At 40.1% G+C, this 60948-nt stretch overlaps 4 protein-coding genes and 1 long non-coding RNA gene across 7 annotated transcripts; 2 read left to right on the top strand and 3 right to left on the bottom strand.

Moving 5' to 3' along the window:
- The first annotated feature begins 23777 nt into the window (after window positions 1-23777).
- Window positions 23778-29381, top strand: cuedc2 (CUE domain containing 2). 2 transcript variants are annotated; one of them, XM_003451943.5, is made up of 9 exons: window positions 23778-23919; window positions 24636-24721; window positions 24807-24950; window positions 25084-25145; window positions 25245-25375; window positions 25492-25659; window positions 25745-25809; window positions 25894-25954; window positions 26037-29381. In XM_003451943.5, exons 2-9 carry the CDS (start codon window positions 24648-24650, stop codon window positions 26181-26183), a joined length of 852 nt encoding a protein of 283 aa, XP_003451991.1. In that variant the 5' UTR covers window positions 23778-23919; window positions 24636-24647; the 3' UTR covers window positions 26184-29381. The 2 variants fall into 2 exon arrangements, with proteins under 2 accessions (XP_003451991.1, XP_005456638.1); XM_005456581.4 differs by lacking the exon at window positions 23778-23919 and adding an exon at window positions 23987-24471.
- Window positions 28220-41639, bottom strand: hif1an (hypoxia inducible factor 1 subunit alpha inhibitor). The gene is made up of 8 exons (XM_003452002.5): window positions 41227-41639; window positions 37139-37389; window positions 36041-36189; window positions 35809-35954; window positions 33018-33124; window positions 31080-31143; window positions 30885-30995; window positions 28220-30575 (listed from the first exon to the last, which is right to left on the bottom strand). Exons 1-8 carry the CDS (start codon window positions 41404-41406, stop codon window positions 30519-30521), a joined length of 1065 nt encoding a protein of 354 aa, XP_003452050.1. The 5' UTR covers window positions 41407-41639; the 3' UTR covers window positions 28220-30518.
- Window positions 41640-44856: 3217 nt separating this feature from the next.
- LOC109204799 (uncharacterized) lies at window positions 44857-49328 on the top strand. Its single transcript, XR_002064308.2, has 3 exons — window positions 44857-46096; window positions 46224-46287; window positions 48439-49328. It is a non-coding gene; the product is annotated as an uncharacterized LOC109204799 (long non-coding RNA).
- wnt8b (wingless-type MMTV integration site family, member 8b) lies at window positions 46360-52179 on the bottom strand. Its single transcript, XM_003451944.5, has 6 exons — window positions 51971-52179; window positions 51309-51342; window positions 50304-50442; window positions 49658-49783; window positions 49421-49563; window positions 46360-48245 (listed from the first exon to the last, which is right to left on the bottom strand). Exons 1-6 carry the CDS (start codon window positions 52039-52041, stop codon window positions 47676-47678), a joined length of 1083 nt encoding a protein of 360 aa, XP_003451992.1. The 5' UTR covers window positions 52042-52179; the 3' UTR covers window positions 46360-47675.
- Window positions 52180-54283: 2104 nt separating this feature from the next.
- scdb (stearoyl-CoA desaturase b) lies at window positions 54284-59681 on the bottom strand. 2 transcript variants are annotated; one of them, XM_019366637.2, is made up of 5 exons: window positions 59178-59660; window positions 57507-57637; window positions 57109-57314; window positions 56185-56417; window positions 54284-55018 (listed from the first exon to the last, which is right to left on the bottom strand). In XM_019366637.2, exons 1-5 carry the CDS (start codon window positions 59380-59382, stop codon window positions 54810-54812), a joined length of 984 nt encoding a protein of 327 aa, XP_019222182.1. In that variant the 5' UTR covers window positions 59383-59660; the 3' UTR covers window positions 54284-54809. The 2 variants fall into 2 exon arrangements, with proteins under 2 accessions (XP_019222182.1, XP_019222183.1); XM_019366638.2 differs by lacking the exon at window positions 54284-55018 and adding an exon at window positions 55027-56129 and having other exon boundaries at window positions 56164-56417; window positions 59178-59681.
- Window positions 59682-60948: the final 1267 nt, after the last annotated feature.

Raw genomic sequence — 60948 nt, 5'->3', positions numbered from 1 at the left:
TGAAGGTCCACTTAACCCATTTCAGGCATTTAGGTGTTGTTTGAATCTGTTTGCATGTAACAGTAACATATAAGGAGCACCGACAGCCAGTGAATTTGCTGGAAAACGGCAATAGCGAATACAGTTCTTCAATAAGTATGAAATATAATCAGGAACTGCTGTGAGGTCTAAACAGTGTGTGCACTGGGAGCAGAGTGACACAAGAGCAGTGCAACTAGAATCTGTCAGGGCTAATTACAGGTGATTCTGAGTGTAGCTTGCACTGCTAAAAAATTTAATTTGCTATTGATTTGATACTTAAATGGTCTACGTCCATTCCTATCATTATAACACAGAAGCAGCGCTGCCAATACAAAAAAAAAAGACCACTGACTCTTCTCAGGGTGACTCCAAATGGCTGTGAGTAAGTTTTTGTGCACTCAGCACCAAATTAATTTGTAGCATCTCAGTTTACCAAGTCATACATGCTGAACGTGTGTGAAGTGACGGTACAGTTTGAAATTTATTCTCCACATTATGAAAACTGACCTTATTTTTTGGCAAAACAAACACACAACATAGGAATTATTGAAATATGTAGAAAGGGTAAAACTACATATGTGAAATGCAAGCCCACCGCATATACCTGGACTGCAATGCAGATCCCTGTGTAACTGATTAATTAACCATGGAGTGCAAACACACTCGATGTCTGCCAGCCCAAATATAAGCTCACAGTGAACTAAAAGCCAAATCTATACTATCATAAAAATGGAAAAATTTCACTTGATTTTAACTGATTGACAAAACAACGAAGGTTCTTTGCCAAGTTGCCTCATGGAGCAATGAAAGTATAAGTGTCAAGGAGGAAGATGGCATGAAAGCCTGCACACTGGCATTGATAAAAGTCAGCAGCCGCCAATGATCGAGCTGAGCATTACGCTGTAGTCAGCCTGCATCAGGGTGTAGTGGCTGAGGGGGAGCTGAGGTCAGTAGCCCAGCTCTGACCTCTCTGGGCCCATTTCTCTGACAGACATTTGTCACTCTGCAGAGAGCTGTGTGTGGTAATAGATTATTGACCACCTCAGCGGTCCCATCACTCTATACGGCTCAGATCCTTAATACAGCCACCGATTTTACCACGCAGAAGTCAGAAGTGAAGACACAGAGCAACAGCATGAGAAGCACGTGTAACCACAAATGAAATGCTGATACTTTAAAGTGAGAAGTGAACTTGGTCATATTAAATAGTTTGTCTGAAAGATTTGAAATTTGCACAGTAAGTACACAGATATCATTCTTTGGATTGCTGGACACAAGCAACGAAGCCGGTGAGATATTTAAAAGTGAAAGGCAACACACAGATGCACGAGTGTCATGTGCATGAGTCCAATTGGTCTAGAAAGTCGAAACTTGCTCCTTTAAAAGAGGATGCGACATTGGCCTGGCTCTGATGAATGAGGGTAAAAGTAGGTCTTTCCTCCATATTGTGTGTTTTGTGTTTTTGGCACATTCTGCAGTCCTTAATTGTATGATAATTCATCTCGGAGCACTAATTTACCCCCTGCCAGTCGTTTTAAATGTTGGACCATTTTGTGAACCAGCACTCAGAATTAGAAATGAGCCCATGGCTCAAAGAAGTGTGTCTTCCAGCTAAGGAGCATATTTCATCCCATATTTTTCAGAGTTTTTTCAACCTTAGAGCTTTGGGCAGATGAGTGGCCATATGTGGCATTTCTGATTTAGAGACATTGTTTTAATGTTTGATGTTTCATTATTTGCCTCTCTCACACTTCTTGGAAAAGTTTCATGTTAATCACTTTTGTAAAAACGCAGACACAATCTTGTGACTTTTCAGAGTAAGGCGAGCAAGCGTGGGCATAAGTTGTGGCATTTATAAACAATGGTATATGAAGAGCTGATTTAGCAGGAAGCATTGTGCAGCAAATTAGCACGCACACATAATGATTCAAAGCCAGTGCAGTGTGATGGTTTTGATGTGGCATGTTAGGTCTGCAATATGTCCCTCTCCAGCAATTCATATAATAACTACCTGCTGTTCGGATTCTTGGGCCCTGTCTGTCATGCGATTGGGGGACATTTAGGCTTATTTTGCCATTGCTTATTTAGCCACGGGAGGCCTATTAATTTCAGCAGGCCCTGTCCTCTCCAGGGGCGATCGCTACCCGCAGCACGCACGTCCCATTGTTTAGTTCCATTTACATCTGTGGTCAATGAATAATGACAGTTCCAGCACAACAAAACACATACTTGCACACAATGTACGGGGACACAAGTAGACACACAAGCTGAACACAGAGTTCCCAAATGTAGGGTTAATAAAAAGGGAAAACGGAATTTATGGGATTTCTGTGCTTTATCTGCAGAATATTATGATTAAGGCTGCAGAATGCCAAGCGGCGCTGTAACTTTCCTTTGTGATTCTCTGCCCTGTTAGAAATGCTGCTGGTACGGCTGTTATTTTGGCAGCCTCCCAACCGTATTTGACCCATTAAATTAGCCACATTGGTTGATATGGTGCCATGCTAATGTTGAGGTTTTCTCTCCATCGGGTGCACAGACTCCTGGCACCCGGTATTTCACACTGGCTGTGCAAAAGAGGCTGTGCCACTGCTACCACACATCATAGAATATTAACCCTTTTCTGTTCCATGGCAAATGCACCAGATGGCACACCACAATAACAGCTGTCAATTTCAAGGCAGTGCCTCTTTGGTGGATTTTTTCCCCCCCTTGCTCTTTGGGATTCTGGGAGAATTTTTTAAGACATAATAAGCGAACTGATGTGCTGTTTCAGATCGTAATGAATCAAATGTTAGAGAGGAGCAAGAAGCGTGTTTCCTCCCTGGGAAACCAAAGAGGTGTTACCAAGTGAGTGCGGCAGCCAGCTGCAGCACACCAAACACTACATATAAACACACACACACACACAACTTGGGATGGAGCTGAGAAAGAGATTTTGCACATTGAAATGTAAGGCACCAGGTTGAGGTTTCCCCTCTTTGCACCCGAGTGATTGTAACAGTCATGAGATGAGGTCCCTGGTGCCCCCTCAGCTGCCACTCTAGTTAAATTAAAACTGAGGCCACCAAATACATTCCTCATTGTGGGCCTAAAATGCAGGAAAGTTGTATTTGGCCCAAGTGGCGGCTGGGGAATTGTCCCGCTCACCCAGTCCCATTCCCCTTATTTACATGATAAAAGCTGGAGTCAAGAAGAGACGCAAGCCCTGGGCGATGGCGTTTTTTCCCCATTCGCTTCTTTACCAACATGGCTTCTCCATCAGAGGCCAGTGATGAAATCATAGTGTGGCAATTTGGATTTACCTTAACATACTCCCTGGAAAACAGGGCAGGGAATTGCCTCTGAGCTGGTCACGTATCTCCACCAACATCTTGCCAACTGAATTTGAAGGAGTGTTTTACATATCTCTTATTGTCCCATCATTTTGTGATTTCCCAAGCAGGGCTTTCCCTGATAGATTCCTCCAGTACTCTTATTCTCAAGAGGAGTTAACCTGCTTCAAGATTACAAGAGTATGAAAAAAGGTAATATGGATTTTTAGCTCAGTCTCCTTTTCAGGTCAATCAACTGACTTTCTTCAGCTGGAGTTATGAAAGGCAGACACACACTGTATAACTGTCACAGAGGTCATCTATCTCTCTCACACTGTGCTTTGTAACTCAATTTCCCACCTGGCTTGAGCTGAGGGTGACACACAGAAGTCAATTCCAATAGCAGCTCGCCCGAAGTGTACGTCCAAATCGAGAGCGCTGCAGTTTAACCTAAACGGACTTCATCAATCGCAGAGTTGAGATAAATCAATTTTGAATTGACCGAAGTCCCAGCTCTCATTCAGGGGACACTGCGTTGTCTATACGTGATGGTTGTCTGCACCTGACTCTGCTAAATGAATCTGACTTAATGACATCACGCTGGAGCATATAACCACCACCGATGCCAGCGGTCCAAGCTTGCATTTCTTCCGCGAGTCTTTTACGCCACAGGTTTGCAGCCTAAGGGTAAGCAGAGAAAAGTGCAGTCAGCAGGAGGTTAAATCCATACACGTCTCCTGAGATCTCATCACACTGATCAGTATAAGAAGTCATATAATCCTGGTAATGTGTGAGTGCTTGTCGATAGTAACTCTCACCAAGACAAAACTGTTCTAATTAGAAGTGTGAGTGCCAGCACACTTTATCTCTGTGTCTGTGACAGGGGGAGAATCAGTGGAAAACAAATGATGAAAAGCTTGTTAGGTGAATACAACAGTGGAACAAACACAGTACTGTGCAAAGGTTTTGAGCCTACACTCATTTTTTTACATTTTGCTTCAAAGGATCCAGACGTGTTTGTCATTTTTAAAGTGGTCTTTGGCAATGGTTCTCCAGACTTTCTGAGCGTCTGTCAGTGTTTTTCTTTAGAAAAACTTTGGCTGCTTTTTCACTCATTTCCAGAGGAATGTTTTTGTGTTTGTTTGTTAAGCCATTTAACACTGACCTATGAATCATTTGAGCTTAAAAAAGTCACATAACTCAAGGAATGAACCAGAGTTGTGTCTACACGTAACAGACAACTTAGCAACAAACCAATTTTCAATTATACCTTTAGGCACTTAGGGAGACACCATCCTTGAGAAAAATGAGGAAAGCTGGACAAGTGGGGGATAAAAGAAGAAGTCAAATGCTTAAAAAACTATCCACAGCAGATCAGCAGTATCTGAAAGCCATGTCTTTAAGAAACAGGAAAAAATCCAGAAAGACCTGACACAGGACCTGAGAGATGATCCATCTACTGTTCACTCAAGCCTCATCAGAACTGGTCTCAGTGGAAGGATGGCTGTCAAGAAACCATTCTTAAGGAAGGAAAACTAGGAAAAGGCTGAGGTATGCCAAATTACACAGGAACTGGACTGAAAATCAGTGGCAGCAGGGTTTAATCCAATTTGGTTTAATCCAAATTTGAAATTATTGGTTCAAATCATTTTCAATATGTACAGAAAAGGTCAGGAGAGAGACACAACAGTGAGTATCTACAGCCATCTGTAAAATACGTTGGAGGGTCTATAGTAGTTTGTGTCCACATCTCAACCAATGGTGTTGGTAATCTTATCAAAACTGATACCTGGATAGTTTCACACACAGCAGAACACTGTCAGTCATGGATTGGCCTCCCCAGAGCCTGGACCTCAACATCACTGAAGCAGTGTGGGATCAACTTAACAGAGAACAGAACAAAAGGCAGCCAACATTTAAAGAAGAGCTTTGAATGTCCTTCAAGAAGCCTGAAGAAGTATTTGACAAGAAAGCTTCCCAAAGAGAGTTCAGTCTGTGTTGAAGAATAAAAGTGGTCACACCAAATTTTTAATCTTGTTAGAATTGCACAAACTCTGTTTTTGCCTTAAAAAATGTATTTACATGCATTTTTTCACATATCTCAATAAATCACTGCACCCAAGTATAAAGAAATGAGGAGTGGCTGAAGACTTTTGCACAGCACTGTACATCAGTGAATTTGCATGAGCGGATCACCACTTTGTAATTTTCATAATTAGCCGTATACCTTTCGCATCTACGAACGACTTCTTCATACCCCCCTGCCATTTCACCCAAATGGTATCCTCCCCCTTAAAGATTAATTGAAGCTGGGATAAAACAAAATGGTTCCCAGGGGGTGGCCCACTGTTTGTTATTCATGTGGGTCTGAAAACAGCAACAGTAAATCCTCTAAGTTGTTGTTAAGCTGGGGATATTACCATATGTGTGCCATTTCCATAGACTGACAGCTCCCTCTGGATCAACTGGGGACTATTGATCTTGCAGCACTCCATTTCAAGTTAATTGTGCTTGAAATGAGGTCCACACTCCCAGGCATACCTTTGTTTGAAAGGTGGATATTCATTTTTATTCAGCAGGATGTTGATATCAAAGACACAGGATATATTCCATATTTTGTTTATGGTTATCCTGCACAAGCAGTTTCTCTTGCAGTGATTGGTCAAACAGTCCAATAATAGACTAAGAACGCTACGGAAGCTCAGTTTTAGTCCTGTTTTCTCTCCATTGTGATTGGAGAGAAATAATGCTCTTCCTGCTCCACTGGGGGGGGGGGAATGAGGCAATAGAAAAAGCAGAACATGATTTTCATTGTGCAGTGGAAGATATGAGGTACAAATGCTCTGTACGTGAAACAGGGGGCACTGTAGGTAAAATTATGCTTTCATATTGACCACTGTTGAGGAAAAAATTGGTTCTTTTGAGCCTTGAGACAGATCCCTGGGTTATTAAGGAATATTTTCATTGTTTATTTATTTTTGGCTCTATCATATGCAATAAGGAGATATTTATGTACCTATATGTATTGTTTTTGTGAAAGATTGTGGTTTATATATTTAAATTCCTCTGACAGAGAGCTTTATTGCTCTTATTTATTCCATGTCAGTGGTAAGATGAACTAGATCACCTCATCTCCTCATCCTAAAAATCGCAAATGCACATGAAAAGAAAACAGACCTCCCCATCAACAGGCCAGTGCACAAATAAATACTTCAGTCGGTATTTCAGCTACTCATTGTGGTAATTACTGAAAGAAAAACCCAAAACCGGGAACTCTGAAAGCTACTTATGCAAGACCTCTCAGGATTTACTTCTGCTGGTTTTGTTTAGTTTTAATTCCTAATCAGAGAGAAATTGTCTACCTTAAAAACGTGTGCAAGGCTCACAAGAAGGTGAACTTCCCTGCTGGAAAACACAGAAAAGAGCACTGAAAAGTTTCACAGTTTTCTGACCTACTGTACGTACAGTATAATCCCTGTCATGATTAAGTGCAAATCGGATTAGTACATGTGACATATGTGTGTTTTTACAGCTACTTTTGACAGCCCAGCAGAAAGTGAGTGTGAGAGGTAGGAACGAAGCAAAGTACAACCTCATTAAGACAAGGGAGAAAAACCAGCGAGGTAAGCTCTGCTGCAGGAAACACTGCCACTCTCAGTGATTTAATCTCTCAGTCTCAACTGCATCATAATCCTGCCTGGAACTCATGAAAGTGCAGGCGGAAAAAAAAAACATCCAGCCAGGACGGCAAACAAGTGTCAGTCCCAATCTGAAAACCATTTTGGAATGTTTTCCATTGCCTGCTCCTGCAAAGGCAAAGTGCACTTGGGGATGAGAATGGATGCAAATTCCATCTTCCCCAGTAATCACTCCCATCCCACTCTGATGTCCCTGACTGTTGCCGGAACCATATCTGTTTGCAATATCACACAACAACAAATAAAAGGTGCGTAATGGGGGACATTAGAGGGACCAGTGCATAGAGGCAGGATTTAATTTGCATGGCAGATTAGCCTCCTAGTCCCACTGGTGGGGCTTCAGCCTCAAGGGCTAAGTCCCCCCCCTTCTCCTTTTCTCTGTCTCTTTTATTCCTTTATTAATAGGATCTAGTCTCTTCAAATCCATTAAGTCAGTTATCCAGGACCATATATAATCTGATTTCAAATCCAGCATGGAAATGCTTAACCAGTTCCTCCATGCTGGTTTCCTGACTGGAAGGTCCAGTGTGAGGAGTCTGGATACACACATTTCTTTCCACTGGTAGATGCTTGAAATCAAAAATTAGCATTTAGGACACTGGAAATTTGACCATGTGACTTGTTCAGCCACACAGTGAAGTCACTGCATCTGCTTTCACAAAAGTAAAAAAAAAAAAAAATCCCTGACTCTTGTGTACAAAATAAATACATGTTACATCTTCCGTGCTCCCTATTTCCAAATCCCAGTGGAAGAGAGAAAGATTGAAAGAGAAAGCAGGAGAGAGAAGGAGAGAAAGCACGGCTGGAGGCTTTTTGGTCTCTGCCCTCTGCGCACTGGCCTGACTGGGGCCAAGTTACGCCTCAGTGCCCCGGCGAGCCTCAGCTTTACACAGGCAGACAAATACACACACACACTCACAGCTGGGGTTACCAGTTATTAGACAGCAAGAGGAAAGAGCCAAGTATACACTTTCACCAAATCATGCATTCATAAATACATTTACACACCCTAAACTCTTCTCGCAACAACATGTAACTGAGTGACATGGAGACGAGCGGCTTGACAGCTTGAAAACGGCATGAAAAAGAAAGGCGCAGCGATTACAAATACAGGCTTGTAATGAGCTGCATGGGCTTTTTCTGTCAAAATATTACTGAATATGTATATTTTTCTCAAGTGAAATTGATTTTCAAAACATCCTATTTGATACTAAACTAAACACCAAATGTTAAATCATTTTCTCATTATCAATCATCATCTGCGAGTGACTGCAGGGGCATCCTCTGCATTGACTTTGAACTTTTGCCTAAGCTCTGCCAAATGTGTGATATCCGTCACTAAAGGTGCATTATGAATCTTGAGACGTCAACCTTGAATTACATCTGTGCACCCACCGCACCCCCACCCCCAGTCCACGTCTTATTAACATAGACAGAAACAGCAGCAGCAACAATGTTTTGCTAACAGTTCATGCATTACTACTCAGGGGAGGGTTAGCACCATGCATCCCTGCATCTCAAACACACACACATGTTCCCCTGTGTGATTCAGTGGGGGGAAAAAAATAAATAAATAACACAGCACTGCTGATCAGAGCTGCTCAGCCCACTTGCTCTGTACTCGGGGCCCCTGACAGAAGCAGTGATGTTTGAGATGCAGGGAGCCCTGAGTTTGTCCATCACTGATTAGTAAAAACTCCAGCCCTTCCTGCCCGTCTGCAGCTGATATGCTCGTCCACAGATCCCGACACAAATTCCGAAGAAGCTTTTTTTGTTTGTTTGTTTTCACAATAAGACATAAGTGGGCACCCGCATATAAACAAAGAGACACGAACACACGAGCACGAAGAGTGTGCGCACGCAGACAAATGCTCTGCATGTGCAAGGACTGTTGTTTAATTTGTAAAACACCGCTTAGCAAAGCAGGCAATTAGGGACTCTTCTTCCTGAGCACTTGGCTGTATTCCTTTAACCTTTACACAATGATTTATGTCAAAGGATTTGTCACCTTCGCAGTAGGGCCTTGCGCACAGCTTTTTTAAAACACACAATGGGGGAAAAGGAAGGGGAAAAAACTTAAAATCCTCCTGTGAGGATTTAGGAACTTATATAACTCCCAATTATCAAAACTTCTTCTTGCAGCCTTTGCAGGCCTCCCCCTCTGTTTGGAAGACACACAAAATATCTACAGTGCCACTGAAGAGTGTATAATGCCTGTGTGCCCACATGACTGGCGAAAACACTCCTGCTCTTTCTGCCCCGCTGAGTCCTGCTGCATAATGGGGGTCTTGAAGGCTCTGGGCTCAGAGCAGGCCTGCCTAACAAAGCCTTGGTGGCTTGCAGCAGACAGGAGAGTGTGTTTGCACACTGGTTGCCAAAAACTAATTTTCAGGAGGTTTTCTGTGGGATGCAGTGGCAGCAGCATGACAGTGTGAGGTTTAGATATCTTGGCGAGCGGGGAGGGCTGGGGTTGAGATATGTAGGTCTTTTGTGGAGGTCCAGAGAGTCGGTTCAAGAAGAGGAAGTTCACAAATTGGTAGTTCAGAATACATTTCTAAAGTAAGCAAGTTTTTTTTATTTACTTTTTTTTTTTACTCACTTTTTATGTCATTTTAAATTTTTATCCCACTTTATCAAACTGCTTTTTCGGAATTAATTTCAGATTAACCACTAAGAAATCCCCTTTCACCAGTCTGTCAGCTAGAGTAGTATTTATTTCAATCGCTCACTCTGTATCCGTCTCTCAGGAGCATTTTTATCCTCTATCCCCTCGCCATTCACTTTCCCTTTTCCTCCACAGAAATGTACCTGTTTACCTGTTGGGTGGTCTTGAGCTGGGCTAAACGAAAGCCCCAGTCCCTGCAATCTAAGTGTAGAGTAGCTGCTAATCCGATTTCAGGAAACAGCCAAGCCCCCACCACCCTACTCTCCTATCCACCTACCCCCACCCCTCGCCTTTCACCATCCCAGCTTACTACGCCTCCTCAGAGAGGGAAGGAAATAAAAAAGAAACATGGACAAAAGTAAAGAAATTGGAGAGAGGAATATTTAAACAGCAGGGGTTTGGTTGTCGGTAAAGTACAAATTCTGTGCTTTAATAATTCAAGACTACACAACCAGCCTTCTTACATCTATCTGGCCCTTTAATAAGGTGTGACACAGAGGACATATTACCTGCTCACTGGCTGGTCTATCCTCTGAGTCCACTCTGCCCTCTCTGGGACGCTGGCGAGGCCAAACATAAAGCAGTGTTTCATGGTGCTGGGGCTTATCGGGCCTCTGAAAGTATGTGAGACATGCCAGGAAACAAAAGAGCGTCTCTGTGTCCACTAGCAGGATGAGTATATCCCTTTCACAGGCACACATCTCCCTGGCTTTACTTATTTGACAAGCTTATGGTGGTTTTCAGTGGAAAGGGTGGAAAGAGACTGACCAACATGGGATACGGACCACTGCAGCTGGATCAGAGTCGGAGCCAAACTCAGTAGTAGCCTCCCCTTTATTTATACTCACGTTTTATGTCATGTTTGTGGTGTAAATTTAAATATAAATTCCCTTTTCGCTCATTTTAGTTTTACTTAAACGGCCATATCCTTAAGATTGATGCTAACAAAAAACACTCAAAGACCCTAAAATTAAAATTTTAGCAGTGTTTCCTTTGAAGGTAACTTCCTCACATCATTAACAAAATATGAATTAAAATATAACTAAAAAATGTGAAACACAAGTAAAGTACATATTCTGAAGAAATGCATCAAATTTTCTGTTAAGTTATTAAAGCTTTTCTCTCTGTTTGGTATTTTAAGGTGCAAAGCATTCCTTAAGAGCATATTTTACAAGCTAACAACTACACATACCGGATATAAAACCACATAAAATGCAGTGAGCTGTATTGAAATTAAACACAGAACAAAAATATATGATTTGAACCCTTTTTTCACTGCAGCCTAAAAATGATAGATTATGTAAATGTGTCTTTTAGCGTGACCCATATATAGTCGACAGCATCGGCGTGAGGAAAGAAGTGGGCCAGAGTGACAGGCTGAAAACAGGCTCTACTCACCCTAAAGGAAAGCATGGCCTCAACTGGCCAAACATGAGCAGTACAACTTACAGCACCTCCCAGAGCTTTCCAGTGTTTTTTACACAAAGTGTACTGGAGCTGTATGAATTAGTAAATGATAGATTGATTTCCGAATCTCATAAAGATGGACAATAAATGAGGAAAGTAAACACACACACAATTTCGAATACAGCGGTGTTAGGGTAGCATTGTCTATGACACGTGGGGATCGGTGTCACAGTGTCACGGATGATCCCTGGTGTACAATCTGACAGCAGGCACCCTCAGGGCCCTGCTTTACTGCTAAAAATACATCCGTCCATACGGCATCTGTCGCAACAAACACAAGTTGGCGTTCATGTGAGGGGGGTGTTTGTACTTTAGCTGTATGGCTGTGAGTACACTGATGTAGCTGCCTGTGTGTGCATGTTGTATATTTCCGATTCTGCCATTTTATTATATTTGTGCAAAGCTAAAATTCAACATTCAAACATTAGCCCCTCAGTTTCATCCCACCCAGCTGCACCTGTCTTGCACAAATTGTTTTTTCCCCACTCTGTCTCGCCTGCCAGCTACCTGCCATTGTGGCTGGCAGATTATCCCTATTTTACCAAGTTCCTCCTGTGTTTATTTGTCCCATCTTTAACGACGGGTCACTGTGGTCGCAGCCACTAATGACCTTGGTCTAGCACTCCTGCCACAGTAGGATTGCTCCATAAATGGTCAGTAAAGACCGAGTGCCTGAGAGCTAACAGGCCCCACTGTCACAAACAAAGGTAAGTAACAGTGACTGGGCTTTGATTGTAGAGCTTCTGTTCTTCCCAGAACAACTCTATCTTCTGGTTGAAGAGAGTGAGGCTTTATTACTAGATTGTAAACATGTGGTATTAGAAATCAACATTTTGGTTTGAATGGGGTGCTATAATGAGAATTTAGCGTCAGGTAAAATTAATTCTTATTTTCCAGGATTTGGTATTTCTTGTAGATTTTTCAGATAATTAAATTAATTATCAGTGGTAGTTGTATTAGCGGTGTTATTTTTTAACCTAGCAAGGTGGCTTTAGGTAAGGATGCTAATAGTGGTTGGTCCAGACTGAATTTCTCAGAAACTACTGCATGGACTAACATATTTTTATAAGTTCAACAGATGATGGACTTCACGCTTTGACCTGCTGGTTTTCCAAATTTCCACCAGCAGGTTTACATTTGGCCAACAGTAAAATGTCCTCCTTGTAGCTGGATGGATTTTGATGATGGTTACAGACATGTTCCCTTCAGGATAATTTAGCTCTGGGGATCACTGAACACTTTTACCAGCGTTATTACCAGGTCAAACCCCAGTATGTGTACTTGAGTGCAAGCAAAAGATTTCTCCTACTTTAGAGTCCTACTTTATATTTTTTGCTAATTAGCAAATGTTAGCTGGTTATTATGCTAACATAAGGCGATGATTAGCATGCTAGCTTCTAATGACTTGCAGTGGATTTTTAGTCTTCTTAAAACACATCAGGTCATTACTTTGCTTTTCCAGAATTATTGCACATGGGAATGCTGTTGCACATAAGTACAATGAAATATTCCAATAAACACAGGCATAAATAATAATAAATCATTAAGTTTTAAGCATTCAGGGGACCAAAAAATGGCTATCACTTTTTTGTTTAACCCCTGTCTTTATCGGGGTAACTGAAAAGTGCTGACACTTCTGTAGCTGCTGTGAAGAGAAGCCTCTTGAAAAGGCACCACAGAGCTCCCTAGGTGGACACAGATAGACTGCTGCAGATTAGCTGGTTTTCTTAATGTCTCCTCTCTGGCAAAGTTTCTTTCAGAGTGTTGAGAGGCAAACAGGCCCTGGTGAAAGACTCACTCCCCATTAGTGGAGGTAAATGGCTCTTCTGTGAGCAACCAGTTAAAACAGGGTAGGATAAAGGACCTCTCCACAGAGTCTTCAGTCAGATTAGAGAGGTGACTCTTGTCTCGAGGATATAAAATGTTTACATGGGCACAAGAGCCACTCCACCATAGGACTTCAGCAGTTTTTCCTAATACATACAACACCAGGACTTCAGAAAGCGCTTCTTTTTAGTACTGACACAGCTCCCAAATAGGATATTGAAACTCTCCACATATGGCGAAACAGTTCTTATTAGCTGTCATTTATGTTTCCTATAGTGATAGCTTTAGCATTAATCAGTTTAATGCCACACAGCTCCCTGACGTCAGAACTAAATCAACTCTTCCTTCATCATGATTTAACATTTACATGCAGTTTGATGTGAGAGACCAAACTACTGCAATGTATTTTCTGTGCCACTTCTTCAGCTGAAACTCTGCCTTACTTCTTGAAAGGCGTGGGGCGGGGAGGGACTGCACCTAATCACAGGCTCATTGCTTCTTTGCCAGCTACCAGCCCCTGATTGCATTTCAGCTGAGAAGTAAATACTACATGCTCAGTTACCAGGTGAAATCAAGCAGGCAGATGTGTCTGCAGCCTCAGTAGATACTCGCTGGACCCTGCTTCTGTCTACCTGTGCCACAGAGTTTCTAGCCAAGTCAGCTGCTGCTGATCCATGTTGCTGAGTAGGTGTGTGTGTGTGTGTGTGTGTGTGAGGGGGGAAATGTACTTAAGCTAACTTAAAGGGTTTTCAAGAGACAAACATGAAGCAAAGGTAATGAATTTATCAAATCCATGAGCCTCAGTGGGTAAAGTGGGTTGTCTACTAAACAGAAGGTCTGTAGTTCAATCCCCATCTTCTCCATATTTCGTATTATCCTCAGACATGATACTCCACCTGAAATTCCCCCCGATGATGCATTTAAAGACATTTTTAAAAAGTGTTGTTTGAATATGTGCGTAAATGGGTAAATGTGACAGTCTGAAAAGTGCTTTGAGTGCTCATTAAAAAACATTATATAAATACCAGACTACATACTTCTACTGATTAAAAATATAGCTCAAAATTCAAAACATACTCAAAGTAATGCATACTAGCTTCAGATTTCTTAGAGCTTACAAAGGAAGAGTGCAGCAGAGCTAGGTTTGCCAGAGAAGTGGTGAGAATACAATAGCCTTCCTTCCAAGGGTCTGTAACCATAGACTCTAATAAAGTCACTGCCTGCAAATAAAGAGCCGCTGCTCTGCTCGTGTTACAACAACAAGGCCGGCATTATACACCACGGCTCTGTTTTGAAGTTCGCCACCATATATTAAAGATCAACAAAGGGGCACAATCCACATGGTCTGATACTGACGATCAGTAATTTGCTCATCTCCTTTCATAACAGATATATCAATATATAACTGCACAGTTTGAAGTAACACGACCGAGTTTTTTGTCTGATCTGTGTCCTGAAGACTGGTTGTTTGAATAATATTTAATATTTACATTTTATAGACATAATATAAATCAAGAACAGACATTGTATTGATGTTGAGTTTTAGAAACATGTAAATCAATACCAATACATACTGATTGGTTTGTTTCTGTTTTAGGAAGCTGATCACTGGCTAGATGGAGAAAAAATGAATATAAAAACTAAGACAGAACAACACACCTGTGTAAATTATTAAACACATGGCAATGGCAATAAGGTAAAGCCAATGTTTATTATCACTTTTAATATGAAATTACACCCAAAAGTTACAATGAAACAGTGGCTGAAACTTGTCTGTACTCTGTCAGCAGTTACATGTAGTAAAAGTTTGATGGGGCTGCTCTTTGCAAATTTCAGGCCTCCCTGTTGCTAAAGGTTGTGACCCGGCTTTTTATTTTTCCCGGGGCTGTTGGGTTAATGAAGTAACAACAAACTGGGCCTGCAGCTAATTTGGAGTGGCACTTCCTGGCCCCTCCTGTCTCAACGAAGACGTATTTCATTTTCTCTTATCTCTGCCTCGGTCATGTGGCTTTCCGCATGGACGCCCTTGTCTCCCCCAGTTGCGCGAATAATGGAAACTTCGTTAATGTCATTAATCTACAGACCAGGACATGAACCAAACATGGTTAACCTTTCTGGGTTTGCCTCTTCCACGAAGCTGTTGTGACTCAGTGCTCAGTGTGTGGACAGTTACTGCTTAGCGTTAGGTGTAGCAACACGAGTTTCTCTTGTCCACATCAATTTCATCCACTACAAAGCCACGTTGGACCAACGTGGGAGTGCTATGCAGCATTGCAAAACATCATGTAAAACACATTGTTTTTATTTAAGGGCTACAGATTCTCAAGTTTCCCCAGCACTGGGAGGATAGCTGTATCTTTAAGTTTACACTGAATACCTTTTCCAATCAGCCTCACTTGACTGGATTGGTGTTTATTGATGACAGCACTCTCACTTCCAGCATGCCCATTTAAACGCTGCTAATGTCAAAAGCTTGTTTAATGACTAATCAGGTGTCTGTGCTTCATGCTTCATTCAAAGCCCTTATTCCCACATTCCACCAGCTCCATGAATGGACACTCAGCCCCGCATGTCATATACTTTCATTCATAAGAAGAAGACAGGAGAAGAGGGGGTGGTTAGGATAAAAAAAAGGACTCTCTCTCTGGTAGGATGGGTAACCCAGGGGACATTTTCTTTTGTGTGGCACTCAGCTTATGGGGCCAAATGCCAGCAGGCTTACCTCCACACTGTCTGTCTGTGTGTGTCCCTTTTTCCTTTGCACACAGTAATTAGGAGGATCTTAATGGAGAGGGGGTTTATTAGTGTCTGAGGAAGGCTTTAAACGTCACTTTAATTAAGGGGGATTCGACAGACAGCTTGTGTGGCGATGTCACCCGTTTTATAAAATCCTTGTTTGGGCACAACAGGAAAATAGAAGTGGGTCTTTAAAAGGAAGGGGGGAAAAGGCTTTCCAGAGGAAGACTGTCTAGACCTGCGGTCAGACAGAGAATAGATAGTCTGACCCTGGCTGAGCATTAAGATGACGATCATTATCTGCTCAGAAATTTCACATCTGTGCATGCAGCGGGGGGACACCCTCCCTCAAGAAAATCAGACAAACAAACTCACCTGCCTCTCTGAAAGTGTTTCATTGAAAAGATAACCTCACTGCTAAAATTTGGAGAGGGTGGGGTGGGGGGGATTAATTTATTCTCAGCATATCCTATGGCCATTCATGCAGGATATAAAATCCTAGATTATTTCCTGCTTGGTTAACCCGCATCCGGCCAGTCCCTCTCACAAAGCCATTCTAATGTTGCCATTAGTTATGCTCCTCTGGTGGCCAAAAGATTGATCCCAGAGACTTGGAAACCAATAAATGTGTACATGAATGGCAGAGAGAGATAACATATTTCCCACAGATAGTAGAGGGGCCGATCAGTGCTGAAACATGATTGGAAAAAATTACTGATGATATAGCTTGGGGAAAATAGCACAACAATGATATGTTAAATTAAATATTAAGTATTTAATATTTAATCCTTCTTCTTTTTATGATATGTTTGATATATTTTTTACAGTTGTCATGTTTTCAGAATATTTTTTAATGCAAAACGGCATTATTATATTTTTCTATGATTGTGTTAACATGCATTAAAAAAAAGAAGGAAACTACTATCCAAACAAGCTAAATACAGCATATATTCGCTCGTAAAAAATAAAAAAAAAATCCTGTCACAGACATCATGGCGCTATAAAAGTAGAGTCTTCCACAATGACTGCAGCTGCTGGGAGCCCACAGAGGGGATCTGATAATGGGCCTGAGGGGAAATGACAACGTGCTCAGGGAGCAGGGATTGTCTGGAAGACAGATAAGAAGACGCAGGAACAGGTTATCAGCTAGTTTATGAGGTGTCACTCTACTCAAACATTCACCTGTTCCTCAGGAAAAATCACACAGTCACAAGCACTGCATTAATTCCCACAAGGATCTTATAGCTATGATCCATTTAAATGTAGATATCTTTAAACCGTGTCTCGTATATAACATTTAGACTGTTCACACAGAAATGACACAAGATAATATTATTATATACACTGTAAACCAACTGTACATTGCAGTCAGGATGTAGCCAGTGTGTACACCAGCACTTTGGAGTATTAATGCCGTACTTCCAAACAAGATAAAAAAAAACAATGTAACAACATAGAACAGGCTCTTAAGGAAACAACCAAAACTGCTTTGTGGAAATCATACAAAGACAGGTTAAATGTTAAATTGTAATGTTTTTTATCATTTCAAAGTGGGTCACAGCTGTCATGATGCACTTTTCCACAAATCCCAAATCAAATTTGGCTCAAGGTTGAGTAAAATCGCTTAAAGACTACGAAAGAGAATATCAGTCGGCATACATTTGTACAAACAGGGCATTACTGCAGAATGAAGGTCTGAGGACTTACTGAGTCATTTCAGTCACACCTGATCTTTGTGGCACCTGCAGTCCTTACAGAAGGCAAACTTCTTGTTGGCAATAAACTAAAACATCATCTTTGTTTATTCATCGTCTATGAACTGTAGTGTACTTGTTTACTACACTAGCTACTATTCATTACATCAAAATGACTTCTTCATTCACTCCTACAAATCTGACAAAGTAAATAAATTGTGTTTTGCACAATGAAATCGTTCGAAACAATATAGCACAATGCCAATTTCTCTTCTCCACTGACTTCTTCCCTATTGTGATAACAATCATTGCATCATGAATAATTTTTGTTATCATTTTTAAGCCGCTGTCGATAACGCTAAATGCATGGGGGGCTGTATGCTTACTGAATTGGTAAATTGCAAAATGTTTCTAAAAACTTTACTTTGCCATATCGCTCCCAGAGTATTATAGTTTAGATTTACATTAAATAACATAGTTACATGACATGCCTCGATGTGCCAGCTGCACTGTGCCACTAAAACAGAGAAATGTTGCCTTCCATTAAAAAAGGCACCACCTCCTGTAGATAGCTTAACTACATGGGAATATTCTCCAGATTTTTTATTATTATTCTTTCACCCACATAAATGATCAAAACAAATGACAATCTCTGCGCGAGGAAGAGACGAAGCCCACAAAAGGGAGTCTGACAGCCATTTCCACAACAGATGTTTTTACAGAGGGGTGTCTTCTCTCCGCTGAGCAGTCTCACACATGAGAGACCCCCAAAAGCTTCAGAGAAACGTCCAGAAAACCAACATGTAAATTTGTAACTGCCATGTCTCAGACTAGCAGGCCCACGCCAATTATATTTCTTTAGGAAAAAAACACAGAGAGAGAGAAAGAGATGCTATAAAAGCAAATACAAATGTACATATCAGCATGGATGGTTTAAGAAAAAAAAAAGATGGGCGGACAAAATTAAAACTTCAATATCAGAAAAAGACAACAGGCATCGTTATGTGTTATCGTGAAAAGATAAAAGTCCCTATTGATCCAGGTTGTGGGCAAAGGCTGCACTATTGACAGGAAGACTGAATATGTCGGAGGGGCAATATTTCATACATTTGGCCTGTTCACTCCATCACTGTGAGAGGGTGTTTTTCTGGGCTGTATATAATAACACGTGTGCTCTTTATTTCCCTCAGATCAATGGTAATGTGAGGCGGGCCACACAAGATGGATGCCACAGGCAGGTTAACCTATCGACTGCTGAACAGAGACACGCAGACTAAGACAAGAGAGACCAATCCATTTACTGAGATAAACCTAAGCTAGTTGGGATTTGAATCTCTCTGCTTGTTGCTATAGCTCAACAAAAAATATATATATTCATATCATAATTAAATGTATATTTTTTATGTTATTTCCACATAGAAATTAAGATTTTTCTAAACATCCTGTTAACCTAGCTCTAATTTCTGTGTTGAAGGTGATGAGGGAAGTAGAAGAGGATGGAAAAAGAGCCAGTGGGACGCCTGGTGACCATTTCCTGGAGCCAGGACAGGAGGCAGATGAGAGGGCAGGCTAGGCCACACAGGTGGCCCGGATCTGGACCAGGTCAGCCTCACCCTCGAACAACAAGCCAGCGTATCTTGTGCTTATGCTCCAAGTTCTCTCAAGTCACTAACTGGCAGCTTTTGTTAAAGGGGGAAAAAAAAGTGTAAAAGGTAACATTTAATTAAATTCATATGCCCGCTTTGATTTCATGAGTGTTGTTAATATGGTGCTTTTGTAAAAAATCTACACGCTGTTGCTTTGAAATCTATGACCTTCAAAACCAAGCAGAGAGAGGAGAAATGGATTTCAAGCATCTGATTTGATTAAACATACCTTAGGTTATGATTGTGAAGAAAGCCTTATATTATAAAAGTTTCATCTAATTAAACCACACTGTGCTTGAATTCACTTCGTAAATGCTCCTTTTGTAATGCTTAGGAACAGATATGTTAACTGTTTAACAAATTCTGCCTCCGCTGAGTGTGCTGATCCCATCTCCGCTGCACAGGTGACTCAACAGAAAATGTGAAATAATTCTGCACCTTTCTATTGTGGATGCAATGCCACGCACTCGCTGAGAAAATACAATAAAATCTAAATATGAAATCACTCTGGCTGAACTGCAAAGCGACTGTTAATAGAAGAATACCGTTCCGACAGACGGCTCCGAGCATTATTGTCTAAAGTTGGGTAAGGGGTAATTAATTTGGCATTAAATCATTCAGTGTTTTGGTGAGTCTGATGAGAACTGTAAAATACCTTCTTTTCTTTTTTTTTCTCAGACACTGCCTCAGCCAACCCCCAGCCCCCATTGTCTGTGTGAAAATGGAAATCTGTGCCACCAGTACAATATCCACATTATGTGCCCTGCCTCGACATTGTTGCATGACATGCTTGATTGTACCCTGGCATATAAGAGCAGAAATGTATAAACATACCATTAGCACATATTAAATTTTGTCTCCCACTCACATTATTGTGTAAAAGGTAAGTTTTTAAGTTTATTTATTAATTTTTTTTGTATTTTCTGAATAAAATTCACCACTTTAGACATTTGTACAACGCTTTTGATTGTATTTAAATGCAGAAGAAATGCATTTATTTCCTATTTGTTATGTCTTTGGACATGCAATTTTAAACTTGTACAATTACACTTTGAAAAAAGAAAACTACGCAATTATGTTGAATTATCATTCCGCCACACACATGCACAAAACAATCAAAAGGATACAGTTTTGCCACACCACTTTAACTTAATCAACCTGCTCTTCCATGTCTTTAGGTTAAAACTAAAAGTCTAATGCAATCGTTGTAATTATTTATGGTGTTAGCCATCTGTATGCATTAATATGACTTGTTTTAAATGCTCCACATGTTTTATAGAGGTAAATGTTTTCTTCTGAACCTTAAAAAGGCCTGCAGCAATAGCAGGAAAATAACTGCACTAACCCTCAGCTGTACATTCACATCATTGGTATATTCCATATTTCATTTTTGTTCACTCAAGTCAAAATTTAACAATTCTGCTCACAGCACGGGCTGAGGTCAATCCAGTACAAGCAGTCCAAACATTTCTCCTACTCACACTGAATGCACTGTAGCCACCGTACACACAGAGAAAGTCTTCACTCATAAAACCAAATCAAAGAAACCTAAGTTTGGACATCAGCATGGGTTAATGTTTCCAGATAGGACAAAATTATAGGTGACATTTAACAACTTCCAACCATAACATCATCCACACAACTGTTAATAATCCAAATTTGCACTCTTAAATGTTTTTAATTACACTTTTCTGTCTGTTGTTTTTTACATAATTCATTTTTGCATTTAAAAACAAAACATTAGGAGCATATTGCCATCCCAGGAGGTTGTGGAAAATACACAAAAATATTCTAAAAGTCTTTTCTTGCTTTTATTTTATTTTATTTTTTTCCAACTGAAAGGTCTCATGAGAATGCCATCTTTTCAAAAATTAGAAGAGGCCCTCTTGTCACTAATAACTCAATGCTGCCACCCAGTGTCAGGACATCTGTTGATTTAAAACAGCGGGTCTCAGACTTTCTCTGGCATTTCCCCCTTTTTGGAAGCTAAAAAAAATATCAACAATAAAAAAGGAATCCTTTCTGGGTTTACAGAAAAATCACAGTCATTTAACTTAGTTCCCAAATTTTTCCACCTGGCCTTTCAAAGGCAAAAGTTAATTTTGTCTTTATCATGGTCTGTGAGGTTGATTTAACCACTGAACTTTGACTAGAAGAAGCTATAAACAGGACCTCCAGATGGCTTTTGAGATTATTATTTTCTGTTTGGACATGTGAAAGTGCAGTTAAAACCTTGTTTCGTGCATTAAGGTATAAGCAATGGCTGTTCTAAGGATGAGCCTGCACAATATAATATTACAATATGTTCTTCAAATGTGTGTATTACTACTTGCAGGCTGTTCTCAGTGTCGGTCGGGAAAATGCAAAGAGGGGAAAAACACCGTGCTGTCCTTTAATACAGATACTACATGCTCTCCTCTGATACCTCAGCCCCACCTGTCTAGCCATGAGCTCAGAGTTGAAACAGAGTTCAGCCAAGTCGAGAATTGTTCTTGCTTGTTTTATCAGTGGTGTGTACCATATTTCCCGATGAAATACTACAGCCGGCAAAAGATACTGCCAAAGGAGCAAGGAGACAATTGAGTGAGCATTAATGATTTACAGGTACATATCTGCTATAATACCAACACAGGCGGAGGTAACTGAGAGCAGGCTCTAATGACATCATTGATGTTGCCTCAGATAACACCTTGATCATCAACTATGTATGGATCTGGCAAAAGATATAAGATAATGTCAAAGTGAGAGTAGACTGTTTACCACCCTAACATAGGCTGGTAAATAGACCAACATTCAGACACTGAGTCGGGAATTTAAAAAAAGAAATCTACACATGTATCAATAAGACAAATGAACTGTAAATTTCGGGTTCGCAGTGGAAGATAAAATGTATTTTCTAAGAGAAAAATATTTGATGACAGCCTGAAAATACTTTGGGGGAAATAATTATTTGATCCCATGCTGAATTTGTAAGTTTGCTCGCTCGCAAGAAAATGAACGGTCTCTAATTTTTATGGTTGCATTTTAATGGAGTTGGACAGAATATCAGCCAAAAATCCTGAAGACAACATGTTACATAAAAGTTATAAATTGATTTGCATGTCACTGAGTGAAATCCACATTTGATCCCCAAGCAAAACAGGACTGGAAACCATAGTGATATGACATTTCTTCTAGTTGGTCACCAGCGTTACATTCATGTCAGGAGGGATTTGGGGCCACTCCTGTTTACAGAAACTCTCTGAATCCTTTAGTCTTCTTTTACTGCAGCTTGGCAGACCCTCTTGGACTGAGGGCTGGAGACTGGCTAGGTCAATCCATGACCTTGGTGTGATTCCTTTTTACCCACACCTTTGTTGCCTTGAAAGTATGTTTTGGGCCACTGTCATGCTGGAAGACCCATCCACAACTTAGAGAAGGAGGTTCTCCTCTATGATTTTACGGTACGTGTCTCTGTCTATAGGCCCCTCTGTGCAGTGAAGTAACATGTACCCTTAGTAGAAGAAACAACAACATAACGTTTCCACCTCTGTGCTTGACTGGGGAGATGGTGTTCTTTGGGTCATATAGCATTTCTCTTTGTCCAAACAGGGTGGGTAGAGTTGATGCTAAAGAGCTCATTTTTGTTTTCTACAGTCATTGTGTGTTACCAATGGTGTTCTCACTGACTGTGGTCCTGACTGCCTGCAGATCATTTACCAACTCATACATATAGTTTTGGACTGATCCACCAACTTTCTCATGATCCTCCTCACCTCATAAACCAAGATCTTGTATGGAGCATCAGACTGAGGGTCACCAACAGTTGTCACTAGTTCTTGCTGATGGTCTTGTAACTCATTCCAGCTTCCTTTGACAGCTCTTTGGTTTTGCCCATTGTGGCGGAGAGGTTGGTGTCTAAGAAGTATCTGTGACAGATTGATTGATTCATTCATTCATTCATTGACTGATTGATTGATTGAATACTTATTTCACCCACTGAGAAAAAAATGTGACATTTTAAAAACGGTAACAATGACCTTGAACTGGTAGGTACTGGCACTAATAGCTCTGAGAAAGTCTTACACTGATGTTTTTGCATTTCCGCCATTAGTTATCTACTTACTATCTACCGTCCATCATAAAATGGGTACACTGGATAACCAGGATAACCCATCACGTCACAAAGCTGAAATCATCTCAAAGTGAATTTTGTTTTGTTCGTCAAACTAGATTCTTGAACATAGCAATGAGTTTAGTATACTCAAATGGCCTCCAGTGACCAGATTTCAGTGTAACAGAGCAACTTTGGGATGTAGTGGAATAAAAGATTCTCATTATGAATATGCAGCTGAGAAATCTGCAAGAACGGTGTGATGATATAATTTCAATATGGACCAAAATTTCTTAGGAATATTTTCAGTCCCTTGTTGCTGCAGTGAGTGCAGTTCTTTGTTATTTGTAGTAATATTTTCTCACACTAACTTTTTATTTTAAGTGGGAGCAGGATAGTTGCTTGAATATATGAATATTTAAAAAACATATATATTAAATAAAATATTATTCTGCCATGGTCTCTCGGTTGTTTTGTTTTTTGTCTGTGGTTTTAAGCTTGACAATGCAGATTCAAAAGCAACAGTCTGAATTGCATTAGATTTCATTTTTATTTCAATTAAATATAACGAACATTATTAAGGATTAAACTTTTTTTTTTCAAAAAAAAAAAAATTTAGAGGAAGTGACGTGATAATGTTTTGAATCGTGCCGTGCGGGTTTGCGGTTGTCACGGTTAGAAATCCCTGTACTGACCTGTCTTCCCCATATATATCTGGGGAAAACTTTTAGCTTCATGTCTCCATAATTTCTCTCACAGTAAGTTTTCTTCGCTATAAACCCGCTCTTATGTAACAGCATTCGTTTAGACATTCAGCGTTGACTGTTAGCTTGCTTGTAGTTGTTGTTAGCTAACGATAAGCCACTTTGCTAGCGCTAGTTTTCTGCAGTTATTTCTCTAACGAGATGCCCAGATGAGGGTTAGCCTTGTGGATCAACAGACACTGGTGATGTTGAGAAAATACGAGTGGTATATATGTGAATAACAACACACAATATCGTATAGCTTATGATAGCTTAGCCGTGATGCTAGTAATTAACCATTAGCGGATAAGTAACAGCTGCAGTGCTAATGCTGTGCTGCAAAGCACGAGAGAGGTCATTGTATAGTTGTGTGTGTGTTGTGCTAAAGCGTTGTTAGCTGCATAGATAAGCTGTTGCTTTACTATCTGAATAAATCTGCCTAATTGCAATGGCAAGTCTTTCCTCAAAGTTTGCAATATTATGGTTGCATCACAGCTCACCATATTTGAGATCTGTCCAGCGTAAAAGTCATCGCTGCCTGCTAGAGACGTTGGATCTCAAGCTTTTGTAAGAACTGGTTTTGTAACGTGTTTATTTCAGCATGAGCTGACTGTGTACCAAACCTGGTGCATGGTGACAGCTGTTGGGTTATTTAAGGGTCTGCATTTGCCGCTGCTCAGTACTGACGTGGTCGTCCAGCACTTTGACTCTGTGCGTATTCTACCCCACAGCAGGAGAAAGTAATGGACCTCCACAAAATTATCCACAGTGCGCTGCACGAATTTATTCAGACTTACATACCTGATGCAGATCTCAGGTAAGCAGCCCCCAGCCTCATTTAAGCCTGAAAAATCATTTTTTATGGCTTTGGAAGTAACTTCCTTTCCTACCGTGCCATGCAGCACACTGGATGATGTCCTGTTGTCTTACATCACTGGGGTCCTGGAGGATCTTGGTTCCCAGCAGAGTGTTGAGGAGAACTTTGATGTGGAGGACTTTGCAGAGATGCTAGAAGCTTACATACCTGGCTTTGCAGAAATTGACAGGTAAACAGACTTTCTCCTTTCTCTGGATGGGTTAAGAAAACCACATAACAACTGTACTATGTGTTTTAATGTTATCTTTATTTTTTTTTATATATTTTTTTATAACAGTTTTTTTTTTCTTTTTATTCTGCAGTGTCAAAGTCTGTGAAATGATGTTCAGTCTGGCTTCAAAACTAGCTACTGCTCGGACCTCAGGTGCCAAACATGTTCATTTTCTTAGCGTTTCTAAAAGTGTGATTCTGATACTTCTACTATTCTACTACCATGTTAATTTATTTGTTCCTTTTTATTTAGCTCGTGAAGAAAATGGTATCCCTAAGGCAAGGACAGAAGAGATCTCATTGAAGCTCACCAGCCTGCCCAGTGAGCCACCAAGAAGAGAAACGCAGTGCCTTAAATCACAGACAGAGGGAGCCACTGCCAAGGTTATCGATTCACCTGACATCAGCACATTATGTTTTTTTACATATTTGCATTTGTCTTTTTGTCCTACTGTAGATATTGTTACATCCATTAACAAATATTCACGTGTCTGTGTTAGCCACCAGTGTCTGAGTGGGATGCCCAGGAGCAGCACTTACTAGAGATGTTTCCCAAGTGTAGTCTGACTGAGGCTCGTAGCGCCCTGTCTATTGCCAAAGGAGACATGGAGGAAGCTGTGCGTCTTATCATAGAAGGGGATGTTCAACTCAGTCCCACACCTCTTAATGTGAGTCTCTGATACACACAGAAACGTTGGCTTTGTGTTCCTCCCACCTTCCTTAGCAGTCTTTGATGGGATCCTCTTGTCTCAGGTAAACCAGGGCAAGAGTATTTCCTCACTGGCAGACCAGAAACTTAAAGAGAGCATCCTTGAGAAGTGAGTAAGAGTGCTAGTGTGACTCAGCAGAACTTTCCTCATTTATTTGTTTCTTGAGTTTATGACTGTGCTTAATCATACTAGGTACATGCTGGTGGACAGGGAGGAAGATAAGAAAACACACCGTCCCGTCGTTCCCAAAGATGTAAGCTTCCCCTTATACTTCTATTTTTTTCACATCAAATCTGTTTCATGCCTCTAAATCCAGCTGCACTCTGTTGTGACAGGCTCCAAAGAAGCTAGTTCGGTACCACGGTAACCAGGTGGTAACCACAAAAGGAGAACGGTATCAGCTCGTGAAGAAGGACGAGACAGAGGACATGAAGAAGACATACGTCAACCTCAAGCCAGCGCGAAAGTACAGATTCCATTGATGACGAGCACAGTTCTGAAAGAGCAGCTAATGACAGTATTGTTTACACTATTTTTATTTATTAATTTCATTTAGCCTAATTTTTGTTTGTTTTTTTTCCCAATTAAAAGCTGACATCTGCAGTGTTGTCAGAAGCTTCTTTTGAAAAAGACAAAAAACGTTACCTTTACATGCCTTGGTTAAAACGTTGGATTATGGTGTTTCAGTTTTATATTGGAGGATCTTTTTTTGTCAGATATTTCAGTCAGGATGTTGTGACTTGCGTTCTTGTGTGTGTGTGTGTAACAGCCTAACCTATCTACTTTTGGCCATCTCAGCAGGTCTGATGTTGCACTGACAGTATTGAGGTTGTGTTTGTTTAATTTTTTTTATTATTGTTTTTTATGCATTTTTCTTTTTAAGCCGTACTGACATTGTGAATGAACCTATATTGATTTCTGTAACTAAGTTTTAGTGGTGCTGTAAAGTTTCTTCTTGACATTAGTATTATCAGCTGTTTTATGTACATACTGATTCAAAGAGGCCAATTTCATTTAGTTTAAAGTTAGGTCCAGAGTTTGTTGGACAAGGACACTGTTGTTGGACTTTTGCCTCTGTACTCCACCACAGTGGATTTTGAATAAGATAATCGTGATGATTTTAAACATTACTCTTAGATGTTTATTGGTAAAGTCAAGTCCTTCTTGTTCTTGTGTAATCAGTGGTTTCCAACTTGTTTTAAACTTGCTGTATTTAAATTGATGAAGGCATCTCTTAATTGCAGTTTGTGAAAATGGAGGATATGCTTATGAAGTTGCTTTTCTTACCCATGTAAATAATTGCCATTGTGACCTTTAGTTGTCTTCTATGGTCTTTCAGTTGTGGTGTATACACACAAAACTACAAAAATTGTCTTTGTCCAACAAATTATGGACCTAACTGTGTATTGTAGCCAGTAGGAGTGCTGCAGATATGTTTGTTCAGGCCTTGAATTTTAAATCGGTTTCAGTCCATAAGAGGAAGTCCTGTATGTTTACTTGAACCACTTTCTGACGCACGTCTTAGGGCAAAAAAAGGATGTTTTAATATGCAAAGATTTACACTATTTTGGTTGTTTTGCCACAGCAGACTATCACCCCCTGCACCTCCCTACATTGTTGAATCTCCTCAGGTCTTACTCTCTTTCTCCTGCCTGGCAGCTCCATCTTCATCACCTCCTCTGCACATGTTCAAACCATCTCAGCTTTGTCTCCAGAAAGCTAAACCTGAGCTGTCCCTCTGATGTACTCATTTCTAATTCTGTCCATCTTGGTTACTCCCAGTGAAAATCTTGGCGTCTTTAACTCTGCAGCCTAGCTGTTTAAGTACTTAATTTAAAATCAGAGGGGAAGAAAATGCATTACAATAACTCGATCTGAAGTCTGACAGAAGTGAGATTTGACAACCTACGGATTCACAGCTCATCCCTAATAAAGGAGGACGTACACGTCACAGGCCTTACCCAGCTGAAAACACGTCCGTATACTATATAAATTCATTTTTCAAGACACGTTCAAACAATTGCAGCACTCTACTTTCTAACATTACAAAGTTGTGTGTGTGCTTTCTTTCACACCCCTAATGCAAAGTGAAAAATGCTGCTGGATGACTTCATTTTAAAGTTCATTCCAACAGGATTACCTTTATTTTTGATAGAGATGTTTAGATTTGCAAATTCTCCAATCATGTATTTGTGATAATAGAAGATCATGTGCTTTCAGGGTCCGTTTACATATTACCGAAGTGGTTCTCTTGTCACAGCGCCTCTCATCTCATTTGTGTTCTGTGAGGTTTGCTTCGCATGTGATTGTGGATGTGTGTTTTTTCTCTGATTGGATTCTGATTTCTTGTTACTTGTAGATTAGGATAAATGGGGTTTTCTTTTAGATATACGCTTTGTGTTTCTTTCTGCGTCCATTTGGACCAGCTATAAGCATTTGTTCTAAATGGATGGTATATAGTTTTCCCCTCGGTGTAGTGTAACAGCTGGGTGTTGGAAAGATGTGTTGTTACTGGTGCTTATCAGCAGCAATGTTATCTTTAAATACTGTATGATGGTGTTACTGTAGAGCATGGAATGGATCCCCTGAAGCTGTTTTAGTGACAACAGAAACAGCTTTCCTCGCTCTGAGAAACTGCTGACGCACAATTTATAGTAAATACTAATTTTGTAGACTACCATATGAGTTGTCTATTTATTCATGTACATAAATATTCAAATTTAGCACCTTAAGTTTATTATTTAATTTCACAGCTTTCAGTAATCAGTCAACTTTGAAGAAGAAGAACAAACAAACTTTAATCAGAAGAACAAGATGACATTTAAAAAAAAGAAAAAAAACCCACAGGCATCCATCAATAAAAAAGGGAAGAAAAAAAAAACGTTACCTCCATCTCTGCAAATAAAGTCATTCTCACCTTTAAAGCAGCTTAATTCCAGAGTGACAATAAGCATTTTTACTATAAAATTGGAAAATTAAAAAAAAAATCTTGTGACATTGAATACCCTGCCCATTTAAGACAAGGCACGCACAGTAATTAATTACCCTAGCAAAACATCAGTCTTATTTTTACAGAGCAATTAGTACTCAACGTTTGATCACTGTACAATTTGTGAGAAGAACAAATGATTACTATCAGCAGTTTAAAGGCTGAACCTTGATCAGAAAGAAAGGAAAAAAAATATTGTCAATATTTATGTATATTTCCATTTCAAGGCTTCATCTCACCGATTTACTCAGTTACATTATGAAGATACCATCTACTGGTTGGTTTGGCACATACCGCACAGGACACCAGTCAGGCACAACATATAAACCACTGCTATTTAAGTTAATCAAACTGTTATGGTGTTCTGAGAAACCATGCTCCTACTGTAGCATTCATGTGGATGCTACGTTGACGTGCACAAGCCACTGTACCCCACTGTGCTCGCTTTTAATACTGTGGCCGCACAGCGTGTACCAAATGGCGTCCCTTTTATTTAATGTACATATTAATAACAACTCGAGAGAGCAGCTTAAACTTCTATGACAGCCATCTTTCAAGTCGCTCTCGCTTCAAGATCTTAAAAACCTGTTTGTGTGAAAGTAGAAATGCATTTTTCTCATCTACAGATGCAAGTACAGCATTTTCACCAGGAATTAGATGTTTGTATACATTGCAGAATCATATAATTTCAAATTAGATGCATGTAATATAACATTCTGATTAAGTGTACTGTAGCGTCATAGTCCATATCAAGCTTGTAAAGCAAATGCAAACCTAACCACTAGGTGGTGCTTCTTTGTTGCACTGAAATGGTTGATACTGAGCTACATTCCACACATTTTCCTGCTAGTTCACTAAACTAATAGCATTTTAACATGTTTCTATGAGTTATTTTAAACCAGTTTTACACCCTTTGACCCAAGACAACATGATGTGTAATTATTCTAAGAAGTTTCCACAAATTTCATATTTTCTTTCTTAAATGTTGCAACTAAATCTGCACTGATCAGCTTATTTCAAGTACCCACTTCTCCTGATACTGGTGTGCAGAGTAGCCCATCCCAAAGAAAGTCCTTGAAGTACAAACTCAAAGAGCAGTTTATAACACACACACTGCTAAAAAGAATGTGACATATTCCTTCAGCTGAATATATGACCCCCCCCCCCAAAAAAAAAATATTTAAAAAAAAAAAAGCAACACTTTTTGAATATTACTGTACTGCATTAACATCTGTGCCTATGTCTTTTTTTAAACAAGAAGTCTCACTGATCACTTTCCAAAGCAAGTCATAAGTAGGCATAGAGAAAATGCATTTAAATATTCCCAAAATCCTCAGCTGTAAAGCTGTATTTGCATTGCAATGAAGATTATGATTATTACAACATAATGAAATGAAATTTACTAGTCAAGCCAAAACTGTGTTACTCCATGTATATGACAAATATCCTGATGTGCACTGTACATATAATACCCCTCTGACTCTTTCATTAGTGGTTAAAATAACGATGCTTCTCTAAAGGTACCAATCTCAGACAATCAACAGCTTGAATTGTAAAACTGAGACAACACTGACAGATCGGTACGAACTTCAGCCAAATTAGACAAAAGAAAACGAGAACATGAATGTTTGATCGATGTTTCTTCTGTTACTTTGTATTTTTCCAATGACAATGGCACTCGAAGACTGAAGCACAACGTTTTCATGATGGCCGCTTATTGCCATGCAGTGATGCGTAGCTCCAAAGACCGCATTACACACACAGCAGTGTCAGCTTCACATGCACAGTTTCTGAAGCAGTCTAGTCAGCAGTTTTTAAGGGTAGGGGTCTAACTAAGATCCTGGTCGTATCGCCCCTTGATCATTGTTTTCAGCAAAGGTCCGACCTACAGTAAAAGAAAAAGGGATTTTTGTTTAGGATAAGCTACATCACATACTCTTACTACACTCACTGCGTTGTCCTGAACTGCATATATATCTTTCCTCTGTACTAAATCAGGTAAGCCATAAATATTCACAGTAACTGGGTTGCTGGAAGGGTCAGCATGCCCCAGGGATTTCATGTAACAGGTGACCTAAATGTGGATCTTATCTGATGTTCTAGAATCAGGCAATGTGACATTCATGTGTGACATTTTGTGCAATCATGTACACTGGTGACAGTACTTTAGAAACTGCTCTTTTCTTTTTTTTACCTCTTGTGGATCTCCGAGTGCTTCTCCCAGCATCTTTTCAATATTCCTCATGATGGCTACTTTCTGATGAGCCCGCAGAGGGTATTCTATCCTCTTAGGTGTGGGGGCACCCTGGAAGTACATGACATAGCTGAGCAATCATGAACAGACATGTTGTGGCAATCATACCACAGATATTAAAGTAACGGTACATACTTTGTACCAGAAGTTTACAGTGATTGTTACTCCACCATTCAGCAGCGATTCAATGTGATGCCACCTGAAGACAGAAGAAAAATACAATCAACTAAATCCAGTGAGCTGAATGTCTTAGAGCAAAATTTCCGATCTCTTAACCCCAGCAATTTAAATGCAAGTAAGAAAATACAAGCAGTCTAAGTAAGTGAAAATAAACCAGAATGTCAATGGTGTAGTACCCCAGTATCACAATTCAAAGGTTCTTGTAATGTGTGAAGTACACAAAGTAAGTGTTATGTCTTCTTGTCATTGGTTGTCTGTGCTGCACGAACTAATGAGGATTAAAGTCCACCGAGAAGTCAAGGATTCACGTAAACAGTCATATCCACGACAAATTCATCTCCTTTACCACCAAATAAAAAGTGATTGAGTTAAGCAGGATTTTGACTCCATTGTCAGTTATGGCCATAAAAAGGACAAAAATAAAGCATCAGCATTTCATAGCCTTGACCATATTACTGATGTTAGCATAATGATGGCCACAACACTGCCTTCCTAATGATCACGTCCTCCATGATCAAGACCAGTAAGATCATAATCATTTCCATGTACAGGAGGGGTTTCCAGCGTACGGCATGTGGGCCAGAGGCAACCCACCAAAAGATCCAATCCAGCCCACAGGATACTTTTGGAAAATCTGGTATTTCAAAGGAGGTTGGCCAAAACTTTTGAGCCTTTAACTGCAATTTCATTAGTTTTAGTCTTTACACCAACAAAGACCTAACCTGTAATAAGCTATAATCTGTCATACACCAAGTAGCTCAACAGATAAACACCAACTGCAAGAGAATTAGATTTTTTTTTAATTGTTAGTATTAATTTTAAAAACATTTACAATAAGATTTGGGGTTTTTTTTTTTTTTATCATTTTACAAAGTAAATTCATTTCTTTACAGTACAAGCCCTGCTGACCGGTTCATTTGATTTACTACAGCAGCATTTCCTTATTATGTTGACAAACAGATATATTGATGAAATTGTACTTTTCTTAAGACGCATTTGGCATTAAATATGTAGGTAACCTTCTTCACACTGAAAGTAACAATTTTGAGGTGTATTTCTTTATATATGATCTTTACTGGTCCGCCTCATTTAAGATGAAGCTGAGCTATATGTGACACATGACGTAAAATGATTTTTAACACCCCTGATCTGAAGGAAATCAAGTGCTATGCAACACGTACAGCAAGTCATGACATCACTCGTCAACACGGAGACTCTCATGTTAACGACCTTGCTAAATGGTTTAAACTAAAAAATGTTCAATACATCAGTAGCAAGAATTTGGTTAAACTAAGGAGTGCGCGTGAAGTTTATGATGGGAAAATGGAAAAATACTCTTAAAAAAGGGGACCAAAGGGTTTGATCACTGTGCACAAATTTCACCAAAATCTGACCAATGTTCAAGGCAGAGTAGTGGATTGTGAATCGTGGCCAGATGGACAGACAACTGACTCCTCGCCATGGCACAAGCTTATTTGTGCTTTGGCTACATTAGCTAAAATGGCAAGACATAATGCGATGAGCAGACATGTACTGAGTGATAAAGTGACACAAGACACTACTTTTACACTAAAAAAGGAAAAGATCATGTTTTAAAACCTCTTAAATGACAGAGGCGGAATACAACGCACACTTCCTCCTCACATGGATGTGAAAGTGCGACTCAGAGAACTCCATCACATGATACATTAATGTCACGCTTGCTTTTTCTGGGCTAATTAATGAGGCCAACCTAAACCAAACGACTGATGGATAATCCTCCAACAGCCTGCTAAGTGCTTAAATAAAACAAAGCCATGCAGAGAGCATGAAAACACAACAGCTGACAGGACTTCCAAGAAGTGTTTGCACACATAAGCTCGATAAGAAAGATCATAGAGAAGTTATTCTTACCAGTACATTGGGATGTAGAGCACGTCTCCGGGGCCCACGACAGCCTCATAGCCAACAACATTTTTAAAATTTGGAAACTTCTCATAGTCTGGGTTATCAAAATCAACCTATAAATGAATAAATAAATTATATAAGAAACAGGAACATATTATTCATCTGTCTTCATGAAATATAAAACACATTTAAAAGAAACAGATTAAAGTTATTAAAGGTAAATTAATGGAACAAATCTAATGTTATCACATTAATGAAGTCCATGGAATCAAACTTGGGAGTATTGCTACATAGAGCAAACAAATGTTTGGTCAGTACTCATCAAAATGTGAATGCAAATAATTATATTAGAAAGTTAAAGATGAAATATTCTTTTCAACACTGTTGTATTATTTTTGTATTTTGCAGTTTTTACAGTATAAAAAAGGAAAGGAACAAAGTGCAAATGAAATAGAACCCTAACCCTTAATGCAACGGAGCTAAGGCTTCTTTATAATCATCACTAAGGAAGGCCAGAGGATCCCAATTAAAAAATAAAAATATTACTTAAACCTTATCCAGTTTTCTAAATTCCACTAAATCAGCATTATTATTTTTGTCTTTTTACTTTTATATCTAACTGTGTATAAACACTGCCTGGCCAAAAGAAGTCACTGCCTTCATTTAACTAAGCAAATAGTTAAGAGCCTTCAATTAAATAAATACTACAGTGGTTAATGTGTTTCAGCTAGCAAGAGATTATTTAAGCCTAGCTGACGCAGTGAGCGGCTTCTCATCTCTAAAACAGCTCTGCAGCAAGACACATCCTGTGGTTGTGGCAAAAATAATATTCTGTTTCTGAAGGGTCAAGTTATTCTCCTGAATCAAGCAAAGAAAATCACTTAACAACTAAACAATCATCTTTGAGTTAGAAATGTGGTTTAAAAAAAAAGTATTTTTAAGTTTTATAGAGAAAGCATTATGATCTGGGGTTGCTTTGGTTGGTCAGGTTGAGGTTTAAGAAAATTACAATTTAAAAAGTGAGGTGTATAAACTGAATGACCAGGTTTTTTTAATCAAAGGCTTTTTTTCCTGAGCTTCCAAGATGACACTGCCAAGATTAATTGGGCTCAAATTGTGAAAGAGTGGTTCAGGGAGCATGAGACATTTTCACACATGGACTGGCCACCCAAGTCGAGACCTTAACCCCACAAAGAATCTCTAGGATGTGCTGGAGAAGACATTAGGCAGTGGTCCAACTCCCCCATCGTCAACACAAGAGCTTGGCAAAACATGAATGCAACTCCGGATGGAAATAAATGCTGTGACACTGCATAGGTTTATAGAAACAATGCCACAATGAACGCATGCTGTCATCAAAGCTAAAATTAGTCCAATGAACTATTAGACTGTGTGCCTTTTTTCTTCTCCCCCTTTCTTCTTTTCAGCCAGGCAGCGTACATGGACACAGCGTAGGCATCTGCACGTGAGCATGGACCAAAGCCTTTTTGCAGGATGGAGCTGGCTTTGGACCGGAGATCAAACGTGAAGCTTTCTGTGTGTTGTGCATGTCAAACAGGTGTAAGTATACAATGTCGGGCAAACGTCACCTTTCAACCCATCATTTCATCTCTAACAGAAAACACATACTGGCACTGTGAAAATAAAAAGATGATAGCCTAAAGGATAAGCAAAGGTAACAGTTTCTTCAAATTTGTAATGGAAATAAGGAGTTCACACAAATGCCGCAGGGCAAGTCTGGAAGAGCAAGAGCAAGAAAATTGCATGTCGGATTGCCACTGATGATCTGCAAAGGACTGGGAACATTTGAAGAGTCTCTGGAGTGGTGGTGCACCGTCTTACTGTGCAGCAACACCTCTGCAAGTTTGCAAAGTAACATCTAAGCAAGCCTGACACAATTTGTAAATCTGAACTGATATTGTTGAAATAAAACTGACACCAATACGTAGCCTGCCTTTTATTTAGAGTAAAGAAAAAGGAGACAGGATTTAATAACGTGCACACCCCTCCTGAACGGGGCAGCTCAAACGCGCTTCGGGTTTGTGCTGCAGCTAGTAGTATGGGAACATTTAACTGGAAAGAACGCATTTATGTAAATCCCAACTCCTGGAAGCACATAATGATAGTTTAAAATCCATAACACCATAACAGCAAGGGACACAAAATACAGGTTGCACCACAGCCCTCAGGCCCTTAAAGTGAACATCAACAATATATTTATAAACCTCAAAGGAGAAGAGCATACAAGACCCATACAAGAGAATAACACAACTACACATCTTGCAGGATGAATTGGTGAAAACGTGCCAAACAAGAATTGAGACTCTCAGTAGGGAGAGAAAAAAAAAAAACATATGTATGGCTTTGGCAAAGAGGGTGTCATTAAGCAGAGACTGATCCTTTCCCTTTTTTTGTTATTTTAAAACTGTAAAAAAAATAAAATAAAAAATGGAATTAACAGTGTCATCTTGCTGAAAGTTTAAAGAAATTTAGCAACTTTCGGGGTGGCTGTAGCTCAGGAGGTAGAGCACGTCAACTGCTGATTGGAAGGTTGGTGGTTCGATCCCTGGCTCCCCTAGTTTGCATGCCAAATATCCTTGGGCAAGATACTAACCCCGACCTCCTCTCCTATGCATCCATCGGAGTATGAATGTGTATGAATGACAGTTAGAAATTATAGATAACTGTGTATGGGTGAATGCAGTGTGTTGTATAGAGCACTTTGAGTACTCCAGGAGAGAAGAAAAGCGCTTCTTTAATCATTTGACCAAACTTCTGCACCTACAATATAACTTACTTGGCTCTGTCTGTCACAGGGGTGATGAACAGGGTATGGATAGAGACATTCAAACTGGTCTGGAGGGAAGAGGATGCATCTCTTATGGCCTTTAATCTGTGCAAAGAAATTCTGCTGCTCGTCATAATGCGCTGGCGTCACATTGCCTGCGGTGACAGATTAACAGAAAACGTAACGCAGGGATGACAAAAATAACTTAGAACTTATTTTCTTTCTGCTGCCAGAGCCTCACCCTCCATGCCTATGAGCAGGAGGTTGGATGTCAGCTGTCCCCAGCTTCTCTTGGCTTGCTGCTTGTTGATCCAGTTCCAGTTGAAACCAAGAAAGTCAACAACGATCTTCTTTCCTACTGTGTCGTTCAGCGTCTGCTGCAGATATACCCTTGAAATGCACGAGAAAAGGGCACATGCAAAATGTATGAGCCTGAGACAAAAGTGGTAGAAAATACATTGGCATTATAGTGTACAATGACAACTTGTTTACCAGCTCCTGTTTCAGCTGACTACATCTCCTTTACACCACAAAGAGAAATTTAGCATTTAAGGAGGTGGCTAGTTTAAATCCAAATAGGTAAAAGCCGCTTTGAGTGTCGGCAAGTCAAACAGTGAGCTCTCTTTAGTAAATGATCTGTCTGTGTGTGTGCTGCCAGGCCAAGTCAGGTCACAGGAATAAGCTTCTCCCATGGTTCTCTGGTGGAAATGCTTAGTCATGGCCACCGCTTTCCTCTGCTGCATTACACTGCGAGTGAAAAAACCCCTCCCTGTTAAGTACACCTGCAGCACAAACACATCTTGTCCCTGACATTCAATGAGGCCCTCATGCACCATATTTCTATACTCAGGGGTGCATATAAGTGGTCCGCAGGTGCGCATGCGCTGTCAAAATAAAAGACGCGCACCAGATAAGAAGTTGCAACGCGCGTTTGCATACATAAGATTTTCTGGAGGAGGACAGACATTTGTTTAGAACTCTTAAAGATGTCGAAGAAGCAAGCTCCTTTAAGCAATTACTTTGGTGTTCCTCCACCTCCAAAGAAATGTCAGAAGGAGTCCGAACCACAAAAGAAGCGCGTATTCTTGGAAAAGTGGTTGCAGGAGGTGAGCTGGCTTCAAACACACACAGAGATGTGGTGCAGAATATGCCGTGAAAATCCCACTCTAGCGGACAAAAACAGCGCCTTTTTATATGTACGCAAACGCGCGTTGCAACTTCTTATCTGGTGCGCGTCTTTTGACAGCGCATGTGCACCTGCGGACCACCTATGTGCGCCCCTGTCTATACTCCTATGTAACAAATACACCACTTCAACTAAAATATCATTTCATCCTACCTTTCATCTCCTCCCCTTTCCTCCGTTTCGTGCATTTGATCCACAAATTCGTTAAACTTCATTTCCATTCGCCGAGACTTCGGGACAAAGTTCTCAAAGTTGCACATTTTTTTCTCATCGTAGTAAAGGAATTTGTGGTTTTCTGAAATGTAAACAGAGAAGTCTCCGTTTCCAATGTTGTCCTTGAGGTATGCAATATCCCATTTGAGAGCTGGGTACACGAGGTTTGTATCTGTCAAAACCACCGGTTCCTGAAAAAAATAAATAAATAAGAAAAAACATTTCAACACAACAGAAAAAACAAACTTTATTTTACGCTATTTTAATCCATGTGTTTACTTCAAGAACAAGTGCACTCAGTATTTTAAGAGTGCTGTTGCCTTTGTCATTTTTGGAATTATCTTTTTATAGTCTACATAAAAATAAAAAAATAATAAACTCAGCTGCTATTTTGGATGCACCTGTTCAACTGCTCATTAGCACACATATCTAATTAGCCTATCAAATGGCAGCAATGCATTTAGTCATGCAGGCATTGTCAAGATGACCTGCTGTTCAAACCGAGCATCAGAATGTGAAAGAAAGGTGATGTAGGTGACTTTGAACATGGCATGGTTTATAAAGACAGGTCAGAATACTTCAGTCTGATAGGAGGAAAAAGACAACAACTCACCAATGACAGGTGAGTTGTTGAGGATATCCTTAACTTCCACGTCATTAAGTACTGCTGTTTTTGCCACTGTTAATTGATGCTAGAAAACTTTCCTTAAAGTGGATCTACCATTGCTGGACTCTGATGCTTAGCAAATAAATTCTGTGAGAATGCAAAAAACTGTTTATCAGAGGTTAAGTGTGATTTTAGGACACTTGACCTTACCATTAGCTGGGCTAATGTTAGCTTATAACCTCCTGTTGCTGTTGTTTAGCTGGCTTGTTGTCAGTCATCTGGAGACGGGAAGATCGTATGTCTAACCTGCCAACAATAAGTAACTGCTGCAATATTGAGAATAAATAAGCATGTTTGGCATTTTTTTCATATTTCAAAGTCCTGACTTCAGTTCAGGAGATGAAACGTGAGGTGAGAAGGAAGAGGATCGGTGGAAGAGAGGGAAAACAGAGACAATGAAAATATACATGTAAAAATGTTAAATAGTTATATATACTTTGAAACAGCTATTTATGTTCTTTAAATTAACAATAACTTATAAGGTGTATGTGGCCATTCTCTAGCCACATACAAAAAAAAAAAGATCAGGTGAAACAACTACTGTATTGAAGATGCCCTGTGTGTTTTTCATGGACTAATTCTAGGTTTTTAAAAATGCATCAATCTGTTGGAATATCTAATTATACACTAATAAGTGCAAATCTTTGATTACAGTGTTCTTTTTGCCATTAGGAATTCAAGCCGGTACTGGCAGGGTGTAATGGTATACCTAATATAATGGCCGGCGAGTGTACAATGGTAGGATAAAAATGTAAAGTTTTACTTTACATTTCTCACCTTTATGACCAGCACATAACTATGCTGCATAAATTAAGAGGAATACAAAAAGACTGCTGAAGTGTCTTTTAAGGGCGACTTTTCAAGCTTTTAAGTAAAAAAATAAATAAATAAATAAATACGAAAAATTAAACATAAAAAATAAACATTAACTGTTGCTGCGTGTATCAATATGTTGATTTTGTCGCATTTTTGTTCATGAAATCTCCAAAACTATTTGTTTAATATCTGCTCTGAATGCCATTTGAATAAATATATCCACGCTCGCAGCGGGCTGCACGGGGAGTATATGGCAGCACACTCTGAGCTACGAGGCCTACGTGACTAACTGAACGTACACCGCTGCGCGCGCCCCCGCCGCCCGCGTGTCTCGCACAGTGTGCACTGCACTGGCTCTCGGTTTCACTTTCACCGGACAACTGGGGGACTTTTCGGTGGCAAAGGATTGAAATGATGCTGTAAAACCTCGACGCCGTCAACTGACTGTAACGTTTTGAAATATAGACACTTTAGTTTTGGTCTGTGTTTAAATTAAGATGGCAGGTGGGAGCAAGTAAGGGGAAAACTGACATTTACTTCAAATACATCTTCTTCTTTTTTTTGTTTTTACGCCTGCGCTTTATGTGCGTCGTTTTAACATAGTTAAATATATCTCATAATGTCCACTCTGCCTTAATACTGCTGGGAAAGAGAGTCTGAGGTCGCCGCGTAGTTTTAATATGGATGTTTTTGTTAACATTAAACAGCTAATAAGGCGACACAATTGACATGTCACATTTGAAGCCGGGTTTGGTAGCTACAGAGGTCACTCCTAGCACAACCTGTCATCTACATTACACATACCCGTCAGTGTGTCTTTTTTTTTTTTTTTTTTTTTTTAAACTCATGCAGTAATGGTTGAATCAGAATGGCTTGCAGCTGCAGCTGTTAAAAGCAGTCTCTCCAATATGCTAAGACAAAATAAACAAATTCCAGTGTAAAAGGTGCCTATGATAATGAATAAACAGGGGGCAATTATACTTATTTGATTATCTCTAAGTGCATTTACCCACCTAACCTGCCTTTGCTAAATATTGTACACCATCATACATGTTACTTTTTTTTTTTTTTAAACTGTTGCACAATTTGCACAGTAGAGATCTTGAAACTCAAATACAGATAACTGCACCAGTTTTGGGGAAGTTGGAAGAACACAATGTGTAAGAAAAGGGGTGAAAATGTGTAAGAAATTTTCACTTCCCTTGTGCCATATATGGTCATCAAAATGAAGTATGAGACATGAGTAAGCTTGACAATATTACTATCCATGTTCTGTTACTATTCTTAGATAAACATGTCTCAAGAGCTGAAAACTGTCATGGATTAGTGTGCAGAATAATAACAAAAAGCAGAGCGGGAAGCCGGTTTATTTGGAGAAGTATTAGTAAGATGACATGTCTATTTCTGTGCAAACCAATTATGATTACAAACAGAGAAAGGCTCAGCTCTATTAATGTTCCATTTTGCAATATGCTTTTGGACTATAGTTGGGCACATACACCTACTCCATAAAGTTTCATAATGCATACCATATCTTAAATGAGGAAAGTTAATATGGTTAACAGTACCTTTCTAGCTCTATATTCCACATTAAACTCTTGTGAGACAACACTGACGTGATTAGAGCTTTCTATGGAGAGTGACTTAGTTGTCACTTCTTTTTAAATGCAATGGCCTGTATAGAAGCCATTCCCTTCTTTGCAGGCCATGCACCTATACATGATTAGTCACTGGCCCATCAGTAAACTCCTGTAACGGCTACCTATTGTCTAGAGAGGCCTCTTGGTAAAAGGCTCCAGCTAAATTAAACAAAGAATAGCAATGAAAGACAGTGGATGTATTATGATATTGTTTTCCTGCTCAAGGGTAGAAGTTATTACAGCCTCAACCTTAAGCAGATGGAGCATGCATTTCACTTCCATTTGTTATGGTTGGAAATAAACCCACAGCTGTTTCATCAAGAAGTTGGGGAGGGGAAAAACCTATATCAGATCAGATTCTTATAAACACTTCTGCGTATAGACCACAATGATGGTCACCCCAAACAGCTCTGCAAGCAAAGTCGCAAAGCACAAATACTGGGTCTGCTTATTTTAATACGTTTGCCTCCAAATGTGGAAGAAAAAGAAAACATCTTGCTTTTGGTGTAATGTGTTGTCACGAAAACCCATTTACAGTGTCAAATCCTTACATGGCAAGCTGGAACTCTGAGGATTTGGGCTTGAAAATTAAAGTCTCTGTACTAAATTTAAATGCAACATATATATTTATGTTGATCACACTGAGCTGATGTAGTGTTGTGATAAAATAAGGCTAAATCTGTCCAGGATGTGTCCTTGGACACTGAACAAAACTCTAAGATTGTTCGCGATCTTTCACTTTCACTGTCACCGCATTGGTAGATAACCTCAAGACTGAATTTTCTTAGATGAAGCTGTTACTAAAATGTTTGTGCTGCAGGGTTACTTTTTTGGTTTCTGTAAAAACACGGAGTGCAATTTCAGCCAATCTTAGAAGTTCCCGTAAGCTAATTTAGCAATTTTACCTCATTGTTTATTAGCATTTCTGCTCTCGGATCCGTGTGAGACAGCCTGGGAATGGGCTTGGTGGGGAAAGAATACTTTCGGAGCTGGGATTCATCCCAACCCCGGCTCTGGACGCCAGAGAAAGCGGCACCACCTTCGCTCGTCGCCGGGTCAGCCTCCACCACGGTCGCTGCTGCCATGGTCGTCGACAAGCGCTGATTAGCCGCCTCAGTCTTCCCCTGAATTAAACAACCATACACCGGTTTTCGCTGCTAACGATATCCCGCTAGGCTACACAGTCAGCAACGGCACTCTCTCACAAGCCTTTCCATTCACAATTATTAATCAGTACAAGGAAATGTGCGCAGTCCTACAGAGAGCATACACCTCCGCTCCGTGCAACTGTTTGTTGACAGCTAGAAAACAAACGACACCAACTCATATATACTCTGGTCTGATAATGTGATGCTCAGAATATCGGACAGCGACTCCTAGCGTTGTGACTGACTAAATGCTACTATTGCATCTATTTCCTTTCACCACAAGGGGGAGCAGTCGCATTTACTTTTTTCACAGTTGTGCAGAAAGTCGATCGCAAAAAGGCAACGAGCTCAGTGATAGGTTAAAAGTCACACTTATATCATCTAATGTGCAGATACAAGCTGGACGACTTTTTTTTAACATAATGCTGTTACTTCTGAAAAAATATGTGATAATTAGAGCTCAGCCTACATGTAATATGAATATTTTATTTAAGTGCTTCACTTTATTCCTCTGTTATGCAAAATGTTATTGCATAAATGCAATATTGCATGGTTTTCATTACAGGAAACAGTAGTGTAATTCTAACAGGACTTTTAATTAGAATAGTTTAATATAATGGACATCAAATATCTATACGGGGCAGGGCTAATGGCGGGGATAAGTTGGCATTGACCCCCATAGTTAAAGTACCATATCCCTCAATCAGTGTAAATGTATCTCCACCACCCAATTTATTAGATACACCCTACTAGTACTGGATTGGACCCTCTTTTGCCTTCAGAACCCCCTTAATTTTTCATGCCATACATTCAGTCAGTTACTATCATGCCCAATATAGGCATAATAACATCACAGAGTTGCTGCAGATCTGTAGACTGCACATCCATGGTGCAAATCTCCCACTCCACTGCATCCCAGAGATGCTCTATTGGATTGAGATCTAGTGACTATGGAGGCCATTTGAGTACAGTGAACTCATTGTTGTGCTCAAGAAACCAGTTTGAGGTGATTTCAGATTTAAGGCATGGCACATGATCCTGCTGATAGCAGCCATCATACGATAGGTACACACTGCTCATAAAGGTGGTGTGGTGTGTGGTCTTTAAATGAGAGGTAGTACTAAGGAGCCCAAAGTGTACCGAAATATGTCCCTCACACCATTACACCACCAAAAACAGCTTGAACTGTTTTTATAAGGCCATGGATCCATGCTTTCAAGCTGTTTATGCCAAATGTTGGCTCTACCTTCCAAATATCGCCATGTTCAAAGTCACTCAAATTGTTTTTCTTTCCCATTTTGATGCATAGATTGACTTCAGCAGGTTAGCTTGGCCATATCTACGCGCCTAAATGCACTGAGTTGTTGCCATGTGATTGACTGAGTAGACGTTTGCATTAATAAGCAGTTAAAAAGGGTACCTAACAAAATGTCCAGTGAATGTGTAACTATGTAATGTTAAATAATAATATTTGCAAGTTTTAAAAGACAGACTCCCCCCTCACCTACCTCACAGTGGTTTGGTCCACTGTCTTCTATTCTCCTTTCATGTGTAATTTGTTTAATACCCTGTCCAACATATTTAGTGTAGTAACCACACTATATTTTATTAGTTCATTACGTTCATTACGTATTTTGTGTTTCAAACATTATATCATAATTCAAATCACTAATACCCCCCATCCCCACCCCATTTGAAAAATCCTGGAAACACCTGATTTTGTAGTAAAACAGCCAGTTTACACACAACACAGTACTAATAGAATACTTTCAAACAAGTCACAAAAGTGAGAGATATATGCAGGTTATAGGGGAGTGAAACCTGTCTTAATATGACGAGACATCCTGAAAATAATGTAGAGAAACACAAACACTTACTTTAGGGACAGAATGACATTTACTGGCAGGTTATTTAATGTCACAATAATCATAAAATGATATAAAACAACAACAATCACACACATTAAATACATGAAATACAATAAATTAGGACCAGAAAAAAAATAGATGTATGGCAGCGGCTTCATTGTGTAGTAGTATGCACATTTGTTTGTGAAGCCAAAGATCCCTGGTTCAACGGTGGGAGGAGGCACAGATCCTGCAAAAGCAAATATGTGGCTCTATCTGCTGTGGTGACCCCTGTGTGAATGAGGGAACAACTAAACATAGCTTTTATATAAAATATGCAAGAAAAAGTAACAAAACTAATGAAATTAGAAGCTCCATGAAGGGAATTTTACATTAAACAAATGTGTTAAAAAGCTCCACATGAGGATTAAAACTGTAAACCAAAAAGCATGTACTGCACCAAAATACTCTTTTAAATGCATTTGTTGAGTAGTTCCATGTTAAAGTACTTTTACTCCATAAGATGTCAGGGGGAAATATTGCATTTCCCCTTCAGTGCTTTAATTTCTCAGCCATAGTGGTGGGGATACTCTTCAGATTATAATGATAATAATTTTTCTGTAATATTCTGAATTCAAGACTCATACTTCGATTACTAATTTAAAGTCCATTACGAGTCCCCATAACACCACACAGTAACCCAGATGAGCCACCTCTGACTTTCCTACTTGAATAAGTCAAACTTTCTGTTTCAGATAAAGGAAGTCAGAGTATTTTGATAGTGTGGCTCTTATTTAATGAAAAAGACCAACTGCTTATAACAGTACTGGTCTTAACAAAGCACTGCACAGTAACACATTTCATGAAGGTTAATCAGTGATGATCTGAAACATGGGACAGCATAGTCTTTTTTAAATCTAATATTTAGGTACTCACACACCCTGCCATGCTCAGCAGGCTGATTAGCTCATGCTGCCTTGTTCTGTCATGTAAATAACAACTGCTTTTAATGCTACACAAAATTTTAGTTCAATAATGCAAATGCACTTCCTTTATATGTTTTCTCCTGATTCAGTATTTATGGGCATGTTTCCACAGCAGGGACTGGTGGTTCCCATGCTTAGTGTTGTTTCTTGTGCAGATCAGTGAGCTGAGCGGATCCCTCTGATGCTTTATTTTTCCCGTAGTTACTCACAGCCAGGAGATAAAAGAGCCTGGTGAGTCACAAGAAACTTGATTCTCCATCCTGCTGACCAATACAAGCAAATCTACCACTGCTGTCTTTTCCCCAAACACCTGACAAAGCAATCACACTGTGTTACAGTGGATCTCTACTGACAAATAGAAGCAGTTCATATCTATAGCATTTCCAGAAGTTGCAACAGATTTTGGCATGCACTTTATGCAGCTACACTTTTCATTGAGTTTTGTAAAGCAGAGTAGAGCGTATGGTGGATGCAAAACTCATCTGTACTCATCTGTGTTGGCTTTCATGCTGACCCTCTCCCCTCTAGGTGTTGCAGGTCTAAAGCGCCTAAGCCATAAATCCTATTAGCCGAGGATTCTCTGAGGCATTATAAGTCATTTTCCCAACTTTAATTGTTTGCAAACAAAAATACTCCACATCAAAAGCTCAAAGTCTTAAAGTTAGGTTTTAATACCGAGGCTACTGTACAGATTAAAAGAAAAAAAATCTTTTATACTTTATACCTCTTGCTGTTTTGGTTCAGAAGTTCAGATTAATTATTTAAACTGTGAAAGTAAGCAGCTGCTTTAAAACACATCCCACAGTTCCCGTGTGGTGGTGGTGGTGGTGTAACCTGCTTCCCTGTCACCTCGGGCTCATGTGTTACCGCAGATTGAAAATGGCAGGGCCGGCCCAAGAGACGGAAGTTAAGACCGCTCGGTCAGAGGTCGTGTCACCTCTGCATGGTGGGAAACCGTGTGCCCGGCTCAGAAATGAACACTTTGCGCTGTTTCACACATCCGTGATAATATTTGTTTAATTCAGGTCAGCTCTCTTCAGTTCATCAGTGTGTGGGGTAGTGTACTTGAAGAAAATGGTTTGATTGAGACAAAAGAAGATTTTTTTTTATGCTGGTGTTTGCATCAAATTTTATGTCTATCTGTCAGCTTTTTTCTTTATTGTAGTCCAAATATATTGAAGGTATTTAATAGTAATAAAAAAAAATATAGTAAAGCAAAGATCTGGAGTTCGAGTGAGCATTAATGTTCTCACTCTAACTCCAAATATCAGGCCCTTGTACAGCAAAATTTTGTATTTTGGCCTGGACAACCCAAAATATGATGTCCACATATGTGGACGCCGGGTCCTAGGAGGTTAAAATGTGTTTTTCATGTTCAGCTTTCCCACACGTTAACCGATTGTTGTGTCAGCAGGCTTTCCTCACTCTCTGGGGTGCATTTTCACACGCGGGTGTAAGTGGGCAGCAAACGACTGCTGATGGCAAATTACTGGATGGCAGCATGGAGAGGAAAGCACAAATGAGAATCACTGCATTGTGCACGCCGAGTCTAAAGTGGCTTTGTTAGCTTTAATCCAAAACGCTTGTCCTAATTATATTTCTGCATTACCTTTGAATGCAGTGAATGAACATTTTGTGCCTCTGTTGTACTCCCTAACACAACAAATTTGCAGGACCGCAGAGCCGCGGGGCTTTTGTTGGTGCGAGGGTTTTGCTGCATGCCAGTCGGAGCCATCTGACCAGCCCACGGGGGTCATCAGAGGAGAGAGGAGTTTTGATTATAATCATTATTTGGTAAATAAGATGTCAACAAGGTGTTTCCTTGACACTTCATTGAGTAAAAGGAGGAAGGTGCAGAAATGAATGCCCCCGTCTCAATAGGGACTCTAATCTCCCCTTTCATGTCTCTTCTTGTCTGAAGGGTTTCAGCTTCGGCTGCCATGTGCTAGTTTGCCTGAGCCTGGCACTTCTTACTCGCAGGTGGGGTGAGTATCCTGGCAAGCATGTGTTTATAAAACCCACTTGTTTGGGCACAATACTTGAACTAACTTCTTTTGAGCGAACAGTGTGAATCTGTGCAAAGCCTTTTCCCAAAGTCCTTTAGAAGGCGACAGCCCATTGAGAGTGGAGAAGAAGGGATTACCTTCCTCGACAGTGGTGCATTTCCGAGAGAGCTGATTAGCTCTGCATTCATTGTTAAATCGAGCAAAGGCAGGCCCTAGAGGAGTGAAAGGATCCAAATAGGTGGGCCCAGAAATAAAACAGCCACAGGAAGCCTTGCACAGCTAGCCCAAAGTTTTCCCAACATTTCTTTCCCCCACTCCTAAGGAGGTGCGGCGTGAAAAAGGAGATTAGCATACAAAATTAGAGGCGGGATGATTTTTAAGGGCAACTTGCCTCATGCCCTCCACCCCCATGGTCCTACTCTGTCTGGACAAAGTTAATTAAACTAGTATTAAACAGTGAAGAAACTTCCAAGCGCTCAGGAGTTAGGGGGCTCTTTGAGGATTACCATGATGAGGGAGAGAATGGGAGGTATTTGTTGAGGCGAAATTGAGAAAGGCGTGATGGAAGGAAGAGTATGCTGGAAAATTTTCTATTCTCGTTGGTATCCGAACCCCAGTGGGAGGAATGCGAAGCGTAATGCTGTGTTTACTCCAAACGGCAGGGTATTACTGTCACAAAGAGTGTGTTAAAGAAGGATGAGTACTTTCTCCAGGCTGAATGATAGACAGGGTTGACGGATTTATTATTCTTTTATGGTATTTTAATAGTAAACAAACCACAAAGGAAACTAACAATACAGCAAAACTAGGTAATGCTTTGCAATAAATTAACAATGTACAGTACAAAGTGCTTCATTTTATGTACAATTAAATACATGAAGAGGGGGAGCAAAGGTCACAATGAGCCAAATGACAGGAGAGAAAATTCAAAACTTGACACTGATGGGTGTTTTATATACAAAGATTACTGACAGGTTCATATATATATAAATATATATATAAAAGTTATTTATGCCACAATAGCCACATCTACCATTCAACTTTTAATATTCTGTATCTGCATGAAAATAAATACATGAAGTTGTGGAGAATTTTGAAAGCAGATAAAAACTCTTCGAATGCCCAGTGACTTTTCAAGATGTTGTAAAAAATATAAAAAAATATATCTTAAATACATTTATTCCTAACCATCTATAAATTTGTTAAAACCCTTCTCATCTCCTCTATCTTGTGGCTTTATACACATCCCGTTCTGTTTACTTTTAAAACACTGTGGACACTGACGACGGTCTGAGATCATCATTTTATCCAAAACAAACTATCTGACAAAGAATCTGCCGGGGAGCTGCAAGAAATCATTAAGATGCTCAGTGTTTCTTCCTCAGTCTGAGGTTCTTCCTGCGGCTACCGGCGCTCTCGCTTCTTCCCCTCTGACCTCCTTTTTTCACACAAAAGTACTTGGTCACTGTTTTTCTGCACTGCTCGCACTTTACCGCACAGCACCAGTGAAATTTACAATTACAACTCGACACCATCTCAGCCTTACGCTCCTCCACAGCCAGGCCGCACTCCCCACATAGTCTCTTGCAGCTTCGCTTCTCCCATTTGCTCAAGTTCTTGCCTTTCTTTAGGCACTCGCGGCCCTCAGTTCCAGGCAAACCCAGAGTGCGATTTTCCAGGCAGTAATCGGGAGAGTCCTCGAGGTGGACCAGCTCCTTACGGGAGATGGAACTAAAGGTCTCGGCGATGGCCCCCTTGCTGGCCGCGCTGTTCCCCGCTCCTCTCAGAAGGTCTACTTTCAGCGCCCTGTGGTACTTCTCCTTCAAGTAGTTCCCCACCTCTCTGAACTCTGGCAGCTGCAGCCAGCAGGTCTGAGTTGTGCAGCTTCCTGACACGCCATGGCACTTGCATGTCCTCTGCATGGTTCCCTTCACAGCCTGGGCACACAGACACAGTTCACGTTATCAAAATAAATAGGAATCGTTCACTGCATTAAAGAAAACTGTGTTTTGCTCTGAGTTTTGTGGAAAAACTGTCAAAACATAAAAAATGTAATTGTGTGTTGGTGCACGCATTTCCTGCAAATTCTTGATTGACGTGTGCTCAAATTAACTGATTGTATTCTCAAAGTTTTTCAGATAAAGGCATGAATGCGCTGAAAAGGAAGAAATGATAGCTTCGAGGTCCATCGCAGAGTTCCTTGTCATCCATTGTGTTTCCTGACTTTAACCAACACAAAACAGCTGCCGATTGAAAAGCGGTGTTTTCTTTCCGTGAAGAGGGGATGAACTTTCTGTTGAAGTGAGGCTGAATCAAAGTTTCACATCGGGTCGCATTGTTCCTCATAGAATAAATAGAAGTATTTATTTAGCATGTTCATTATCAACATGTTTTCTAGTGTGAGAAGACCCAATGGAGAGTCCCATTGAGTGGAGAAATGAAAAAGGAGGTTTTTTTCTCTCTCTTTCTATCCCCATTTTTTTCTGTTACAATGATGCTCCAGGTGCCATGGGGATCCCAGGGCCCAACAGGGGGGAGCAAAGGCACCATAAACAAAGACCACTTCAGCTGCACGCCTGTGGTCCCCTCAGACTCCCTCGGGGCCAAACAAAGACCAACATAAATGTGGGATCCTTATTGCAAGAATAAAACTAAACACTTATTTTAAAAAAGCAGAATAATACAGAATGCCGTGCAATGTCTGGCTCCCCAGGATCTCTAATTAAGCGTGCACCAGTGATCCTGAGATTCTTGAGTTGAGGTTTTGTCATAAGGAGCATTCAGCACTGGTAAATAGGCCCTTCTGGTACACCGAACACGCTGTTATTATTGGAGACGAGTGGCACCTCACTTATAGCGACGTGAAAGGGATGCTTGGGTGGCACACTCAGCGTAATTCTGCGCAGGGAAAAATGATTCAAAAGGTGCTTTACAATCTGCAATCAGTCGGAGGGCCGTGTAAGATTCCTACATTTTAAGCCAGGATGCCACCCAGTTTAAATAAGGGGTGGTTAATTAAAGCCCTAATATTGCATGATTGTACTGCATCTCATGCAAGATGCTTGTTTTTCATTTCCAAGTTGATCGGGTAAATTAAGAGGGCATACTGTACCTTGCGCCCAGCCTCATTGTTATGGAGATTCATGGCTGCCCGTGCATCCTGCCCAGTCTCCAAGGCATCAACAAACTGTTTGGAGATGGCCTCACCAAAGCCAACATTGTCACTGCAGCCACCCCAGAGCCACCCGTGACCACCTATAAAACAAAAAGAATGAAATTACTCGAATCGCTTTAGGAAGCAAAAACTGTCCTTTCGCATGTCATGTACGCGTTCGTGTTTCTCTCTTACCTCGTTGTCCATTTCTGCTGTCATCACAGCCGCAGTTATCAAAGTCTCCAAGGCTGCAGTTCCGGGTTAGGGTGTACATAACGCCAGCCGAGCTGATGGCGTGGACAAACGCTGTCTCTCGATTTGCTGTCATCATCAGAGAAACTTGTTAGCTATCTTGTCTAATAAATTCACACAATTATACTCCAGTTGCTTCCTTCCACTAAGTTAAATTGACTACAGAGAGAGTTTAACTTTATGTATTTTGTGTTGTTGTTGTTGTTGTTTTTAATGAAAATTATTTTGAAAAAAATCCCGCCTTCATGCCAGGAGAGTAAAACCCTCACTGACAGTTATTATAAATATTCTCTAAATTAAACTAATTTTATTTCATATTACCTAACAAATCTGTCTCTTTGTGTTTGTGGATCTCTGTATGTAGAGGCTCTGATTCGGGGTCTTACTTGCCTCTGTAACAATCCCAAATCTTTGGACTAAGCAAATATTTGTATGACACAAAGAAGACAAAAAGCACATAGATTTATAACACTTTTTAACTATCTTTGAAAATCTGCCATCTTTGCCATGAGCTGGAATCTGGCCTCGTAGGCGTGTGGGAATATTTGGGATGGCGTTGAGTTGTTCTGTGGGGGGGGTCAGGACTTACCACTGCGCAGGCTGCTGTGTGTGGATAGCTGCAGTGCTCGCTCGGGGCAGTTCCAGCGGTCCCATGCAAACTGGTATTTGCACTCCTCTATGCCACTCTGAGCTCCTGCTGCCACGCTGCTTGAGTAGATCAGGTATGCCTGCATTATAATACAATGCACATTTTACAGCAACAGCAGTGTGATTTCACAACATGGCATCTGCTGTGATTTCAGTACCAGGATGCATCCTACCTAACAAGCATTATATTATATTTTTAGGAAACATGGTTGAACGAGCTTGATCAAGTACAGGGAAAGTCAATTGCTGCTATCTGCGGGACTAAAAGATTATGAGGGACTGGATCAAGGATGTGTGACTTTCATATTTGTTAGTGTTAAATCCACCGCTTTCATGTCACTTCTTATCAGTGCAAAATTTAATGTTACTATGTGGAGTTTAAAATGTGGAAGAAGCAGGTATAAAGTGGTTACTCTTTAACAGACAGATTAAATAGATGATATCTGTCAGTTATGTGACAAAAACACTGTGAAGCGGCTCAGTTTGCATGTGAAGCTCTCATCAGCTGCAGTAAAGTCTCAAAGCGCCGTCTGTGCGGGTTTCGCCTGCCGCTCTGCTGCTTGTTCGGACTGTGTGAATGATAATATAACTAATATGTCTCAAGTGGCCTTCAGGGAGATGGAGTACCACCTCTTTCACAGGGGTCTGGATCACTAATGATGACCACCCACTACAGCAGTGCCTGCTCTTGCCTCTTAACACATTCAACCCTCGGCTACACAGAGCCTTTGAATAAGGTCAAGTGTACGGTTGGGGGGGTAAAGAAAAAAAATCACAAAAGTCCAAGAATATCACAGATGTAGCGCCATTGTTCAACGCAGACAGGTACCAGAATTTGTCCCTAAACTTGAGTTAAGATCTCATAAGGAGTGTGATTTTTTTTTCTCTTCCCTTTCTCTTTTGTGAAAAACAGAGAGGAGAGAAGATCAAAAGAAAGTTGGCTTACCTTGGGTCCAGTCATCAAGAAATTATTCACTGACCTGGAAAAGGAGACAGCTTATTCACCCGGGGAAGCTCAGTGTCCTCCACAAATTCCTCTGCTAATTCATCTCTCATTAGTGCACTTTGTAACATGTTAAACTATGACACCGGTGGGTATTCAAACTTTAGTGAACCACACTACTGAAAGATTTTTTTAAATGTGGGAACTGATGTGGAAATGTTTATTTTATTGACTTAATCAAGAAAGAAAATCTCGTTGGTTGGTGGATTTTAGTTTGTTAGAAATCTCTTTATAAATGCCCAGGAGGTTCCCAGTTAATTACTAAAAACAAATGTTAACAGGATTAAAATTACAATGGATTTTGGTCCAGATTATTAGTACCAATCTCAGGGAATTTTCAAAACCTGGCAACCCGCAAATCGACCTCATAAACGGCTTATATTTAGCCAACACTAAGTGCTTATTAACCACCTTAAAACCCAGTAAGCCCTTTATAAAAGGTTCATTATTAAATAATTCTATTAAATAAATTGGGCTTTTATTTTTCGAATAAATAAATGAATAAAAGTTCCCCGCGTGTGTTCAGTTAATCCTTTTCAGTAGGCTATTTGGAGCGGACATCATAGCCAAGAAAATGGCTAATATTTCATAATAAACCAACTTACCAGCAGCAGGTGGACCTCATGTGAGTCAGGAGAATGAAAATGTAATAAAAAACCTCCCAGTGCATGAACATCCTGACAGGTGAGGGGAGGGAAGAGACGGCAACTCGTCCAAAGCTGCAGACGGCGTGAAGATGGAGAGGACACTGAGCTACCAGCACATGAAACTTCACCAGGGCTTCCAGGATTCAAGGCGGGGGCTCTGAAATGGAGCTGCTCTCGTCCCAACAAGAGATTATCTGCTTAATTAAAGATTTTCCCCCTTCTTACTCTCTTGGCCAATCAGAAGTATTGCACCAAGGAGAGACTGAAATGATCAAAAGGGCACCCTGGGCCTTCAGGGCCGGGCAACGGTAGGTTCCCTGCCTTCCTTTAAGAGCAAAGGCAGATCTGTTTAATCCTTTAGGAAAAGTGTAACAGTGATCCCTTGAATTTCTGCGCAGAGAAAATGTTTATTTAGGCTATCGAAAAGCAGCTGATTTGTCGGGGATTAGCTGGAGGATAGCCGTTTGTCAGTTTGATGGGACAACAGAAAACTGGTTCACTTTAACAAAGGTGTGATTGAATCAGTGTATCTGTCATGGAAACTATTACTCAAGGAAATTTAACAGCGCCGAGCGAGTGTGTAGTTTCATACAGGGTCAAATACTCCAGTGATTAGTGATTGTTTTTTTTATTATTATTATTTATTTATTTATTTATTTATTTATTTATTTATGTATAGGAGAGTTAAAGCAAAATTCTGCAAATGAATGATGTGTGGGGGGTTTCTTTCTTGATAGATGCATTCTCAGAATAATGTGCGATGACGTGCTGCAGGGTGCTTGGCGATGTTTATTTTGAGTGTTTTGCAGGTTTTCCCCTAAAATTTTCTGTTTATTTATTTTACTGATCAGTACATTTTTGTTTACTTGCCTGCTATATTTGAACAGCCACATTAAAGGTGGATTGTGACAGAGTGAAGGCCAAGCCACTGATCAGATATAGGACATTTGCATCGCTAATCCAGACGGCCCTTTCCTGACACTGGATAAAGGGTTATTCCCCAATAACCTCGTCTGACCTTTAGGTCCCTTTCCTTTATCTGAGGCAAGACTTTTGCGATCTTCTTGTGTGCAAATTGGGATTAGGGGGGGGGGGGGGGGGGGGGGGGGTGTCATTATGAGGGACTTCTGAGGGATGTTTTTGGATTAAGATTTAAAAAGAACTGACAAGTAAGATGAGATGAAATCAGGAACCATACTGTTGCCTTAGCTTTTTTTTTTGTTTTTGCTTCTCCAAACTACATTTATTTTTTCTTGTAAATGAATTGGTCCTTATTTGGCATTTCTATGACCACTCAAAGAGCTTCTTTCACCCTTTTTTTTTTACTCCAAGTCATATTCACCGAATCACATTCACACAAGCATTTTTTCTAACATTTGTATACACCCCACTGCATTGGGGGCAGCTCTGGGTTCAGTATATTGCCCAAAGAAAATTTCACATGCAGGCTCGAGTATCCGGGGATTGAATCACCAACCATTTGATGGACAAGCCACTCAACCTCCTGAGCCACAGCCACCTCAAACATAGAGTTCCTCATTTTTACATGTGGTCTCCCAACTAGGTACTAACCGGGCCCAATCCTGCTTAGCTTCCCAGATCAGATGAGAATGCTTAGGGTAGTATGACCATAAGCTACAACAAGAAGTTTGTTATTCCTTACCTGAAACAAACTTCTATAGGCCGGGACTTAAGTGTGTGAAGGATAGGGGGGAAAGCACATTTACTTGGATATAATGATCCAATATAACTTTATTTGTAAGTTAGATTAAATTCAGAGGTGTCCCACACAAATGCTGCCTTTGTCTCACAGCATGTTTGCCTGCATTTGGTCCCCCTGCCACAGTAAAAAAAGAACAATGTCAAAGTTTAATGGAGCAGACACGTAACGCTGCAAGCAATGTTCAGACCATATCTGAAAAGCATGTCAAATGTGTGACCTGGAGATGGATATGATCCAAACTCACACAGCTATCAGCAAAGATAAGGGATTTCTATAAAGGTCATTTTCACAGAATCCAATATGTGGCGCTGAAATGTAATACTTTATGTATTCGAGTTTTGGTTGGTTTTTTTGTTTTTTTTATTTAGTTTTCATTCACACAGTTCATGTTTTTGTCAAGTCATATTATCTTTTTTTTTATTTGATAAGTGCATAATCTTCTTGTCTAAAATAGCATTTTGATTAGCAACATATACTTAGCTGCTTTTGAGTGATTCTTAGTATAGTTAGTATAAAAATTTTTTTAAAAAAAACCCAAACAGCACTGGTTGTGATTCTTGCTTTTATTTAATTTTGTAATAGTTTTACAGTGTTCCAAAATTTTTTAAAAAGTGTCCTTTCTGGTGTGCAAAGAAATTGATGCGTGCTTAAGGTTCATACATACAAAAAACAACAATAAAAAAGTATCTGAAAATCAAGAACAAAGTGCGTTTATCAGTGTAGCAAATCATCCTTAAAAAGAGACTGATTTGGTTGTCTGCAGCTGGAGGAAAGAAGAAGGAGGTCTCTTGATTTTTGTAGCATCCTTAAGTGCAAATGGTGAGGTTGTCTTTAATCTCCAGTGGACTGATGGAAATCAATAAGGCAAATGTCAGCAGTAGAAATCATGAAGCTGATAACCCCATGCATCCATACAACAAACATTGTGTCCAACTGACTCTGCTCTCGAGGGTCTAAAAGTATTTTTTATGTTTTTAAAAGGAAAGAAGAAAAATACACAGATACACTAGATAAAAATCATCTTGAGAAGACCACCCGACGAGTAAAATGACACCGTCTTGATACAACGTTGTGTCACTTGCAGCTGTTTGACTCGTTGCTGCCGTCACCAGTTCGCTGCATGCGAGCAATGATTGTTTCTTTGGGAACCGTCTTTGGGTCTTTGGCCAAACCCAACAAGCACATGAGGTTTAAAAAGGCAGTGGTGAGGTTGAGTCTGCTGCCAAACTCACTTGCAGCATAGTCGCAGGGGAACGTATGGTGGTAGTTATGGAAGCCTTCTCCTGAAAAGCAAAAAGAAATTGACTTCAGAGCCATAACTTCAGTGACGAGGGCTGGTGATGATAACTCATCACAGAAAAGCAGTAGGAAGACAGACACTGGTTGAAGCATGTGAAGGATAATTTGATGCCGAGTACACTCGTTTTTCCATTTAAAAATCTTGAAAAATAAATAAATAAATACATACATACATACATACATACATACATCTGTAATTTACAAGCTACCAAAACAAAAAAAAAAAACAAAAAAAGCATCTACTTTCAGATTATATCGCACTGAAACTGGCACAAGATGAAACTGCATCCTGCATCTAAGCCTTCACAACTGTGCTGCACAGTTTTAATGCCATCAGGAATCTCAAGCTAATCAGACAACACACATTTGTCTGTTAAGCTAAGCACCTGTGATTAATATCCTTTTACTTGTGAAAACATTTTCTCATTATATTTATACCTTGATTACAATAAGTCTGGCACCTTCTAGGTCATTATGATCTTGACTTCGATGTTGTAAAGTCATTTGTCTGCACCATGGAAAAAACTCCGTGATCATCTCTCTCTTCTGTAGTCTTTCAGGCCTGTCACCGTTGTCGAGCTGGTCAGTACATTAGTTCTTACTAACATGCTAGATTTTTGATTTGGCCTCTCCTAATTTTTTTTTGTCCTCTGAGGTTTAGTTTTGGCTTTTCAGCCTATATCTCTTTGAACCTTAAATTGAGGGTTCAGCTAGAAGATATCAAACTGAAGTTAAACACTTGGAATCAGACTCCATAGCTTTTATGTGCTTAACTTTTAATGAAATAAGAGCAGGCCTCACCTGGCCTTATCAGTCAATTCTCCAATTAATTTAGATTCTCTGAAAATGGGAACCTGTGTACAAAAATGACTGCAATTCCCAAACAGTTAATGCAAAAATTGTCTGTTTAACCCACTGAATTCAAGCTGAAAGTCTGCATTTCAGCTTTTTGAAATCTGCTGTTGTGCTATATACACAGGTTAAATTAAGAAATTGTGACACTGTCCATACAGTTAAGGACCTGACTGCAAACAGTAACTTTAATGAATTGTAAAGAAAGAAAGAAAGAAAGAAAGAAAGAAAGAAAGAAAGAAAGAAAGAAAGAAAGAAAAAGAAAAAAAGAAAGAAAAAGAAAAAAAGAAAATCTTACCTATGGCACTGAAAGAAACAAACTTGTTTTCCCTTGGGTTGATGTTCTTGTTATAAGGTCTGTTGCCCCACATGTGTGCAGCACTGTTTACAAGCCAGGTGGCATTTAGGAGTGCAACATATCTCAGGAGCCCAGGGACAAAGCACCCCACAACCAAGGATTCACCCCAGAGGTACCAGGGAACCAGCATGGGCACAAGGAACCAGAAGACTAGCACAGACACCATGTAATGTCTGAAATAAATCATCAGATAGCATCTCATGCATCTATTCTTACTTGGCTACAATTTGTTTGCGATGAACAATTTTTTTGGACTAGTTTCAAAGACGCACAAACTCTGAATGGTAATTGGACAAATTCTTACATAGCACTTTTCTACTCTCCCGGAGGACTCAAAGCACTTATACATGTCTCACCCATTCATTCAGCACTTTGTTTTTTACTTTTCTATGCTTAAGTGCTTTCTATGTAACATCCACATACATACTTGGGTTAGTATCTTTTCCAAGGCAGGCAGACTAGAGCAGCCAGGGATCAATCAAACATAGCATGAAGAGCACCAACATCATCATTATTAGGGCAACAGCTTCCTCAGTACCTCTGACCAGGTCACTGACTATCATTAGCAGTGTAAATGTTTACTAGTGACCAACAAGTTAACATTACTGAATCAATTCAAGGCCAAACTCACTTTTCAACATTGTTTTGCAGCAATCAAGCTCAGAAACAGTAATAAAGTATGTCTGTGTAGGTTCTCAGTCATCCAGGTCATGGTACTCTAAGGAGCTTGGAAAGAAAGCAACTGGACTACCAATAAAGTATGAGGTGCATTATTGCACGCTGTGGCTTGTTGTTGATTGAATGAGTCTTGCATAACTGTACTTTTTTATTACCCAAATCAGTGTCTGCATAAGGCTTGCTCACCGTTTCTGGAACATAACCACTTTATCTGTCGTCAGGTCAGACAGGTTGAGTTGCTGTTTCTTTTCAGCGCAGTCAGGATGTTCTTGGACCAGGAGCCAACCAATGTGGGAGAAGAAAAATCCCCGTGAGGCATTGTGGGGGTCTGCGTCTGTGCCTACATATTTGTGGTGGAGGTGATGGTCCCTCACCCAGTCATATATGTTCTTCTGCATACACATAGACAGGGAGAAGGCATGAAGTATATCTCAGACTTTGGATTTTATTTCATGTACAAGTGTTCAAAAAAAGCATCACATCCGCAAAATTAAAAAGTGCAAATATTTCATCTTATTTCAAAAGTGTACCTGCAGCTGAGCTATAAAAGGGGAGAACATGTAACACGCTTAAATCTTCTTTACCTGAAATGCCATGGAGTTGGCAAAGGCAAGAAAGACTTGCAGAGGAAAGGAGGCCTTGTAGGATCTGTGGCTCCATAATCTGTGTGCGCCAGCAGTCACACCAAGACCACTGAAGACGTAGCAAAATGCAGCTGGAAAGGAAAAATAATTTGATTCATGAGAGCAGAGTCAGTTGTAAAGTGTGTTCTTTTTATAAAATGACAGGCTCAGCTCGGGATTTGAAATTTGTCTAATTGATTGCCATCGGTCTTCTGGGAAAGATGCCCACTGATGGCAGAACTTAAAATTCCAGTCTATGCACCTGTAGTTCTTATCATAACACTTTGGCTACGTTCACACTGCAGGCGAAAGCGCATCAAATCCGATTTTTTTGACCCTATGCGACCCATATCCGATCATGGTATGGCAGTGTGAACGGCACAAATCCGATATTTTCAAATCCGATCTGGGTCACTTTCGTATGTGGTACTGAATCCGATACATATCTGATGTTTTAGAAAGCGACTGCTGTGTGAACGGTCATGTCGCATTAAATCCGTCTTTTACGTCACTGACACAAGACAGACGCCAATCAGCGCCGGAGAAGCGCCCGAGAAGACATCGCGAACGCTTCCTGGCCATCCAGTGTAGATGTCAGTGAAACTGTTGGGAAGACAACGTGAACATTTTATTTGTACTGTATAATATGCAGATTCTGACAGAAATCTGCAACTATCCTTTGAAGCACCGCTCCTCTAAAACACCAATAAGGATAATTATTAGGTTATTTACATTATTATGTAAATAACAAAATAACTTAAAGCAAAAATTGGGAAACGTCAAGTCCGAAGTCTTTATATTAAGGGCCATTAGTCAAACAATATTGTTTGCTCTGGGTCTAAACAGCGCGTTGTGTGTGACATCTTCTTTTGCGCATGCGGGCCGCTTTGAGCGTTCACACTAGAGCGTGTTTGCTGTCGCATTTTATTTGTAGTGTGAACAAGCAGACAAAAAAATCGGATTTGATCAAAAAATCGGAATTGAGCAATAAGACCTGCAGTGTGAACGTAGCCTTTGGTTCATAGAAGAGTCATCTTTGCAGGCAGATGGGACAGTGGGGACGTGCAGGCCTACCCTCACACTTTTTGGCTACGTTCACACTGCAGGCGAAAGCGCATCAAATCCGATTTTTTCGCCCCTATGCGACCCGTATCCGATCTTCTAAAACTGATGAATGCCACGCCGTTTACAATCAGATGCCCATTTGAACACTGATTACCTTCGTCTTCCATAGTGGAAAAAATGTTCGACTCACCATTGCAAAGGGAGGGTAAACTCATGTAGGTCAACAAAGTTGAGATTGGTTAGAAATTTAAAAAGAAAAAGCACTTGATTAACAGATCAGCAAGTGTGAACACCTCTGTAAAAGCAGTAGCCAAATACTTTTCCCGTGTGGGATTACATTGCATGTTTTTAAATGGCCATTCAGTTATTTAAAACGTGGCAGGTTGGCTTCCTTTTTTATGATATTTAGTTTAAAGATATGCAGATATTGTCTTTTTATCATGTGCCAGAGGTTACTTTTTCATAACACTTTACCCTGAAATTTATAAAGCTAGAGAGGATCAGCCTCCGTTATTCCCATATGTAATCGTACAACCAAGCATGCCCCTGGATTTCCTGAATACTCACTCCATGCAAGGGTTGAAGGCGATGCGGAGGGAATGAGAATCAGTCCGTAAAGTGCTCCCAGATGTAGGAGGCTAAACGCTATGATTTTGCTCCATCTTAAGACTGTCGGCGGTTTCCATGGTTTCTCTTTATAGGTAAAGTCAATAGCATCATCTACCGTACTTGAGTCTGTCCTCGCATCTCCGTTTTGCTTCTTGTCAGTCATTTTTCATTTTTTGCAAAGAGGACCCTGTCATAGCACCTCGAAAACTAGACAGACAGATGTGATCAGTAAAACGCGCACACAGTCTCCAGCTACAGCGCCGAGCTCCGATCGTGCAGACACTCTTATTCTTTTGTTTGTCGTTCACCGCTTAGGTTACACTAGTCATTTTAATTAGTAACTTATTATGATGATGAGAGGGGAGGGTCCACGTTAGACTACGGTGATTGAGGTCCCCTTTACTGGATTGTTGCCATCTGCGTGGGGTGGGATAGTAATAGGGGAAGCTGGATGCCTGTTAGCTGTATTTGAAGCCTGCCTGTGAGACTGTGCAATCTCTGCAGGACAGGGGTGGGGGTACTCCGGGCCTCAAGGGCCGGTCTCCTGCAGGTTTTAGATGTGTCCTTGATCCAACACAGCTGATTTAAATGGCTAAATTACCTCCTCAAAATGTTTTGAGGTTCTCCAGAGGCCTGGTAATGAACTAATTCAGGTGTGTTAACCCAGGGTGATATCTAAAACCTGCAGGACACCGGCCCTTGAGGCCTGGAGTTTTTCACCCCTAATGCAGGGTCTAAGTATCGCCTCATGTTACCACACTGATCATAGTCAAAATGCAATACTAGTCAAATTTAAAAAAAAATGTTAGCGCATATAATTTCCACCCGTAAAACCATACCTGTTTTGGGGGTTATCTCATTGTTGCCGTTCTACTGTGTCTGTTGTTAATTTAATGTTTAACTGTCTTGATGCTGTTCATGAAATTAAAGGATTGAAAGGTATTACTTTATTTATTTGAGTAAATACCAAAGTCCATGGATTTGTGTGTGTTACTTTATGTGTGTTACTTTCCATTAATTAATTAATTAATTGTAATTGTATTAATTAATTAATTAATTGGGGGGGGGGGGGGGGGGGGTACCTCAAACATGCACTATGAAAAATGTCTGAACCTTTTTGTGCTCATTATCACATCTACTTTATAGGCTGTACCACGCATTAACAGAAGTTGATTCAAAGTGCTTCAAAGACATGGACATTTGCATGTGAGGTCTACAAAAAAAACAGTTTCATAATACATGAAAACCTGGAAAGTGTACTTTGCTGCATTAATTAATTATTTTGGAAAGTGTTTAAAAAAAATCATAGTGATTTACTGTCATTAAAATGCGTAAGAATGTGCAAACTGATGATTCATTGTGATGATGACACATTGCTCTCCCCTACATTAAATAGTATCGGTGATACTGATGCTTTTATAGTTTCAAAGTATCAGTACTGACAGTGGCAATACTGGCACTGCATGTTCTGTACTTGATGTCCAATTAATACAAACATTTGTAACATGGCACAGTATCAATTGAGATTGTGTGTGTGTCTTTTGGTCTATGTTGAGCTGGACACCAACTAGGAACAGAACAAGTAAATATTTGGTTGTTTTCAGGTTTGTATCTTGAAGCAAAAGTTCAGCTTCTGATGTGAGTATGGTGGTTAGGCTGCAAATGGAAACACGCAACAGAAGGTGGTCTTTTGTCTATAAGAACAGTGATAATAAAAGGGCCCAGACAC

Source organism: Oreochromis niloticus, linkage group LG13, assembly GCF_001858045.2.
Source record: "Oreochromis niloticus isolate F11D_XX linkage group LG13, O_niloticus_UMD_NMBU, whole genome shotgun sequence".
Lineage (NCBI taxonomy): Eukaryota > Metazoa > Chordata > Actinopteri > Cichliformes > Cichlidae > Oreochromis > Oreochromis niloticus.
Note: the sequence above shows the minus strand (reverse complement) of the source record. Positions and strands in the feature narration are given on the sequence as shown.

Excerpts from the sequence above, each read along its gene's own strand:
- cuedc2 (XM_003451943.5), top strand. The coding sequence starts at position 24,648 with ATGGACCTCCACAAAATTATCCACAGTGCGCTGCACGAATTTATTCAG. Across the intron at positions 25,146-25,244 it reads AGCTACTGCTCGGACCTCAG|CTCGTGAAGAAAATGGTATC; the intron begins GTGCCAAACATG and ends CTTTTTATTTAG. Across the intron at positions 25,376-25,491 it reads CAGAGGGAGCCACTGCCAAG|CCACCAGTGTCTGAGTGGGA; the intron begins GTTATCGATTCA and ends TGTCTGTGTTAG.
- hif1an (XM_003452002.5), bottom strand. The coding sequence starts at position 41,406 with ATGGCAGCAGCGACCGTGGTGGAGGCTGACCCGGCGACGAGCGAAGGT. Across the intron at positions 37,390-41,226 it reads AAATGCTAATAAACAATGAG|GAACCGGTGGTTTTGACAGA; the intron begins GTAAAATTGCTA and ends TATTTTTTTCAG. Across the intron at positions 31,144-33,017 it reads CTCTACATCCCAATGTACTG|GTGGCATCACATTGAATCGC; the intron begins GTAAGAATAACT and ends TTCTGTCTTCAG.
- wnt8b (XM_003451944.5), bottom strand. The coding sequence starts at position 52,041 with ATGTTCATGCACTGGGAGGTTTTTTATTACATTTTCATTCTCCTGACT. Across the intron at positions 51,343-51,970 it reads ATGAGGTCCACCTGCTGCTG|GTCAGTGAATAATTTCTTGA; the intron begins GTAAGTTGGTTT and ends CTCCTTTTCCAG. Across the intron at positions 49,564-49,657 it reads CAGCAGAAATGGACAACGAG|GTGGTCACGGGTGGCTCTGG; the intron begins GTAAGAGAGAAA and ends TTTGTTTTATAG.
- scdb (XM_019366637.2), bottom strand. The coding sequence starts at position 59,382 with ATGACTGACAAGAAGCAAAACGGAGATGCGAGGACAGACTCAAGTACG. Across the intron at positions 57,315-57,506 it reads CCAACTCCATGGCATTTCAG|AAGAACATATATGACTGGGT; the intron begins GTAAAGAAGATT and ends ATGTGTATGCAG. Across the intron at positions 56,418-57,108 it reads GTGGTTATGTTCCAGAAACG|ACATTACATGGTGTCTGTGC; the intron begins GTGAGCAAGCCT and ends GATTTATTTCAG.